This window comes from Trifolium pratense, linkage group LG6 (assembly GCF_020283565.1).
Source record: "Trifolium pratense cultivar HEN17-A07 linkage group LG6, ARS_RC_1.1, whole genome shotgun sequence".
Lineage (NCBI taxonomy): Eukaryota > Viridiplantae > Streptophyta > Magnoliopsida > Fabales > Fabaceae > Trifolium > Trifolium pratense.
This window is the reverse complement of record NC_060064.1, coordinates 45,664,564-45,736,652: the sequence shown is the minus strand read 5'-3', so window position 1 is coordinate 45,736,652 and position 72,089 is coordinate 45,664,564. Positions and strand designations below refer to the sequence as shown.

The 72,089-nt window shown below is 32.2% G+C and overlaps 5 protein-coding genes across 6 annotated transcripts; 1 reads left to right on the top strand and 4 right to left on the bottom strand.

The window, feature by feature from the left end:
• The first annotated feature begins 20,934 nt into the window (after positions 1-20,934).
• LOC123889485 (transcription factor bHLH155-like) lies at positions 20,935-26,868 on the top strand. Its single transcript, XM_045938832.1, has 11 exons — positions 20,935-21,442; positions 21,639-22,141; positions 23,071-23,259; positions 23,445-23,538; positions 23,634-23,675; positions 23,819-23,878; positions 24,019-25,164; positions 25,257-25,358; positions 25,846-25,977; positions 26,204-26,329; positions 26,428-26,868. The coding sequence occupies exons 2-11, from the start codon at positions 22,044-22,046 to the stop codon at positions 26,506-26,508; spliced, it is 2,070 nt and encodes a 689-aa protein (XP_045794788.1). The 5' UTR covers positions 20,935-21,442; positions 21,639-22,043; the 3' UTR covers positions 26,509-26,868.
• A 528-nt stretch (positions 26,869-27,396) lies between these two features.
• On the bottom strand, positions 27,397-38,655 carry LOC123889486 (ultraviolet-B receptor UVR8-like). Of its 2 annotated transcripts, XM_045938834.1 has the most exons (12): positions 38,318-38,655; positions 37,283-37,365; positions 37,092-37,176; positions 33,291-33,422; positions 32,958-33,188; positions 32,555-32,785; positions 32,277-32,320; positions 30,948-31,130; positions 28,742-28,826; positions 28,138-28,181; positions 27,912-28,058; positions 27,397-27,759 (listed from the first exon to the last, which is right to left on the bottom strand). In XM_045938834.1, exons 1-11 carry the CDS (start codon positions 38,532-38,534, stop codon positions 27,936-27,938), a joined length of 1,458 nt encoding a protein of 485 aa, XP_045794790.1. In that variant the 5' UTR covers positions 38,535-38,655; the 3' UTR covers positions 27,397-27,759; positions 27,912-27,935. The 2 variants fall into 2 exon arrangements, with proteins under 2 accessions (XP_045794790.1, XP_045794789.1); XM_045938833.1 differs by having other exon boundaries at positions 27,397-28,058.
• A 6,556-nt stretch (positions 38,656-45,211) lies between these two features.
• On the bottom strand, positions 45,212-57,103 carry LOC123892393 (uncharacterized short-chain type dehydrogenase/reductase y4vI-like). Its single transcript, XM_045942178.1, has 10 exons — positions 56,930-57,103; positions 55,708-55,915; positions 55,401-55,617; positions 54,381-54,493; positions 49,858-50,022; positions 49,275-49,372; positions 48,712-48,919; positions 46,946-47,162; positions 46,758-46,870; positions 45,212-45,588 (listed from the first exon to the last, which is right to left on the bottom strand). The coding sequence occupies exons 1-10, from the start codon at positions 57,022-57,024 to the stop codon at positions 45,418-45,420; spliced, it is 1,605 nt and encodes a 534-aa protein (XP_045798134.1). The 5' UTR covers positions 57,025-57,103; the 3' UTR covers positions 45,212-45,417.
• A 1,792-nt stretch (positions 57,104-58,895) lies between these two features.
• LOC123889484 (tropinone reductase 1-like) lies at positions 58,896-63,517 on the bottom strand. The gene is made up of 5 exons (XM_045938831.1): positions 63,304-63,517; positions 61,665-61,872; positions 60,786-61,002; positions 60,288-60,400; positions 58,896-59,239 (listed from the first exon to the last, which is right to left on the bottom strand). The coding sequence occupies exons 1-5, from the start codon at positions 63,396-63,398 to the stop codon at positions 59,069-59,071; spliced, it is 804 nt and encodes a 267-aa protein (XP_045794787.1). The 5' UTR covers positions 63,399-63,517; the 3' UTR covers positions 58,896-59,068.
• Positions 63,518-66,190: 2,673 nt separating this feature from the next.
• On the bottom strand, positions 66,191-69,646 carry LOC123889483 (tropinone reductase 1-like). The gene is made up of 5 exons (XM_045938830.1): positions 69,442-69,646; positions 69,095-69,302; positions 68,776-68,992; positions 68,339-68,451; positions 66,191-66,566 (listed from the first exon to the last, which is right to left on the bottom strand). Exons 1-5 carry the CDS (start codon positions 69,531-69,533, stop codon positions 66,396-66,398), a joined length of 801 nt encoding a protein of 266 aa, XP_045794786.1. The 5' UTR covers positions 69,534-69,646; the 3' UTR covers positions 66,191-66,395.
• Positions 69,647-72,089: the final 2,443 nt, after the last annotated feature.

Genomic DNA, 72,089 nt, shown 5'->3' with positions numbered 1-72,089 from the left:
ATCAAAGAACAAGTGGTTTATTTCATACTTGAAGATGAAATTAATTTAACTAAATGTCGGTGTGGAATATAGCTAGCTTTTTTTTTTTTTGACTAATGGAATATAGGTAGCTAATTTAACTCAAATATTGTTATTTCACTTCCAAGTGGCCCTTTATTTGTGTACAACTTAATTAATTACATGTAGTTATCATGTTAGTAGCATTCATGCATAATGTACACTTTTTAACAAATTAATAAGGTAGATATGATACAATATACAAAGAACTTTTCACGATTGAAAGGTTATCAATAATTTATTACATGGTGATGACTTATACTATCATCTTTTTTTTGGTTACATGACTTATACTATCATCTAATTAGTGGTACATATTAGAAATATGATAATTATTTATTTTATTACAACTTGTGAACTTTTTTGCCATCAATTATACTTCAGCACATACAATATATACTCTTGCAGAAAAGGACCTTAGAGAAAGACATTTGACACTAGATTTAAGTCATCCTTAGAAGTTTTTTAAACTCCAAACTCTCATCAACTCGATCGAGCACACTACTTAGTGCTCGTTTGTAGCTAAACATAGCAAAAATCGTGGCTAAAGGTTTTTTGACATTGGTTTATCGAGCTGTTACAAAATTTAGCCACGGTTTCGTCAGGGGCGTCTCCGAGTTTTAGGAGGCTCTGTGCAAAATATAAAAGTGGCCCCTTAATAAAAAAAAATAAAAAAAATTATCAATTTAAAATGCATATAATATAAAAAAAAATCTTGTAAACATATAAATTATCAATATTAAATCTTACATTAAATTAAATGGAACAAGAAATACAAAATAATTATCTTTGAATATAACTTCAAAAATGAACATCATAATCTAAGATTAAATTTTATGCAAAGATTAAAATGGACTAGAACTATATTTACGAGTATAGATAACTAATATATTGATATTCATGATATATATGAACATTAACAATATATAACTATTATTTTAGGGCCTAAAAATTAATCTATTAATATACATCTGATATTTTATAGGTATAAATAATATATAAGTAATATTATAGGACCTCAAAATTTTGAGTTGAGGCCTTCAAAATTTTGAGGCCCTATGCCGTCGCACACCTCGCACATGCATGCGAGCCTCCTCTGGGTTTCGTGTTTGCCAGATGCCAGTATGCCACAACAATTTAAAGTGCGGTAACATTTTTTATAACAACATTTTTGATTTATTAACTAACGGTTATTTATTTTACATTCTAAAGTGGATCACTTATTTTATAAAGTTCGATAGAGTTAAAATCATGGCTATTTATCCAAGTGATTAAACGCAAGTGGTTAATGAGTTCTCTTAAAGTAAAAATCATTATGGAGAACTCTAATTCAATTTTTAAGTAGCACAATTTTTTGTCAAACTTTACTTAACACACAAAAAAATACTTGGTCTTTGAGAGTAGGTAGCATAATTATGTGTTCTTTGATGATTTAATTGGTTGTGAGAAGAATGTAAGATAACAAAATATGAGAACGAATGTCAAGTGAAAATATAGTAGATTTAACACTTTGTGTGATGATATAATCGTAAAATAAGAGAAATGAACAACAAAGAAGTATGTGCAATTTAGTCCAACTTTCAAACAAATGATAGTGTGATATCTTTGCAACCGTTCATAGAAGGTGGGTAGAATCTCTGCAATCATGTAATAATGAATTTGGACATTTTTAATAAAGAAGAACAAATGTGTAATTTTTGAAAGGACGAGTATATCCTTGAATTAAAAAACCAAAATTACATTTTTACTATTTGAATTAAATTATATTATATTATTTAAATTTATTTAAGTTGTTTAATTAATTAATTAATTTTGTAAATGAAAGTTGGGTTAGTTAATTTACTTAGATTAGATTTTTGTTGGTGTAAATTAGGTATATTCCTGTGCGTAGATGTAGAGATTAATCATTCGAGTTTGTGGAATTCATATGGACTAAATTATTTATTTAGATTAGTTTTTTTTAAAGGACAAATAATATATATTTAAAGACTATTCTAGCGCAAGATGTGCAAAGAATAGAGAAAAAATTACTTGAGAGTTTAAATAAAAACGAACAACCAATTGACCGAAGAATATCAAGAAGCTTAACCACTAAAGATTAAAATCATAAGAAAATAGCTTGTGCTTGACCTTGATCCATACCAAATTAAACATCAATTTTCACACGATCAATGATTTGTGATGAAGACATTTCCTTGTCACGAAATAACTTGTGATTACGGTCAGACCAAATGATCCAAGTACAAGCTAGCCAAAGAGCTCGAAAACAATCACGATATTCCTTTTTTAAGCGGAAAAAGGCCAATAAATTAATGAAATAACATTATTTGACAAAAAACATATGTACGTACCTAACCAAGAATCATGTTAAAACAACGTCGACTCACCACTACCTACTATACCCTAATTAAAGAGAGTGTCATCAAACTATTTGTTGTATTTACTCAAATCCCTCCACCATAGAGAAAGGCTTTCCAACCATTTGATTGCATAAAGCCGTTATCTATCCTATATTTGTGAGACAACACCATTTTCGTACGTAACAAAGAAAAAATAAATTTCTTCACCCTAAACCCCTTAACTTTTATTCAATTTTGTAGATTTTAAAAAGATATACTTCTTCGATTACCACCAATGAGCAGCCCAAGGAAATTAAATAGTAACTGGTTCCACACTTTAAATTTTAAAATAACATCAAATATTGAGAGATTTTTAATTAGCTATATAGAGAACTATTTTAATATATGTATTAAAAAAAATTCAATATTTTCTATAAATTAATAGACATATATAGAATCAGCAATTGAAGGGTCGTTTTCACATGAGGTAGGTTATTGATTGTTGTAAAAAGAGTCTTTTTTGTTTATAAAAAATACGTGTTTTTAATAGGGAAAAGTCAATGAATATGTCATATATGATGTTTTGAGGCAAACACTTTTTTAAGAATGGGCAGACCATTACTGATCGAGTGTAGGAAAACACATTAACATTGTATGATATACGGATATTCCCTCTATCCTATTTTATACTTTTGGATTTAATTTCTATATATTACTAGCAGGGCAGCCCTGAGATGTAATGAAAGAAATAATATAGTCAATGGCTTAGTGATTGTGTTAGTGATGTGATATAATTCTCGAGAAGTTCTACATCGGTTGCAAAATGACCTGAATATGTATTTATGTAGAAACAATTTCCACTTTAATTACAAGCCAATTTTGTAGGATGGAGTTAAGCCCAATACTCAATTCTAAGATAGTATCAGAGTCTTTCCACGATATGTTGAGCCGCCGCGCTATCAGATTTCTGATCGGCCCATCCACTATTTATGTCCACGCACCAAGCCCAATAATGCAGGGTGCGATGGGTGTGTTATCAAGTCTCATATCTGTTGGGAGATGGCCTGAATATGTGTTTATAAAATAGAGACAATCGTCACTTTACAAGATGGTTTTGTAGGGTTCAGTTATGCTCAATACTCAATTCTAAGATAGTATCAGAACAACATGTAAAAACCTAACGATAGACAATTGTGAGACTTATTAAAATATCGTGTGCGGTTATGTGATATAATGAAAGGTGTGAAGAGTGAGGTGGTTGTTGTCAGAACTGACCCCGAACTAGACTAAATCGGTGGTAAAAACAAAAATAAAATAAAAATTAAATGAGTTGTTTTAGAATGATGTGTTCCAACTATTGTTCTCTAAATTGTTTGGTCCAATATTTGGAGACTTTAAATTGTTGTTTGTGTATTAGCATAGGTGACTTTTAACATTGCAAATTCTAAGCTTAGAATACATGGGTTTTTTTTTTTTTAACTAAAGAATACATGTGTTTTTAACATTGCAATTCTTTTTTTTTTTTGGTCAAGTAGCCTGATGGCTAGAAAATCCACCTTAAAGGTGAATAAGTGGAGTGTCCCGGGTTCGAACCCGAGCTCCTGCACATATAGTGCGATGTCCCTACCAACTGAGCTAAGCTCACGGGGACTAACATTGCAATTCTTATTCAATCCCTTGCACACGTTGTGCTTGGTTCAGAAGCTTTTAATTCAATTTGCCTTTTCAAAATAAAACAAAAAAAAGTTGGTTGAAGAGGTAAAGTTACATGTTTACAATATCCATTTTTCATAAACATGAATCAACTATCATTCTCCTATGAAAAATGGAGCACCTATTTTGATTCATTAAACACATTGGATTTCTTTTAGCTTTGTATACTTACCGTGATTATGAAATGCTTATGTATTAGCTTGCCAAAAAAAAAGTAGTTGTAGTATTACATTTATAGATCTAAAATACTCCTATGAAACATGCAGAGAGACCAATATCAAACCCATTGGCAATGGAATGAAGTTGTCTACAAATTCCAAGATAAATGGTTCAATAAAATAAATAAAATGAGGAGTATAGTAAAAAGGCAGTATGCACTAAAATTGGTCATTCACAATCTTAAGTGTGTGGGCATTATATAGTACCAGTGTGAGTAATAAAGCAAGGGTGGTGCAATGATATCTTAAAGAGCCTAATTTGCAGTGCATAATTTTAATCAACTATCAGAAAAATGTTTTAGCTACAAATTTTTTAGCACCAATCTCCATAAACAAAAAGCAAAATTACTAACAAATACAAAAAGGATAAACTTGATAAGCCAAAATTGAGCAGTTAAAATTTTGAGATTAAAGTCGAACAATTATAAAATTTAAAAGTTAAAATTGAGCAGGAGGACAAAATCAGACAAGTAGTCGTGAGACTAAAATTCTCTAATTTCTGAAAGAGTCATTGACAAATGCAAATTGACAATTTATTTCGGGTACATGAAATTGATATATTTTTTTGGTCAAATCAAATTCACATTTTTAATCAAGGTAAACCTATATATATATATGTAAAATAGAAGATTGTTTTCTGGGGTTGACTTTTTTTTTTTGGTTACACTGGGGTTGACATTTTTAATTAAGCTAAGTTAGTAATCTTTAATTTGCTCAAAATAAAAATGTAAACGTAGAAAGCTTCTTTTCTGGGATTTGACATTTGAATATGGCATTTTTTATTTTATTTTGAATTCTTACTAAATAATATTGCAATGATATTTATATTGAATTCTTACTAAATAAAATTTGCATTTGAATATGGGATCTTAGAATTGAGTTTTGGGCCTAACTCATCCTTACAAAACCGGCTTGTAAGGTGAGAATTGTCTCTAGTATATAAACACTTGGTCAGACTATTTCTCAATCGATGTGGGACTCTTAACACATTACGTAGGAAATACTAGTATTTTTACAATTAAGTAGGAAATAACGGAGGGAATCAAATGATTTTTGAATGTCAGTACATGAGATCTTAACGTGGTGCAAATTTCATACTAACATGAAAATAATCGTTACTATATAAATGGATGTATAACTTACGTTCGCAAAAGAGGCAAAGTTTATGTGATATGCATGTTTTCCCAACATAAAACTAAAAGAGAATCTAAAATTTTCATAGTCAAAATACAAGAGGTATATGTCACTACCAATCCAAAGTCAACTATTTTTAAATTAAGTTTAAAGAAAGTAAACTCATTAACTTTATTATGTTAAAATGAGAAAGCTAAAGTCAAATAGTTAACTTCTACAAAAAAAAAAGTCAAATAGTTAACTAAATTTGTATCATTTTCAGAAAAACTAAGTAAAAGGAAATATGTATAATTAACTAATAATCATAGCTCTCATCACGGCAAAATAAAATAAAATCAAATTAATTATAAAAAAAAAAAGTTTTCAAATGCTTATAATCTAATTTGTGGTCCTTATGTTTCGAATTGGTCTAGTAACAGTAGTCAATTAGGACACACAAACTAATGTATTGATTGATAAAGAAAATCATTATTAGTTTGTGTAATTTTATATGTATGATGTAATTGAAAAGATAAGCGTGGATTGATTGTTCAAAAAAAAAAAAAACTGTAGATTTAAATTGTAATATTAAGTCATTGATTTTCCTAAAGAAAATAATTAAATCATTGATTTTTGTGATTTTAAAGAATATGAAAAGGGGTGCTCGCGGTTCGGTTTGGATCGATTTTGAGGCAAAAATCCGATCCAAAAATAAATTTATTCGCAGTTCGGTTAGATTTTGGATGGAAAAAAAATCCAATTCAATCTTATCCAATTTTATGCGATTCAATTTGGATCGATTTTTGGATATCCAAATTATAAATCGTAATTTTTTTTATTAAATATTAGAATTATATATATATATATATATATATAAGATAATTACACTTAAATGAAACATAATATTAAATATTAATAGTATAAAAACACTATAAAATAATAGTTTGACTTTTTTATGAAATAAATATTAAGTTTGATGTAAAATACAACATATAACATATTACAAATTAATATTTTGGAATGACAATTATCAATTATATTCGAAAAATATCAAAAAGTTAAAAATAGATTAAATTAAACTAACAAATAGTTAACAAAATTTAAAAAGAACAAAAAATAGGTTAATGCAATATATATATTCATACCGATAAAAAGATAAATAAGTATTAAAATATATGTATACGATTTGGTTCGGTTTGGATCGGTTTTAAAAAGTCAATCCGAAATCTGATCCAGCTGTTTTCACAAAAGAACATCCAAACTGTTGGGTTTTTGTATATTGGCTACATTTTGCAAAAACATATTTTAGCCAAGTGTTGAGACAAGTGTGCTGACCCCAAGTGTTGTGACAAATGTTGTTACACTTTGGAACAACACCTGACTCTGTTCTGCGCGCGCCAGCTGGAGGTTTTTATTTTCTACTCAATCTTTTGAAGATCTGTTTGAAGAATTATTTCAAGGTTTCTTACAGAGGAAGGCGCACGTGTTTAATGTGTTTCATGAGGCAGCCAAACCCTAGTTTTATTTTCCAAAAGAATTATATTTTTGGAAAATATATTTTTGCGGTTTCAAAAATATAACTATTGTTTTCAAAAATATATCACTGCTGCCGCAATTCTAGAAGCCCTAATTTTGTCTTGAAGCCCAAGTCATTCTACTACTATAAATACGAAGGCAAGCATATGGTTTCAAGCATCTAAAATCGTGTATTACAAAGCGTGTGTTTTTAGGGATTTTAGAGTGTTAATTGTGAGCCTTTTTCTTGTGTCTCATTGATGCAAGCTTAGGACCTGAGTGTTATTGAGTTGTAAGTGTGAACTTCTCCTAAGCTTTGAAGTACGGAGATTGTTCCATTGTGTTGTGTGGTTTACTCGCAAGCTTTTAAGCAAGAGTGAATCCTAGTTTCTTAGGAGTGTGTCTCCACCTGTTGTGATTGTGGAATTGAATAGCAGCGCTGTCTGTGTTGCTAAGGTGGGAATTGGGACGGGGTCTCATATCTAGGAGTTCCTAGGTAGAAGGGTCATTGGGTAGTGATTAAGTGAGAAGTTGTAAACGGGTGAGTTTAGCTTCGAAGTAATACTGCTGATAGTGGACTTCATTCCTGGATTGGTATCCCCCAGAGTAGGCTTTAGGCTGAACTGGGTTAACAACTCTCGTGTGTTATTTACTTTACTGCTTGTGTTGTTTTATGTTATTTACTCTGTTTATAGACAAGTGTTGGCGCACCAGTGACAACATCTGTCTACAACAGACAAGTGTTGCTACACCTTGAGCAACACCTGTCCACTGTGTGCCAGGAATTTCAATTGGCATCAGAGCAGGCACCCTGTTCTGAATTTTAGGGTGAGCTCCAGGGAAATCGTTTCTGGCAAGGATGGACAAAGAAGGAGGTTTTGTTACCAGACCACCTCGCTTGGTTGGCGCTTCAAACTATGACTATTGGAAGTCCCGCATGATGGCCTTCCTAAAACAAATTGATAGCAAGACATGGAAGGCAATTCTGAGAGGATGGACTCCACCTGTGTAGATGGACAAATATGGTAAACCAACTCTTGAGTTGAAATCTGCTGAAGAATGGTCCAAAGAAGAAGATGAGCTTGCTCTTGCAAACTCAAAAGCTTTATATGCGCTATATAATGGTGTTGACAAGCACATATTCAGACTCATCAAAAAGTGTGTTTGTGCTAAGGAAGCTTGGACAATTCTTGAGACTGTTCATGAAGGTACCTCTAAAGTGAAGCTATCTAAGCTACAACTCCTAACAACTAAGTTTGAGAATCTAAGAATGAATGATGATGAAACCATTCAAGATTTTCACATGACCATACTTGATTTTGACAATCAATTTGATGCCTTGGGTGAAAAGATACCTGAAGAAAAGCTGGTAAGAAAAATGCTCAGGTCTCTACCTAAGAAGTTTGACATGAAAGTCACAGCTATAGAAGAAGCAAAGGATATCACAGATATGAAGCTAGATGAACTGGTTGGTTCACTACAAACCTATGAGGTAGCCACAAATGAAAAGATGGATAAGAAAAACAAAAGTATTTCTTTTGTTTCAAATGCTGAAGAAGAAGATCAATTGAGTGACACAGAATCTGAACAAAGCATCTCTGATGCAATGGTTCTTTTGGGAAAACAATTCAATAAGGTGCTAAAGAGAATGGACAAACGCTCTAAGACAGGTGCAGCTGACATTGGTCGCAACACTTACAGGAATTTCAGAAAACCTGTGACAGATGAGAAATCAGCTCCAAATAAAGGTGTTCAATGCCATGAATGTGAGGGGTTTGGTCACATTAGAAGTGAATGTGGAACCTTTCTGAAGAAACAAAAGAAGGGGTTAACTGTAACTTGGTCAGATGAAGATTCTGAAGGAGAAGCCGATACTGCAAAAGCTATACATGTATTGACAAGTGTTTGCACATCTGACACTGAATCGTGTGAAGAAGAACTAACTTTTGATGAACTTGCTGAATCATATAAAAAGCTGTGTCTGAAGAGTGCAGAAGTCTGCAAAGTCTCTGAAGAGCAAAAAGAAACAATCACTAAGTTGCAAACTGAGAGAGCTGCTAACTTGTCTAGAATCTCGGAATTTAGTACTAAATGGGAAGATAGTTTAAAGATCATTGAGGAACAGAAGGCAACTATCATCAACTTGGAAGCTGACAAGATCAAACAACTAACTGAGATAGCTCATCTGAATGAAGAGGTAACTGAATTAAACTCTCATCTTGAGAATTTAAAGAAGCATGTTCTTAGGCTATTCAAAGGAAGTGATCTAGATGAAATCCTGGAAACTTTGCCTGCTCCTAGTAGATCCAAAACAGGCATTGGGTATGAATACAAAAATGTTAATAGGATTATGGATTACAACAAAGAAGGGAAATACATACCTGAGATAAGTAAACAACCTTCTCCAAAAATGCATGACAGGATGTCGCCACACCTGGCTCCTAGACAGCAGAGACAAGTGTCACCACATGTGGCACCACATCAGCAAAGATGGCAGAGACCTAGATTTATACCTAGACCTAGAAGCAGGTATCACTCATGGAGATGTCACCACTGTGGAAGAAAGGGACACATAAGGCCTTACTGCTACAAATTGTATGGTTATCCAAGTGAAGTTCCTCAAGAGTCTGATCCATCCATTACTAAAACAAGGATGGAATGGAAGCAAAAAGATGATGCAATCAATACCAAGGAGTATACAGCTGAAAGCAGTGGGAAAGGTTTGATTGCCCATACGTCTCTCAGAGCCTCATCAAAAGAAGATTGGTACTTTGATAGTGGTTGTTCTAGACACATGACTGGTGTTGAAAAATATTTAAAGGAAGTAAAATCCTATGCCACAAGTTTTGTGACATTTGGAGATGGAGCAAAGGGGGAAATCAAAGGTATTGGAAGACTGATTGACCATGGTCTACCAAAACTTGAAAATGTTCTCCTTGTAAAAGGACTAACTGCCAATCTAATCAGTATAAGCCAACTATGTGATCAAGGCATGAAAGTCAACTTTACAAAAAATGAATGTCTGGTCAGCAATAATGAAGGAGACATCCTTATGAGGGGTGTTAGATCAAAAGACAACTGCTACTTGTGGATCCCTCTTGAAGAAGGTAATGTATCTACATGTCTCTTAACTAAAAATGAAGAGGTTAAGCTGTGGCATCAAAAATTAGGACACCTTAACCTAAAAAGCATGAAGAGAGTCATATCAGAAGAAGCTGTCAGAGGACTACCAATCTTACAGATACAGGAAGGCAATATCTGTGGTGAATGTCAGATTGGGAAGCAAACCAAAGTGTCGCACCAAAAGTTGCAACACTTGTCCACCTCTAGAGTTCTTGAGTTACTACATATGGATCTGATGGGGCCCATACAAGTTGAGAGTCTTGGAGGTAAGAAATATGTTCTTGTTATTGTTGATGACTTCTCTAGGTATACTTGGGTGAATTTCATTAGGGAAAAATCTGAGACTTTTGAAGAATTCAAAAACCTTTGTGTACAACTTCAAAAAGAGAAAGACTGTGGTATTGTAAGAATCAGAAGTGACCATGGTAAGGAATTTGAAAACTCTAAATTTGCTGATTTTTGTGCTGCTGAAGGAATAATTCTTGAATTCTCTTCACCAATTACACCTCAACAAAATGGTGTGGTTGAAAGAAAGAATAGAACCTTACAGGAATCTGCTAGAGTAATGTTGCATGCCAAAAATGTTCCTTACAAGTTCTGGGCTGAAGCCATGAATACAGCATGTTACATTCACAATAGAGTAACATTAAGGAAAGGTACTGCTACAACATTGTATGAACTATGGAAGAATAGGAAGCCTACTGTGAAGTACTTCCATGTGTTTGGGTCAAAATGTTATATTTTAGCATATAGAGAACCTAGGAGAAAATTGGATCCCAAAAGTGATGAGGGGATATTTTTAGGTTACTCAACCAACAGCAGAGCGTACAGGGTTTTTAACTCCAGAACAAGAACTATGATGGAATCAATTAATGTTGTTGTTGATGACAGTGATACAACAAGTGCAGATCCAGCTGAAGAGACAGATGTCATAACACCTGTCCCAACACCTGATGATGATCAAACTGAACCTGAACCTGATCAACATTCTGAGTCTACTACAGAGGTTCCTAGACCAAACAAGGGACCATCTACTAGAACACAGAAGAATCATCCTCTGGAACTTGTCATTGGAAATCCAAATCAAGGAATTGCAACAAGAAGATCAAAAGAAGCAATTTCCAATTCATGTTTCATATCAAAGATTGAACCAAAGAATGTTAAAGAAGCTTTGAGTGATGAATACTGGATCAATGTTATGCAGGAGGAACTAACTCAGTTCAAAAGAAGTGAGGTATGGGATCTAGTACCTAGACCAGATGGTATAAATGTTATTGGTACAAAGTGGGTGTACAAGAACAAAACTGATGAAAATGGTGATATTACTAGAAATAAAGCCAGACTTGTAGCACAAGGATACACCCAGATAGAAGGAGTAGATTTTGATGAGACTTTTGCTCCAGTTGCTCGCTTGGAGTCCATAAGATTACTTTTGGCTGTGGCATGCATTTTAAAATTCAAGCTATATCAAATGGATGTAAAAAGTGCATTCCTAAATGGCTACCTAAATGAAGAGGTATATGTTGAGCAACCAAAAGGGTTTGTAGATCCAAGCTTTCCTAACCATGTTTACAAACTAAAGAAAGCACTTTATGGATTGAAACAAGCCCCTAGAGCATGGTATGAAAGATTGACTGAATTTCTTGTCAGCCATGGATACAAGAAGGGTGGAAATGATAAAACCTTGTTTGTAAGAGAAGAGAAAGGGAAGCTAATGATAGCTCAGATATATGTGGATGATATTGTATTTGGTGGAATGTCGCGACAAATGGTGGAACACTTTGTGCATCAAATGCAATCTGAATTTGAAATGAGTCTTGTAGGTGAGCTAACTTATTTTCTAGGTCTTCAGGTCAAACAAATGGAAGACACCATATTTATCTCTCAAGAAAAATATGCAAGAAACATTGTGAAGAAATTTGGAATGGAAGGTGGTAGTCACAAAAGGACACCTGCACCTACACACTTGAAGCTTACCAAAGATGAGAAAGGGGTTGATGTGGATCAAAGTCTCTATAGAAGTATGATTGGGAGCTTACTATATCTCACAGCTAGCAGGCCTGATATCATGTTTGCGGTTGGAGTTTGTGCTAGATACCAATCTGAACCCAAGATGAGTCATCTGACTCAAGTAAAGAGGATCTTCAAATATGTCAATGGCACATGTGGCTATGGAATTCTTTACACTCATGGTAATGATTCTACTTTAATTGGATATTGTGATGCAGATTGGGCTGGAAGTGCTGATGATAGAAAGAGCACCTCTGGTGCATGTTTCTTCTTGGGAAACAATCTAGTATCTTGGTTTAGTAAGAAGCAAAATAGCGTGTCTCTATCAACAGCTGAGGCAGAATATATAGCAGCTGGGAGTAGTTGCTCTCAGTTGTTATGGATGAGACAAATGTTGAAAGAGTATAGTGTGGAGCAAGATGTCATGACACTTTACTGTGACAATCTTAGTGCTATAAACATTTCTAAAAATCCTATTCAACATAGTAGGACTAAGCACATTGACATACGTCATCATTTTATAAGAGAGCTTGTAGAAGAAAAAATTGTTACACTTGAGCACATTGCATCGGAAGAACAATTAGCAGACATTTTTACCAAAGCGTTGGATGCAAGTCAATTTGAAAATTTAAGAGGCAAACTTGGAATTTGCCTTTTTGAAGACAAATAGCAGTTACAGCATGCAATGCGTGTAACCACCTCTCACCACTTTAAGTTACACGCTAATCAAGGAAGTTCTCATTCAACTTCCCACAACCTCCATCAACCACAATCATTACGTTTCATCTATTCTCTCTCTCACGATCAAAGAAAACTCTCTATCTTCCTCATCAACATTTCTCTGACTTCTCCTCTTCTCAGAAAACTTCAATTCCAAATCATGTCTAACTCCGCCAAATCTTCACCAACAAAGTCAGATGCTACTCCATCACTACAAAAGGTGGTAATCGATGCTGTTCCTCTCACCACCATACCTTCCATAAGTCCAACTATGAGGAGAAAATCAGTTGCGAAGAAGGAAAAATGATCACGAACGAGCATAAATCCTTCATCTCCCTCCTCTTCAATTAAGAAAACGAAGAAGAAGAGCAAGAAATCGCGAACTGAATCGAGAAGGTCTTTTACAATGTCTGAACTGCATGTTGATCCTCTGCCATCAAAAGATGTTCCTACTCCTGTCGTTGATACTACAGAGGACGATGTTGACACATCTGGTAAGAACTCACTTAATCAAAACTCTGATGTTCCAAATTCTGTTGAAAACCTAGGTTTAGAGAAACCTACTGTGTCTGAAAATTTGGGGAAAAGTGTTCCTAACTCCCCTGTTGCTGTTGATGATAATATTGGTGCTTCTACTGAGACCAATAATGATGTTGCTGATGAGTCCATTAAGAAAACTGCTCCTGAGACTCATGTTGCGCCAAGTGTTGCAACACATGGCGCTACGCCAAATGTGGTGCCAGATGTTACCACATCTTTGGCACAAGAAAACCTTGTGGACTATTCTGAGTCTGATGAGAGTCCCCCACCTAAGGATACTGATAAAGAAGCTGTTTCTGATAAAGTTGTTAAAACTCCTGAGGTTATCATTGTTAATGAAAATGAAACTACTGTTAGTGATAAGGCCATTCCTGCACATTCTGAAGCTAGTGTGGCTAGGAGGACTAGAAGTATGGTTAATAAAGGTGTAGAGACTGCTAGTACACCTGTCCAAACACCCAAACCCTCTAAGGCTGGAAAGGCTACTGGTAAAAAGCCTGTGTATGGACCTCCAAAACCTGTCAGTAAAGTGGTCCCTAGGTCAGAGACCAAGAAAAGAAAAGCTCCTCCAACTAGTGATTCTGATTTTGAACCAGAGACAGATGTTGCTGCATCTGGCAGCACATCTAGGAAGAGTATAGGAAGGAAGAAGGTTCCTCAAACTGTTCCCTATGCTCCTTTAGATAATGTCTCATTCCATCTGGAGAATGGGTCTGCAAGGTGGAAGTTTGTGTATCATAGAAGGTTAGCTCTGGAAAGAAATTTGAAAGCTGATATTCTTGAATGTCCTAGTATTATAGAAGCTCTCGAGTATGCAGGTTTGATGAAAACTGTGGTTGGTTTGGACAAGTGCTATGACAGGCTTGTCAAGGAATTTTTGATCAATGTGGCTGCAGACTGTAATGACCCAGCAAGTCCTGAATACAGGCAAGTGTTTGTTCGTGGAAAGTGTGTGAAATTCTCACCTATTGTGATAAACCAATATCTCCAAAGAAGTTCTGATGAAGTGGCTCCTCTAAAAGCCACAGATAATGAAATCTGCAAGGTCCTCACTGGTGGAAAAATTAAAGTGTGGCCAAGCAAGGCAAAGCTGTCTGCAACTTCCCTCTCACCATTCTATGCTGTTTTAAATAGGATTGCTGCCCATAATTGGGTACCAACTACTCACTCAGGTGATATTGCAAGAGGATTGGGCAAGTTCATTTATGCTGTGGGTACCAAGGCCAATTTTGACTATGGAGCTTATGTCTTTCAAGAAACCTTGAGTCATGCTTTAACATATGCTGTTGAGAAACCAGTTGCTTTTCCCACTCTGCTATGCAATATTATACTTGAACAACACCCAGATATTTTGAGAAGTTCTGATGTTCCTTGTAAAAGGAAAGGGGTGTTGGTGATTGAGCAGAGGCTGCTGGATGGGACAAATGCTGCAGCAGGTGTTGGCACATCTGTCTAGGCTGGTGTATTCTCTAGGAAGCAGATGATTGCAGAATTGACTGAGACCAGCAGAGCTCTTGAGGCCAGGAAGCTGAAAATAGATCGTGTGATTGATGCACTCAAGGCTGAGGAAGCTGCTGATATGGCTGAGGGTGAGCTAGATGGACAAGAAGGAAAAGAGGCTAGTGAGTCTGAGGATGGTTCTGAGGATGTGATGGAGGACTCTGATGAAAGTTCTTCAATATAATTTCTGATGTATTTGTTTCTGATGTACTTTTGGTGTTTCTTTTGTTGTTCCTTTTTGGGCAAGGCCCTGAATTTCTAGCACCTGTGTGTGCTTTATGGTATGTAATAACTGCACACTGATGTTCTCTATGCTCTGGTACACTATGATTCCCTATTCCTGATGTTTGTCTAAATTGTGGCTAAAAAGGGGGAGTAGTGTGTGTGTGTGACAAGTGTGTGGTCAGATGTTCTCACATCTGGTGACTGTTTTTGTACTTTTGTTCGTATGCTCGTATTGAGGGGGAGTGTGAGTAATATGCATGTACTGAGGGGGAGTAGTGAATATTCTTTCTCTATCTGGTGTGTGTATGCATGAATTCAGGGGGAGTGTGAGTGAAATTATCTCTTGATCGCCTGAATGTATTTGATGACAAATGTTGTGCCAAGTGTTACGGCACCTGACTATTGAGTCCACTATCCACTATGACTGAGAATTTATTTTTCTCAGATGTTTATGGGAATTTATTTTTCCCTGTTGTTCTTATGTTGAAGAAATGCGCTTTTACACTATTAGGAGTTTATTTCTCCTACTTCTAAGCATCTACTATTGGGAGTTTATTTCTCCCTTGTGTTGTTCCATGAGGCTAGTTGTGTTTTATTCCGCTGTTGCATTGCCTCTGATGCTACTTGACTATCTTGGAAGTAGTTTTTATTTTGTGTTACTTTCTTTCCTAGTTGTGTGATCATGTTGACTCGAAGGAAAGGTAATACTGTATCTCTCTATATACTGGTCTAATATTGTTTTAGCCAAAATTTGCCAAAGGGGGAGATTGTTGGGTTTTTGTATATTGGCTACATTTTGCAAAAACATATTTTAGCCAAGTGTTGAGACAAGTGTGCTGACCCCAAGTGTTGTGACAAATGTTGTTACACTTTGGAACAACACCTGACTCTGTTCTGCGCGCGCCAGCTGGAGGTTTTTATTTTCTACTCAATCTTTTGAAGATCTGTTTGAAGAATTATTTCAAGGTTTCTTACAGAGGAAGGCGCACGTGTTTAATGTGTTTCATGAGGCAGCCAAACCCTAGTTTTATTTTCCAAAAGAATTATATTTTTGGAAAATATATTTTTGCGGTTTCAAAAATATAACTATTGTTTTCAAAAATATATCACTGCTGCCGCAATTCTAGAAGCCCTAATTTTGTCTTGAAGCCCAAGTCATTCTACTACTATAAATACGAAGGCAAGCATATGGTTTCAAGCATCTAAAATCGTGTATTACAAAGCGTGTGTTTTTAGGGATTTTAGAGTGTTAATTGTGAGCCTTTCTTGTGTCTCATTGATGCAAGCTTAGGACCTGAGTGTTATTGAGTTGTAAGTGTGAACTTCTCCTAAGCTTTGAAGTACGGAGATTGTTCCATTGTGTTGTGTGGTTTACTCGCAAGCTTTTAAGCAAGAGTGAATCCTAGTTTCTTAGGAGTGTGTCTCCACCTGTTGTGATTGTGGAATTGAATAGCAGCGCTGTCTGTGTTGCTAAGGTGGGAATTGGGACGGGGTCTCATATCTAGGAGTTCCTAGGTAGAAGGGTCATTGGGTAGTGATTAAGTGAGAAGTTGTAAACGGGTGAGTTTAGCTTCGAAGTAATACTGCTGATAGTGGACTTCATTCCTGGATTGGTATCCCCCAGAGTAGGCTTTAGGCTGAACTGGGTTAACAACTCTCGTGTGTTATTTACTTTACTGCTTGTGTTGTTTTATGTTATTTACTCTGTTTATAGACAAGTGTTGGCGCACCAGTGACAACATCTGTCTACAACAGACAAGTGTTGCTACACCTTGAGCAACACCTGTCCACTGTGTGCCAGGAATTTCACAAACACATCTAAAAATATTCGGTTTTTTGCGGTTTTTAGTTTTTTTAGATCGGTTTTCAATTTTTATTTGGATTGGTTTGAATTTGAACCCCTAAATATCATATTTAAAGACAATGAGAAATTAGTCCTCGTATTAGCTTAGTAGATAAAAATATTATATATAATATGTAGTTTGTATGTTACATCATGACTGATCATTATTTTAGTGGTGAGATTTGTCAGTGCATACCTATGGATGTCAAGAATCACCATAATTTACCATGGTCGTGTTCCGCTAGTCCCCCTTGTTATCCCGAAATTCGTACTATAGATTCGAAAGCTACCGATGACTTCGAATTGTTATATCCTTTGAATAAAAACAAGCTTCGAGCGACATAGCACGAGTTTCAAGTCATGCATCCAGTCAGAATTCGAGAAGATGGAATAAAGCGCGCCAAGAAGAGGTGTTTCCATCTAAATTCAAATTCAAGTTCAAAGGTCTCATCGTGGGGAGTGGAGATCGTGGAAAATCAAAGAACCCGGCAACTACGAAACAATTGCCAAAGATATTTCTCAAGCTCTATAAATAGAGAAATCTTAGACTGTTTTAGGGAGTTCATTTTCAAGAGAGAAATACACTGCCTAAAACAGAAATACATCTGCACGCTTACACACACAAATCAGCAATAAGATACACTTCTTAGCACATGTTGTAGAATCTCGACTGATGTATGAACTCAATTTATAATTCGAGCACATTTTCCTTTTTATTTGTATCATAGCTTGTTTATTCAAGTTTGTGAGCGCACATTTTCTATATACAATCCAAACCATTCGTAAACCTTGTTAGTTAAGAACTCATTCAAGATCCAATCCAAGCCTATATTGCTCGTTGAATTCATTGTGTTGGAGTGTAAAGATGCAACTTCATTGTATTAATATACCACTGTCAACACTCCTAACAATAACTCTGGTCGCGTTCAATCTTTAGATTGTGATAACAGTTTGGTGGTATTTCCATATTATATTTTATATTTTTATTATGTTATTTTATTGGGAGCTTCTACGATATACATTCCAATAATTTCAATGTACCGGTACATTAAGTTATTAAATTGATAAATTAGTAAAAAAATATATTAATTAAAAAATTATTAGCTGATTATTGTATTTCAGAGATAATTATATCACGAGAAAAAATACAATTTCATTGTTTATAAGCATTACACTAATTTTTTTAACATTTTTTCATCAAAAAAATTCAATATTCACTATTATTAGGAATAAAAATTTTAAAAATATCAAATTTTATATTTTTTACAGTTTTTATAAATAATATTTGGTTATTATAATGTTTTTGATGATAAAAAAAATGATTTTTTTAAAAAAATATTCATTTATCTACTAATTTAATGATCCAATATACCGGTACATTAAAAATTATCAAATGTAACATAGAATTTTTCTATTTTATTTTCTATGTGTTTCAACAATTGCATAGTAAATAAAATTTTAAAAGTAGACGTGATAGTCTAATAAGCCCATCAAATGAGAGGAAGAGTACGTGTTAAAGATTAATTAGTTTATTTGGAAAGCTACCCTTCTTTTACATATTAAATTAAATATTATTATAATTGGAGGATTGCTATCGTGTTTGTGAAGTATAATCGTATTTTTTTTTTCTTACAATATTTCAAATTCTTAGAAGAAATTATATGATAAGAATTTGATCAAAATGTGAATGAACTCTGATCAAAATTGTTCCAATTAGGATTTTAACTCAAATTTTGTGAATAATTCATCATTAATTAACTAGAGTTTATTAGCCACTTAATTTAATATTTTTTGAATTAGTACTATAAAACACGACCTTACTTGAACATGATCTGTTCTATAGGATTGTATAATTAATGTGTCCTTGATTTCTAATGATGCTCGTGATTGAGACCTCTTCCTCCGCTCTAAAGGTTCTCTCGAGCAGTCATACATGATCTGGACGGTCGCATGGTGTTCTGACAGAGTAAAAAAAAAACAACTATAAAATAATTATATATAATTTGGTCAACAGAAAAGTATAAGTATGTCATACATAAACAAATGTATGTCAATATCAATGTTTTTTAAAATCTTTAACTCGAGAGGTACTGATTACATGTTCGATAGCTGGACTGTTAATTTGTAATTGACCTAATAATAATTATATAATTTTTATATTTTTTTGATATGTACATATACATTATGTAAAATAAAAAACTATGACAATAATTAAGACTTGTATTAGGTAATATAATCAAATAAAATAAATACTAGGCATATGATCATGGGTTACACAAGTGAACTATATACTTCATATCATATTTTTTTTCTTCATAATCATATAATATACTTTCTTTATAAAATAGTACATGACTCGTGTGTTACACACGATGCAATTTGGTGAAAAAAACTTATTTTGAATCGGAAACATTAGGCGTATCATATTGTCAAGCTCAACCCCAAAACAATTTTCCGCATGATAATTAACCTTGTTAGAGGTTTCTTTTGTAATTTTTTTTTACATAAAACATACTGCTATATTCTCTCCGATCCTTATTATAAGAAAAAAAAATTATTTTCTCGATTCATGGAATGTTTGATGTATTTAGACCATTTTATGAACTAGATACATCAAACATTCTATGAATCTAAAAAAACAAATTTTTTCTTATAATAAGGACGAGATGAAGTATTAATCAAGAAAGGTCGAAAACACAGCATTACAAGAAGAGTTTGACTGATTTGGGACATGCCCCAACCAAGTTCTAGATCCAACAGTTTTTGACAATCCTACAAGACTATGAGCTGCAGAATTTAAAGAACGATTAACAAATACTCTATTCGGTCTTTTTTATAAGAAATAAAAGTGAAATTTTATTTGGTCCTTTTTATAAGAAACTTTGACTAATTTTCAAATGTTTTAAATGTTTAATTTCACTTATTCCCTTATTTATTATGAAAAAGAATATTAAAAATAAGTAAGTTAGTTGAATTAAGAATAATTAAATAAGGGTATACATGAAATACATTTAAATTTATTAGAGTATTAAATGAATAAGGACCGAATGGAGTAAAACATTACCTTTTGACATCTCTGCCATGATAGTTTTGCAATCTTGGATGATGTGATCTATAGTTGCCACAAAGCTAGTAGAGTTAACACAATTTACAACCACCTTAGCATCACAACAAATAGTGGCTTCATGTATGCTCGTTGCTTTAGCCATTTGTGCCCAAAATCCCACAATTTCCTATTTAAAATAAGTGAACCTAATCACTCGACATTAAAAAAAACACTTAGCCAAGAAAAAAAAAAAAGAACAAAACTTGTCTCAGTCAGTCTAATGTTATTTTTTGTTGGGTCATGCTAATCGGTGCCTCTGAGGCACTGATTAAGAAAACCAAAAAAGAAAATTTTTAAATTGAAAATAACATTTTTTAGATTTTCAAGATGTTGACTACACAAACTTTAATGACTCGTTTGGTGCGCAGGATATGATAGTGACATGATATGATATACAACAAGATAGAATATCAGCAGGATAACAGTTATCCACAGTTATCCTATCCTGTGTTTGGTACACACGGGATAACAAACATGATAACTATTATATCATATTTTTAATACATACTTGTTCATACCAATATGATAAGATACATAACATATTTAAATGACAAAATTACTCTTGTAAAATAATTGTTATTTTTTAAAAATTATATTGTAATACTTTGAATTTTATAAATAAAAATATAAAAAAATAATCAAATAACTTTAAATTTTAAATACAAATCATGAGAATATAAATAAATTAAGTTTTTTATATGAATCATGATCGAATAAATAACTCAATTATACATGTTAGATAAGCTAAATAAATATATGATATATCTCATATGTAAATAATAAAACTATCATTGCAAAAAAATTATATTTAAGTTGTTATTAAATTTATCTCTTATCATGTACACTAAACAAACCCTAATATCATACTACTTATATATGTTTTCTTAAAAAGTCCCCGAACCACTGTTTAACATTTTTTTTCTTCTAGCACTCTGTGTAATGTTGCTGCTGGTGCAAATTTGTTTTTCCACGCGCTCCATAGATAGACAGAACAGTATAATCATAAATAGCGTCTATCACTGTCTGAGGGTCCCACTTTCCACTCATTTTTATCAAATCCACCTTTATTTCATTTTCAAATCCGTGGGGTGACCACAACACCACTAAACTTATTTTTTTATTTATTTTTTTTATATTTCCATTTTCTTTATATAAACTAAAGTAATGTGCTCACTACCAAAGTTATAGCTTTTCATATTCAATAGTGCAAAATCAAATTTTGAGGATTTTTTCTTTGTTCAAAAGACAAAGTGATACCCTTTTCTTGGATTTGGATTTGGATTTGGATTTGGATTTGAATCATACATAAAAAAATCTATTTTTGAGTGTGAGAAGATTCACAAAGACTAATTTCTCATGGAGTATGATGAATATGTGTATGGTGAAATTTTTGAAAACTTGATAGTCAACAGTTATAGTGGTAAGAAACCAACAATAGGGTTGTTTTGTTTTGTCAATTGTTGTTCATATTGCTTTGTTTTGTTGCTAAGAAATTGAAAATTAAGCTGATAAATAGAAGGATCATTTCAGTTATATATTTTTAACTTCAGAGTTGACTTATATTTTTTTTTTCTTTACTGAAGTTTTAACAAAAGTTCTTTGATTTGTTTCTGCAGGAAGTGTTCTTCTATATTGAGCTAGTTTGTTGCAGAATTCATAGTTTTTGTGTCAATTTTATAGAATTATTTTCTTGGAATTTGGCTTTAAGTTGTTAAAATGGCACAAAAAATGGAAATTGTGAGCATTTCTGGTTATAATTGATTTCGACAGTACGGCTAAACAAATTTACTTTGTTATAGTTTTTTGTTGGAAGAACCAAGTTATGATTATTATGTTGCTTATTAGTACAATAGGACCAATGATAAAAAAGAGAGTTGGTTTGAGAATTAAACAAGCTGGTAGAGGTTCATACAGAGGAAGCTAGGTGTATTGTGTGTTTTGTTTGAAAATTGTTGTTGTTGGTTGTTGTTGTCTTTTGTGTTTCTTATTTATTTTACAAAATAGTCCTGCAAAAGTAGAAAATGGAAGTTACTTCAATTACACAATTGTTGAAGAGCTTTTGTGATGCTATGCAATGGCAGTATGCTGTGTTTTGGAAGCTTAATCATCTTTCTCCGTTGTAAGTTCTTTCTCCATTACGTTGATCTTTTTTCTATGTTCATGCTTCATATGCTGTGTTTTGTAGAGTAGAATTGTTGTCTTTCTATTGAATAATTATCAATATGTTAAGACAATCATTTTCTTGTTTTATGTGTGAGATTTAATGATGTTCCAAGTTATTGAAGTGACTTCAGTTAAGGTCAAATGGATCGGTTCGGACCCTAGCCGGAACAATAATTTGTCACACTTTACTTACCTACCCTACCAACCGAATTCCAGATTAATAGGGATCCTTTCCCCTGAGAACTGGAGGGTTAAGACCAAATGAAAACTAGTGATGATCTGAATAGAATGACCATTTTAACTATGGCTTGTATAGTTGTTTCTGTTTATCTTCATTGAAGTTCTTTTCAAAAGGTGATGATAATTTTCGATTGGATTATCAGCTAAATGTTTTGTAGAAGCTTCTTTATTTTTTTTTGGTAAACCAAGGGTATTCTCCGCGCACAACTGCAAAGACTAATCCCCTCGATGTAATTGAGATCCATTTAAGGGGTTGACCTCTCCCAAAAAATGTTTTCCTTACGCATCGGCCGGGGATCAAACGCATGACCAGATGGTTAAGGGGCCAAATATCTACCACTTGTGCCACACTATGTGTAGAAGCTTCTGTATGTCCATAAAGCTTCTTTTAGCATTTTTCTGTTTTTGTTGGAGAACATAATTTAGAACCTCAACTCAAGATCAATATCCCTGTGGTCAAATTGTTATAGATTTAAGCTTGTGTGTAAAATTAATGTCCATTGTCACTTTTAGTATTTTACTTATCAATGACTTGATTGCGAAGCTATTTCTTCCATAAATGTAATTTGCTTATAAATTGAATGAAATTTTGTTAGCAGTTTTGGATATGATGTTAAATGTATAACACAAGTCTCTTTGTTTTAGGACTTTGTACTGGGAAAATGGTTACCAGAAAAGTAATCAGTCTTTGGGGAGTATGTGGGGGGACATCAGTTTCGAATCCCCGGATGATGTATATTCTTCAAGGAGTGAAGGAACTGATGATTCAGGAGATTATTCAGTTCGACTTCTCATGATCGAAATGTCTCATCGAAAATACAGTTTGGAAGAAGGGTAACAACTTATGCTTTATACAATTATAGTTTATATCATAATTTGTCGTCTCAAATCACTGCAGCGGTTTCTGTTTATATAAAATTATTTATAACATAAGAAAATTAAGAAACAATTTGATCAGATAGTCTTCTTTTTTTTTTTTTAGCAATCTCAACCAATTTTTCCGGTTACCGTTCTTTCAGGGTTGTTGGCAAATTAGCTCTTGCCAAGGAACATTTTTGGGTTTCATCTGAGGATATTTTCACTGGTAAATTTGACACTAATTTAATTCCTGAGGTGAGATTCTATATATTCAATATCCAAATAGATGTGAGTTTTATTTACCATCCTGCTGAAAAATAAATGCTAAATAACTTCATCTCTTCTTCCAGTGTCCTGATGAATGGATTCTTCAATTTGCATCAGGCATCAAGGTAAAGATTCCTTGTATGACAAATAAAATATCTGATTTCCATTTCTATTTTTTAAATAAGCTATTCCTTGTTTACGAAGTAAAGATCTGCAATTGAGAATGCCTGTTGAAGCAAATATTAAGTTGATATTTTGAATATTTCAGACTATTGTGCTGGTACCAGTTCTTCCACAAGGAGTGTTGCAATTTGGTTCATTTAAAACGGTGCGTATATTTTTTATATTTAGATTCTGAGTTAGACAAGCTGTGTGTGTGTTACAACATGATAACATGCACCAATGGAAATATTTTTAAATTCTGAAAATATCATGTTTTCCTTATATTCATATTACATGACATTTTAGGTTGCCGAAGACCTCAAATTTGTTACCAATATCAAGGAGCAATTCAATTTCCTTCACTGTCTGGAAGCTAATACTTCATCTTTAAACTTTGGAACTGATTCTCAAGATTGGTCATTCTCAGCTCTATCGCATTACTTGATGGATAGCTTCGACGAATCTTCGTCAGCTAGTACTTCTCTCAATATGAATAAATCAACGAGATTTCCTCAGGATGATGACTATTGGTTGTCGAGGGAAATTCAGCCAAAATCTCTTAAAAGATCACATGAAAATGAGATGGTTTCCTCATCATTTGAAACGTCAATTGATCCAAAATATATTGGTTATGTGGAGAAAAAATCAAATCATTTGGTAGAAGAGATATGGCCCTGGTCTCACTTTGTCGACAATGAAGGAAAGTTCGGTGAGATGTCAAATGGATTTAGTTCTTACTCTGAAAATAATATGACTGAGCAAGAATTTGGAGGCACTGAAACTGGTCATGTTGATGTTAAGAATTTCAATTTCAACGACTTCTCAACTGTTCCTTCAATGATTGAATTGGACAGAGCAATTGGATCTGTTGCATATAGACAGAAAGGAAAATCTATACCAAAATATATCTCAGATGAGGATACTTTCAGCAGTTCAACTTTAATATCCAATAAAAAGCAACATGATCATATTAAAAGTTTTGAGTTTCCTGAAGGAACAGATCCTGAATATCTATTAGATGCGGTTGTTGGCAATTTATACAGCGCCTCTGATGATACTTCATGTAGATCGAACAGTGTTAGGTCTCTTGTAACAATGCCGTCAGAGTTTACTGTCCCCATTCAACCAAAAATCTATTCTGAAGAAAGCAACATGTTTCTGAAAAGTTCCGATGTTGGAAGTGATCTTATGCCTCCGGTTACAGCTAAGGGTAAAGATGTATTCACGAATCATTATACATCAACTTTTGATGGAAACTCAAGCTTATTGGTTGATGAGGAACCACAGGAAAAGGTCAATAGTCATATGGAACCTATTAGTCGACCAAAGGTCTCTAGTGCGAGCAAGAAAAGAGCAAAAGTAGGTAACAACAAAAATTCAAGGCCCAGAGATAGACAGTTGATCATGGACAGGATGAAGGAGTTGAGGGAACTTATCCCAGATGGTGGGAGGGTAAGTATTTACAATTCATTACCAAAACTTAAGTGTTTACATTCTCTTTTTTTAATTTCTAAATTGTTTATTTTTGGTCTTATGATATACAGTGTAGCATCGACAACCTCTTGGAACGAACCGTCAAGCACATGATGTACTTAAGAATGGTAACAAGCCAGGCTGAGAAACTGAAACGATTTGCTGATTGTGAGGTAAGGCTTTTCCGAGAACAGACATGCAAATGTTATCTTCTAGCTTAGGGAAAATTACACACCACACAAAAGCTACAAAAAATTATATTTTAGAACTAGTTTAGATAATCCTTTAAACGAAGCATTTATAGGTAAAGGAAATTAAATAGTCTTTACCTGGGTTTGAACTCGGGACCTCGCAGTGTGTGTGAGTTTCAGTGGTACTTATCACTTTGTCTACAGACAAAAAAAAAAAAAAAACTTATTCATGACCATGAACACTTGGTGAATTTTTAAGGGCATTTTTGCAAGTTAGAATCCAATGCATCTCTCAATTGAGATGCTTCGATAAGTTAGAATCTAATCTAAACTGGGACCCAAGACTAATACGTCGACGATGGGTGAAATGTGATTTGATTTTTCTCACCATGCCCTAAAAAAAGGAATTAGAGAAAATGAATAAATCTTTGGTAGAACTTCTTCATTTACGCTTGACTTTGGATTTCAGGTACCTGAAAGGAAAAGGCAGAAAACAAATGGCAGCCATCCTGGAAGAAGCTGTGCATTTGACTTTGAAAGTGAACAATCATGGCCCATAGTCATAGAAGATTTGGAATCCTCAGGTCACATGCTCATAGAGGTATGCAGGTTTTCGACTTTAGATCCTCTCTTGTACCAGAGGATCTACTTAGGTTTGCAAGGATTAAAGAGTAAACTAGACTAAAAACTAAAGCCAAATATTTATAGCGACTATAAACATATTTATGTAAAAATATTTTCCTTGACTACTTGGCTCTCAAATATTTTTAAAACTAATAGCATACAAGATTCGCCTTTATTGAACTGCTCATCGTTTTGTTTTACAGATGGTATGCAATGAGCATGGACTTTTCTTGGAGATTGCTCAGGCGATCCGAAGACTGGGCATTACCATCTTGAAAGGGACGTTAGAAAACCGTTCAAGTACCGGCTGGGCTTGTTTCATTGTTGAGGTAGAGAAAAATGTGCTTAGTTTTTTTACTCTAAATTGATTACAGCATAGTTACTTAGTCTAAATTTACTTACTATAATTTTTCTTTGACATGCACAGGTTCCAAGAGGTTTTCACAGGATGGATATTTTATGTCCTTTACTGCATCTTTTGCAGCTTAGGAGAAGTCCTGTCTCATAAAATGGTGATCCTTCATTCTTATATGAGGGAAATGTAGCTTGTCCTCTGTTTTAAATGACAAGCTCGGTTTTATAAACTAGCAGTTAAAATAATTGTGTGAATTATGACTAATAGTGCAAATAATTGGGTTGATAATGATACTTTCAGATTCTCAGCAGTGTTTCTGTAGCATTTGTTTTGATGATTGGCTGAATATGTAAACAATAATGCTACAGGGGTGTTACTGTCTGTGAAACCAAGACTAACTAGTTTTGTAGACATTTCTAGTGTGATAGTATATTACTTAATTTGTAGTGTGATATATTATAAAATAATGTTTTATCATTTACATATTTTCAATTCTCTAGATAAATTTTTGGATGATGGTGTGTTTAGCAGAAGTTTCAACAAAATTATGCTGTCTCTCCAAACACTTCACTCATTCGTCAAGAGACAACGCTCAGCAATCTGTTAAGAGTAAACAGCTCGATCTTTTAGATACAAAAAGGTCAATTTTTTTTTTATATGGCGCTAAAAACCAGCATGACAACTTATTCAATATTTTTGAACAAGGTGCTGTGCTGCAAATGAACCGATTTTTCTCATGGTTACTAGATAGAGTTTATATTTTTATGGTGTTTAGTGAGGTGCTTTTTATTTCATTTTTGACCTGGATCTACAGTAGAGACACATGAATGCAATTGTCAAAATTTTAAGACCTGGATCTATAGTAGTTGGTTATGCAGGCGATGGTTGTGGTTTTCTAGAGGAAGGAAGGGGAAGAAAAATGCCAAATTATCAGGATTCATGAATCATGAACCATCTATAATGGTGGTCCAGATTAGCCTTGGCATGTAAGAAATACCTCAATCAATAAATGATGTACATGCTTATGTTTGAATTGATCCATTGATAATAAACTAATCAATATTCATACTAATTTAAAATGTCATATAATACAAGATAATAAAATTATTCCACGGATCAAAGATTCTCAATGCTATTACAAATGAAACAACAGAAAGCTTCTTCCAAGAAAATATATTACATAAACATTCATATCTAGAAATCACAAACATGATGAAACAACACCCACCAACATCAACATATACCCTCCGAAGAATAAAAATTGGTCTCATCGATTTAATGGAGTTATGATTTACAGCTAAATTAAAAACAATGTTAGATCCTAACCCTTAATGTTTTTGTTTGTATCCAAACTTAAAACCCTTCTCAAGTTCTCAGATCTCCAAGTTAGTCCCAAGCTACAATCTAGACATGGAAGCAAGAGAAAATGCAGGCATGGCCAAGCAGAGGAAAGAAAGAGAAGAATGAACAAAACAAATCAACAGAAGTTATTTTAGACATCTACATTTCATGAATGAAATGTCAACTAGTCCGTAACTTGTATAACTGACAATCACCTTGATGCTAGTGGGCGAATTGCGTCAAACAGGTTTATCAACCATCAGCAGTGTATGCCACCAACCACATGCAACATTTCTTGGTCGGCAACCGGGAATTGAAACTCGACAGGGGATGTTTCTGTCAACAGAATCTCCCAAACCAAGCTGGCCAGGTACACAATCATTAGAAATTGACCATAATAACAATACTACTCGTAATGATTACTTCAGGTAATGAGAATACCTGGCCATATTTGTTCCATCCCCAGGTGAAAAGGTGACCATCATCTTCAATATGAAAATGCAAGCCATTATAGTAAGTTAATAGTGTGAAATTATACAATAGTAATGAGCGAATTATATAAATGTAATGTAACTACTTTTTCTTGTCCACAAATAATAACAGCTTTTCTTTTCATCAAACAAACTCAGGCTATATAAAAACATCAAGTAAAGATGAAATATTGTCCTTCCATCATTGACGCAGTGTCATATAGACGGAAAAAAAAGAATCAAAATTCTTGGTAATTAGCACATTACCTTTGAATAAAATTTTAAATTTCATCTGATATATGACGACAAATTTGACATTCTTAATTAATTTTTAAAAAAACAATTTGATTTTTAGTACTGAACTTCAGAAACTAATTTCATATCTCAAATAAAATGACTGACGGATTAATTTTACTGAATTTTTCTTATTTTAATTTGATTTAAGTACTTAACTTCAGAAACTAATTTAGCATTCATAATTTTTTGGAAAACCAATTTAATTTTAAGTACTAAACTTTAGAAAAACCAATTTGATTCTTAGCTTTGAGCTTAAGCATATCGTCAAGGAGACATACCTGTTAGCAAAGCACTATGACGCGCACCACAAGAAACTATTCTTGAAAGATTGTTCTCAAAAGTATCCAACAGTCTAGGTGAAGTCTGAAAAAGAAAAAACCATCGTTACTTGGTTAACACATGAAAATAAGTTTAGTAAAAAAAAACTTGAGAAAAAGAAATACTTTTTAGGCAGTTTTGATCACAACTATATACCAAATCACCACATACTGTTAGCATAAAGAGTAAGAGCTAAAACACATCACAAGTATCAGTTAGGAGTCAATTTTGGACTGCTCTGATATTTAAAGGGATAGAATAAAGCATAAAAACAATGAACTGGTGGTGGCTGTATGGCTGCCTATAGCAGCATTTTTTATGCAGAAATTGGTGTTGGCAAAAGTAAGTTGCAACTTGCATTATATCTTAAAAAATTAAAGTAAGTTGCATTGTGATGATGGTTGATCAAGAAGTTAGAAGGAAAGCAGTCAACTAGAATCAAGGTCAAGGACGTACAATGTTTTTTCTGCAGAAAAAACGGTTCTTTGGAAAAAAAGTGATCAATTAGATGTTTTTGCTTTTCAACAGTGCTAGTTTTTTCTGGTTAAGATTTGGTTGGTTGGGAATTTTTTGTTTTGTTATTCTAGTCATTATACTGGTTGTTGGTAGAGGGGATATTGCTATGAGGTGATATTGTAAGGAGTGCGGAGGTGATTTCATGTCTGATAGACTGTTATTTTTCTCTTTAATAAGGTGAGTTTCTACTCTATTATTCTTGTTTCGTCAATGCCAGGCCTCAGAATTTCTCAAGCTTTGCTACCTCTAATATGGTAGGTTAGTGTGAACTGGGGCTTCGATCAAACACTGTATGTTAGGAGCCAGGTTCTATAGTAATCCGAAATAGTGATGCTATAACTTGGGTTGGCCTGGTGGTGAAGGTTTGGGACCTTGGAGTGTGCTGCTCTCAAGTTCGAATACTCAGAGTCACTTCCTATGTTTGGCCAATCCATACATAGAAAAAGCTATGGCTTCAAGGGACCCCATGTTCGAATACTCACAGAGTCACTTCCTATGTTTGGCCATTCCATACATAGGGTACTCCTAAATTGGTGAAGTACCCGTACTGGGTACGCACCAGTACCGGGTACGCGTATGGTACTCGTTGGGTACTATACAAATCCATTTTTATTTGGTTGATTCGGGGTGGTGGATAGGCAAAAATGTGCAGGTGGTAGAAAAATAGCATAAAATATTTTAATTTTTTATTACATATTAATTATTTATCTTGCCTAACATAATTGTTTCGATACTCTGTATTAAGGTACACGTACCTTAAATTTTTTTAAAAAATGCCATATCAGGTACACTACCCGCACCCGTATCAGGTGACAGGTACCATACCCGTACCTAGGCAACATAGGTAGAACATTGTATTGTTTTTTTTAAGCAAGAACATTGTATTGTTAGCTTTAAGAAATTATGACCTGTATGTATACAGTACATACTAAATTTATTGAAGCTATTGGGGTAAACAATATTTAGCATTTAAGTGATTGTAGCATAACTCTGCCACAAGATTGAGCCGAGTGAGTTAAGACTAAGTTGGGGAGCCTTGCCCAACCCAATAATATCTCAGGTATAAGTTAACTATGTTTTGTATCATAAATGTTATACTTTCCAAGAGATAGGTTAGGCAACCTGAATAGGGTTGGCCTTTAACCTAAGCACCAGTTACATGTATTAAGGTGGGTTATTTTTAAAAAAAAAAAAAAAACAGTGGGTTATGACATTAAAAGATCTGTTTCCTACAACATATTCCCGAAGTAATTTAAAAAAGGGTCATGCTAACATGTGCCCGGGCACATGTTAAGGATACTTCAAATAGTAAGTATATCTTGAACAAAACAACTCTTGACTTCTAAAGAGATAACATGCACAATTTTCAATACAATATTACTAGCTATAGTACACTAACAAGTGCCTTAAAGGCACGTTAGCTTTTCCCTTTAAAATATAGTGCATCTTCCATAAAACTCATCCGATGAACCTTAAAAAAGTAGATGCTATTACTCAATACTTAGTTTTTGGATAAAATCGTGAATTAATATAACAAATAACATGAGTTATAGAATGCAGTATGCACAATCATGTTTAATAAGTGTTTGTCTACTAACATTGTTCTAGAAGAAACAAAATGATTCAGATAAATGAGCAAATTAAACTTACCTCAGGCTGATCACTACCAGTACCTAATTGTCCAAATTGATTGCCACCAAATGCATAAACTTGACCATTTACTGTAACACATAATGTATGCCAAAGTCCAGCAGCAATTTGTTTCACTCTAGTTCCCAATAAAGAAGGAACTAGAGTTGGTCTTAGATGATCAGCATTATCTCCTTGTCCACACTGGATGAAAATTTTGTGAAAAAAAGTTAGAAAAATGTCATATATAAGCCAGTTGTATAATTTATGTAATCTTTGCCATTTCACCAAGTTTTATAAAGTATAAGTAATCTGTTACGCTAAACTGAAACCAAAAGGTCAGGATGAGGCAAGCTATTCACTCAAGATGGTATTAATAAATAAATTAGGAGTGTTAGATATGAAGCATCAACAATTCCAAGGAGAGGTTATGCCTACTTCTGCCACATTGGGCATTGCCACACATATTGGAATTGGATGTCATAAATGTGCCACCAATCTGAAAACACAGTAGACCAGTACTTTTAGGATTAAAGAACAGTTAAAAAATTTCACGTATAATTATCTACAAAGAACTGTATTTGAGTTTTTGCAATAGTCTTTCAGTATATATCAGACTTTGCTGTCTCGATGTATTATCATATCGTATGAATGTTGTATTTGTGGTAAGCTAATCCTACCTTGTCATTTTTGGCTCTTTGATGCGGGTAGCACCACAAACATAGCCGGAAACTAAAATTAAGTAGAGATGTCAATTATTACTGGTACAAGGACTGTCATACTTGGGGCTCCACGGGAGCAGAGACGTGAACTTGGACATTTATACCCTGAGGACCCGGGTGATGATTAGGTAAAGTCATTCCACAAGTAGAATTCTAATATTTCAACAGCTAATATGGGATCATAGTCCACTTATATCCTCTGTATTCTGTAAAGTTTGAGCATTTGTCTGCAATATGGTTAACTTCTTGAGCCTTTTCTTTCTGATATATTTGTTTCATCTTATCTTTTAATCTTCTGATCATCTAATCTAAGATATATACAACAAATTGCATGCTAAATTTCTTACAAATCACTCAAGCCTGTCGGTGTAGCATTGTGTGGCATTGTTTTTAATGTTGTAATAACTGTCATAACAACAAACTTTAGTCTTTGTTATTTACACTTTTGATGATACTTTTTCCATTACTATTTTCTCCTTTACAAGGCCTAAGGAACATGTGATAAAAATGTCAAGAGTTTTCAGCATGTTCAAGTTCCATCACATCATTTGCATTGAAAACTAATTTTTTTTATCTAAGCAAAAAACCAAAGGAATATACTAAAATATTTTAAGAGAAGCAGACTAACCTGCCCATGCAGACCCCAGCCAAAAGTAAGAAGAACCCCAGCATCTACAAAACCAATTGAAAAACCATGTTAGAGTTTTTTATTTGAATGCTTACTTGAACTCGCATATCTTTGAACTACATGAACAATAGAGACAATTTGTAACGGATATATAGGATTCTCAAATTGCGTTTAGTTTTTGAAACATGGACAAGAATGGCAAGTAGATCATGTGAGTCTGTGCAACGTTCAGAGATGCTTTTGCAGACTACATATTATGACAGCAGTGAAGCACTGACCTGTTATTACAGCGCTATGCCGACCTCCACAAGCTATTTCCGTCACATAACTTCCAGGCCCATTAGAACATTGAACAAGAGCACTGCTTCCTTGGTTAAAAGAGGACTTATCCTTCCCAGAAGCAGACTCAATACACGGAATAAGATGAGGGGATGATACCATCTTAACTCGAGAACCCAAACCTAGCTGTCCTTCGCCTCCATAGCCCCAACCCCAGACCTGTCCCACATCTGAAAACTTCGGTTAAAATATGATGCATCAGGTGTCTTGCTTTACATCAAAAACCTTCCATATCTTCGTACTTCATAGAACCTACAAAACTATATAATGTAACCACAAGGAAGAGCTAACTAGACCTAGAATATCATTATAATTAATGCAGACATACAGAAAACGATATACCTGACAGTGCCAATGTATGCCTCCCACCAACTGCTACAGAGGTAATTTTCACACCTTGGCCAAAGGTAACAAGAGAAGGGGACATAATAAAGAAATCGTCTCCACATGTTTGACTGTCAGACTCCTGTTTGGCAAATGAGATCTTCCTTCGCTTTCCAGCTTCCTCTCCAACTTTCTTGTTGTCATGATGAGAATCAGACCCACTACTAGTGTTTGGGCTTTGCGGGCTTCCTGTTTAACGTCTTAAATTCTGTTAGTTCCACGAAACGAAATCAGAGAACTCCCTTTTTTCATTAAATTATTTATGTTGCACGCGTAAGCGATAATCAGCACCTTGCTCAGCTACCGATGAACTTTGTTTTCCAGCCACATCCTTTTGGAGGCTTCCCACAGTGATGAGATCAGTAAACACTTTTCCAGAAGGCACACATTCTTTCCAGCCCCATGAATACACATCACCATCATCTGCACACATAGAAGTTAATTCCACAGCAATGCTTTTACTTAACAGGTAACCTATAAGGTCAAGTTGTTATTTGACATGCTATTGTTTCCAAATTGGCCAAGTGACAAAATTTATGATTTTAGATATCCTATGCCTTGTAATTGCAACTAGAGTTGGGTATGGAGTTTAATTTGAGTACACAATGATTTATAGCCACATTCAAGTACATGATGGGATATACCAATGTTATAAAACTATCCTGAACCTTTTTTATATATAATATACCCTATCCTATCCTTTTTTCACCATGTAGGAATATAAGTTACTAAGTGTTGCAGCTTCAATGTGACATGGCTATACAAAAACTACAGCTTGATCATGTATTGTCAATCATGGGCCAGCCTGCAACATATTGCAAGTATCCCCCCAAAGCCGCCATAGTCCATGACATTGCCAAACAAGGAGAAAACAGCTTGCTCATTAACTGTAACATGACCACTAATATGCTAAATACCAAACCAGACCCAACTCAGCCTTCAATGTGTGAGGGTCATCCCACTAAACACATTTCAATAAGTTAATGAGCAAATAATTTACACAGATTCTACTACATAGCCTTGTGTTTTTTGAGATGAGTATCAATGAAATCAAAGAGATGAAAACAAAAGGACTATTTTGGGTCATTAAGTGCAACAGATGGAGCATAATATATGGGGGCTAATTAGGATTTTTTTGAGTCAGATATTAACTTTGACTTCTTTGACCAGTTTGGACAAATTCAAAGTATTGAAGAATACAAGGATTGATTTGGCCCAAAATGACATATTAATACTATATTTAAAACAGTGGCAAATATTAATACTAATACATATCTTCAAATTAACATTCACCTTAAAAGAAACTAAACAAAGATATTAATGTGTCTCTTGTTTGTAATTGTCAATGACTATTTTGGAAACCTTTTCCAAAAAACTTAGGATCGTCTCCATTTCTTAAAACAAGTGGACCTTTCCATTACTATAGTTTTGGTGTATTTATGTGTGCATTTATATCCTTTATTTATTTCAAAGCCATCACAATATTTTTGTAAGAGATAGTTGAGTATTGACTCAAATTTAACTTGACAAGCCTTCTATGAGTTTTGTCAAAAAAGCCTTTTGTATGGAGCAACAACAATTTGTCAGACTTTATGCTACATCAAGCTTAATTTTTCCAATTGAAAATCTCAATCACAAAGGTGTCACAGCAGTAAAGAGTCTTAATTCAATTATTTATTAATATAAATCCAAACAATTTAAAACAACAAATAAGTGACCTTCATTTTTTCAAATGTTTTTTTAAAGCATTTTTCAAATGTTATTCTACAAAATTCTATCAAAATGGTTCATCAATAATTACTCTTCACTCTTCAACAAGGTTAAATTGGATTGAAATTTTAAAAGACAAATTATTATTAAAAGGCTATTAATTGTACTTATGCTTTTAAAAGACTGTTATAATCAAGAATTTGTAAATTGAATTCAAAGCCAACATCAAAGTAAATAATTAATTGAAGTCCTAAGTTTGGGATATTAATTAGGGTATATAATTGGTAGACATATGAGGAACTTCAGGATATGATAGTAATTTTAGCGCCCAAAGCCACTTATAAATAGAAAGAGCCAACATTTTGAGCTGAATTTTTCAACTCCTCTCCTATTCTTCCTTACTCTTTCTCGAGGGCCATCATCAGGGGAGGAGAAGGCACAAGTGCTTCACAATTTCACTCCAAACACATGCGTCCAAGTTGTTCTACTCAAATTCTCCATCAATCAACCCAATAATTAGGCGAGTACCATAAAATAAGCTCGAATTCTAGAGATTTGGGGATAGATTGAATAGATAGATTGATGAGCTAAGCCATGAAATAGGGTTTGTATAGGAGAAAAGAGAATAGAGGATTGCGTCCATGAATGAATTATAAACTTTAGATAGAAAATAACATTTAAGAAACTTAAGTATATTAGTAGTTAAACTTATTAGTCAAGTAGAGAACTTATGAGGTTATAACTTATAACTCTAATTTATTTGATTTTGAGCTACAATCCCTTCCCATTAATCTATTGTTTAGAATCTTTTTGATGAGGCTTGTGCATTCGATCATTGTTTGGGGTGTCGTGGATTGATCTTGGTTGCCTCGGACAAGTTTCCCTCTCATTTATGCCGTAAAAATCAGAGCAGGGGGCAGTGCAGGTACTTCCCTGGGAACAAGGTGCCAAGCCCGATCCGTGAGGCGCCCGTGGATGTGTGCCAGGCTTCCCTGTTTTATGTTTCTTCTCCATTTTAGGCGTTCTAGCGGTCCGGCAAGATTCTGTCTCCTAGTATCATTATTTTAACTCCTCCCAAACCTTAAGATTAGTATTTAATTAGGATCGGATGGAGTAACGTCAAGAGATAAAGTTCCTAATTACTCAGTTGAGTAATTATCCAGTACTGGTATTAAATGCTTGTATTATATTCTCGATTTTAAATTATAACCTGGAGTGCAATTACACCATAGCTTTTAAGCAAACATTCAAGAGAAATGCTAATAACACACTCTCTGATACTCCCTTCCATTCCAAAATAAGTTTCGTTTTAATTTCTCAATGCAATATTAATTAATAGGGTCTTGCTAACGAGTCCCCCTAGGGCACTCTTTAAGCACCTTATATAGTAAGTTTTTATAAAAAAATTCTGAAAATATGTGAAGTCATGCATTGGAAATTGAAATGTTTAACTTTTTGAATAAATAATTTCTTTAAATGGAATGCTTAAAGAGTGCCCCGGGGCACCCGTTAGAATTTTCCTTAATTTATCCCAATTTTAACCCCAAACTAATATATTGTGTACACAACTTTCAAGTCATTATATCCCACTATGCATTTATGACAAGTGTTAAAAAATTCACAGTCCACCAAAACATATTTAATTAATTACATATACAATATAAAAAATGAATAAATTATAAAATTAAAATATGAATTTAATATTCATAGTAATAAATATAAAATAAAAAGAAATATATAACAAAAAATTAAATAGACATTTTATTATTTAAATTTTTTTGAAATGCTAATAGAGGGAGGAGAGAGAACTGAAATAATAGCAAAAAATAAATAAGGTGAAGGCAGGGGAGAAATACGAGAGAGATATAAAGGCATAAGAAATTAAGAAAGGAAACGGCAAGGAGAGTAAAAAGAGAGATATAAAATTATAAAAGAAATCAGATTCGACAATTCTTATAACTGACAAATTCTTATAAATCATAAGTGGTAGGGTAAGACTTTGTCACTACAATGTTGAACAAAATCCTATAAATCCTTATCTATGCTAAAATTGTCTTTTAAAATATTTGAAATCCAATAAATCTGTATCTATCCTAAAAAGTTAAACAAAATCTTATAAATCCTTAGACCTTATCTATCAAAGGACTTATTTACAATACAAAAAGAAGTCGAAATTGAATACAAAAATCTTTATCTATCCTAAAATTGTCTTCTAAAATATTTGAAATCTTAGCCACTAAACTGATTAGAAAAAGAAAAAAAGAAATCCAAAACCCATGAATTATTCAAAGATTATAATAACAAGTTCTTCAAAACCACAATGCTTGAGCCATAATACACAAAGACTAAAGAAGGGCAGGTTAAATTAGTCAGAAGCATTACCAGTGACTGTTGCGCAATGAGCCCAACCAGCAGCAGCTTTCACCACTGAAGCCTCAGTGGGAAGCTTATAATGCCCTGGAATCTCCTTCATGAAAAACATACATGCATCCAGAATAAGATGCAAAATCAATTCCAACACCAAATTCATACCAAAACCAATCCTTATATTATTATAAGACCAACTGCATTACCCCATGCTTCCCTGACATCAAGTAGCTCTGGTTTTCATCATCCACTGATCCCCACGTTACCAGCTTCCCTTTCTCTGCAAAAACTGCACAAGAAAAACAAATCGTTACAATAGAGCTAAGAAGTCCAGATACATAGTACGATACATATACAATACGACACAAATACGGCATATGGATGCATAGTACTTCTTTTTGTCTTCTACGATGTTTGGCGTGTCATGTGTTGTAAAAGTGTGTCATGTACTATTATGTCTAGTACTTACTGTTACTAAATCAAACGGACGCATACGCATATTAATAGATATTTACCCCACCTATATCCGTATATATTATTTCTACTATGAATGTGTCACAAAAAGCATACAATTTGTGTCTTTGATTAGTAAGACATATTGAAAGCAAAAATCTTTTCATACACCCACGACACCTAATCAACCATTTTTAAAAATGTGGTTAATTGTTCAATTCACGACAAAAATTGTAAGTAAATGATTCTGTTAATCCGATTCATGGCCAAAATTACGGTTAATAACTACAATTATGTCTGTTAATTGAATTAATCATTTACTCAACCGAATTAACTACATTTTTGAACAATTAATCAGACGTCACCCAACTGTCCATATATCATTATTGTATCAAAAATGTATTATATCTGGAACTGGAACACAATGTATCTTTAATTTGTATCAATATCAAAATTGTATCTGAGAAGTAGAACTAAAAATAGTCCAAAAAGAATTAAAAAAATATTGGATACTTTAAATATACGTATTGGGAAGTATCCTAACCGTATCAGTATCATCAGGATAGTGTCAATACCGATAGTTTACCGTTTATGGGGTTCATAGCAATAGAATCAACACATTTGTTTCTAAAAAACACACAAAAAATAGCTCTTCAGATTTTAATTAGCGAATGAGAGAAGTTAAGGATTTGTTTTTCACTAACTTAGATCTAGAAAATTCTTTGAAATTTATTTTACTTTTCGATTTGAATTTAGTCAAAGTATAGTCAACGGATCGAGAAATCAACCTGAGATAGCCACGGCGAATCCACAACCACCACCGCATACGTCTTTCCACGAATCTCCGGCAATGGAAGATTCCGTTAAACGAACCGGCGCCGGTGACAGTATGGGAGCTTTCTCCGACGATGCTCCAGGAAGGTAACCCCACATATACACTGTTTTCTCCGTCGAATCCTCCTCATCAATCACCTTCACATCTTCCACTGCTTCGTTTCCGTTCATGGCGATGAAACTCTCCGATCTGAAAACGACAACTCGAAGTTCAAAACGCAGAAAGAATATGAATAAAACGACGACGTGCTGTGTTTGGTGGCAATGAAAGGTTCGTTCGTAAATATGAAGGATGAAACTGATATGCGTATCAATTACAAGGCTAATGTGGGTGCCACGTCGGATAATGAAGTGGAGTTGGGACACGTGGCGACATCTGGACCGCAGGTATGGATTGCATGTTTGAAAGATGCGATTTGATGTGGAACTTTCTGGAAACGTGGGGGGGAGTGGGGGACCATGGTTGTGTTTTTCAAGCTGGTGCCTTGTTCGAGAGACGCGTGTTTGGCTATGCTTGAATTATTTTATTTTTTTAACTAAAACAAATATTCACGGTAAAAAAAAAAAAAAAAAAACTAAAACAAATATTCATTCATTCAAATTTATAGAAGAACACCAGCAATGGATTAGAACGAACCTGAACAAGTGTAGGAAGCAACAGAATGGTAGCGCGTGGTATGATTTTTGGGCCACGGCGTGCCATAATTTGTGGATATGGAGAAATAAAGAATTGCATGATGATGACTTTGTGAGGCATATGTATGCGGTTCAATATGTGTCAAACAAAGTAGAGGACTACATGCAAGCAAAGAAAGCAACTGAGGTGTTGAGATGTCGAGAAGTTGTGAGTATACAAATTGGTTGGATTCCACCGACAAGGGACCGTGTGAAACTTAACACGGACGGGGCAAGGAAGCATAATAACATAGCTTGGTGTGGAGGCATAATTCGGGGTAGTCAAGGTGAATGGCTTGGTGGTTTTGCAAAAGGAGTTGGAAATTGCAGTGCTTTCGTGGCAGAGTTGTGGGGTGTCTATGAAGGCTTGTCATATGCAAGGAGGTTGGGGTTCATGAAAGTCGAGCTCAATATAAACTCTGTCACGGTGGTTAATGTGTTAACTAAAGGAACCTTGCAGAGCCCGGCCAGAGCTATGTTGGTACGTAACATAAGAAGTTTGATAGCCTTGGACTGGGAAGTGAGTATTGTGCATGCGTACAGAGAATCAAACCAATGTGCTGATGCTTTGGTCAATATTGGCTGCACGTTGGATAAGGAAATCATTGTTTATGATGATTGCCCATCTGAGATTAAGGATTTGCTGTTAGCTGATGTTTTGGGGATAACTACCCCTAGATTGCTTCATGTGTAAATTTTTTTTCTCGGGCTTCGGCCCTCATTATCAACAAAAAAAATTAAAAAATTGATAGATATATTCAGGGACGGACCTGGAAGGGGCAAGCAGTGGTCAAGGCCCCCCCCTCTCCCCTCATTTACATACATACATATACATAATATATCATATACGATTAGAATATTATATCTATTATTTATCATTTACATTATATAAATAAGAATTTAATTGATATGTATTTATGGTGTAAAAATATTTATATTGTCTGACAATTATAAATGTTGAATTAGTAAAAATATAGCCTTTTAATTAACAAAAAATTAGTTGTTTTAAGTGGTAAAAGTTTTGGGTCTGTTAAGTAAGTGGTCAAAAGTTTGATATTTGACTCTTGTGTATGAACAAAATTCGTTTGAGTGGAATAACTCATTTTTTGTGCTACACATATTTCCTGGAAGCAATTAGTCACCAGTCACTATTAAACAAGAACTTCGTAAATATAACACAATAACATAAAAAAATATTACATGGACAGTGTAACAGAAAAATCTACATTTATTTTTATTAGTTTACTATTTTACGGCCCCCGGTGTGATAAGTTTCTGGATCCGTCCTTGGATATATTGACTACTTTTTCAATCCTCATTCTCTCTTAAAAAAAATTGATAGATATATCAGATACTATCACAAGTTTAATATTGCTAAAAACAAAATTATTGAATCTGTCAACAAACTCACAACATCCAAGTTAATACTCTCTCTATTCCATTTTGCTTAATTAGTAAAATAGTCCCTTGAAGACATTTTTGGTTTCACATTGGTCCCTTGAAGAAAAAAAAATTCCGATTATGACCAAACTGATTAACAGATCGAGATATCTTTAAGGGACCTATTCGGATTTTTTTTCTTTAAGGGGCCTATTCAGACATTTTTTTCTTTAAGGGACCAATCTGAAACCAAAAATGTTTGTAAGGGATCATTTTACTAATTAAGCTTTCCTTTTTATATATCGTTTTAGAATAGTAACACCAAATTAACAAAGAGATTCATATTCTCTAACTTTCTAGCGGGAAAGCTTGGTGATTTTGAGCAAATGTTATTCGTGTGATCTATCTAGTGTACAAGATCATGCAACGTGTGTTGCTGTATTTCTTAAGAAAATAATGAACATGAGTTAGGTGTTTTAACTTCAATAAAAAAAAAGAAAAAGAATTTCATAAATTTAAATCCAAAAAAGAAGAAAAACATAGTATAACAGTAGATTTGTTGGCATTCTTTCCATCATCCTTACTAGTATGATATCCTGAAAGAACAATTATTTCATTGATATCGATTAGTTCTTATTCGTTTAACCCTTTCAATCATCTAGAATGAAACACAAGACAACATTAGTAGGAAAAAAAATATGCAGTGCAAAAAGATATGCAGGAAGTGGTGTAAGTGTTTGTTTTCTTTTTTCTTCTTTCTGTTTTACATATTTATGTGTAAGAGTGGCTTCGTTATGTGTTTTTCTACCTTTTTAGTTCCTCACTATTTCTGCATCTTTATAGTTACTCATGTTCAGTATTTTCTCTTTCTTTGAGCTTTTCTTATACTATGAGATTGTTTTCTAATAAAATGATATGAAAGATTGAAAAATGAAGAAGATACATGAACAAATAAAAAGTGAGTTTGATAATCATCATGTTCATACCTTTGTCAAGAAGATAGAAATTTCATTTGACTTTTGCTCTTCTTTCTGCAAAATGAGAAGAAAATATAATAGATATCAGAAAGATTGACAAAGATGAAAAAATACTGATAAAAAAAAAAGTGAGAAAAGAGATTTAGACAAATTTTAAAATGAATGACGGTAAAGTAAAAAATGGTATATAGAAAGAGAAAAAGAGTGGAAATGAAATTTTAGTTTATAAAATTTGAAATTCAAATATGTGTGGGAATTGAAAAGAGAAAGATTTTAAAAAGATGCAAGTATGTCATTGTGCCAATTGTCAGCACCAGAACTTTGCAAAAGTGCCACTTGTCAGCAGCAGGTTCACATGGGCATTTTAGTCTTTTAATGATACTTTTGCTTTCATATTATATATATATATTTAGTCTTTTAATGATACGTTTTCTTTCATATTATATATACTAATACGGGTCAGGATCAAATGACATCAACTACTTTGACACCAAATGTTACACCTCTCAATAATGTTTTAACCGATATAAATTTTATAAAATTCACCGTTGGATTGAAAGTTTATATCATATAGATCATTTGTGTAAAATTTCAGACAAATCCAAAATTATTTGATATGTTATTGCGACACATAAAGCTTAACAGCATATAAAAAAAGACACAAACCGTAATGAACATGAGTTAGGGAAGCAAATATCTACCACTTGTGTCACACTATGTGTGTTAGAGAAAATACTGAACATGAGTTACTATAAAGATGCAAAAACAATAAGGAACTAAAAAGGTAGAAAAACGCATAACGAAGCCACTCTTATCCATAAATATGCAAAAAAGAAAGAAGAAGAAAAAAACAAACGGTTCCACCACTTACTGCATATCTTTTTGCAATGCATATTTTTTTCCTACTAATGTTGTCTTGTGTTTCATTCCGGATGATTGAAAGGTTTAAATGAATAAGAACTAATCGATATCTATATATATAAATCTTATATAGTTGTCCAATTGACTATCTAAACTCTAATCCACATCACCCACTTAAACTAATAAAAATCTTTCATTTAGCCACATCACCCACTTACATTCATTTAATGTGTGGTACTAATTGTTGTTGTTATTATTATTATTATTATTATTATTATTATTATTGTTGTTGTTGTTTTGGGTTACTATTCATTTTAATTTGGGTAAATAGTGTCATACCCCCCTGCAAAATAGGCGAGTTTTGCGTTACCCCCTGCAAAATATTTTTTTGAGATTACCCCCTGCAATGTCAAGATTCCTTGCGTTACCCCCTGGCTCAACAAGTGGGCATATGACATGGACGAATCTTGACGTGGCATGACACGTGGAAATTAATTTATTTTTTATTTATTTTTAATTGCCAACTCAGTAATTATTTTTTTTTTATTAAAAAAAATGAAAAAAACTTTTTTTTTTAAAGAAACTTTTTTTTTTACGGTAACTTTTTTTTTAAAGAAATCTTTTTTTTTTAAAGAAATTTTTTTTTTTTAAAAAAAACTTTTTTTTAAAGAAACTTTCTTTTAAAGAAACTTTTTTTTTAAAGAAATTTTTTTATTTAAAGAAACTTTTTTTTTTCGTTCCGTTCATATGCAGCGATTGTTCTTCGTTTTCAATTTCAATTTGGGGGTTAGGGCAAAGCGATTGTTCTTGCATTACTATGTGATTGCAGTGTTTTTTTTTTTGGTTACTCTATTATTATTAGTTATTATTGTTATTATTATTATTATTATTATTATTATTATTATTAGTTTTTTGGTTACTATTATTATTATTAGTTTTTTTTTCATCTTGTTTTTTTTTTTTGCTTACTCTATTATTAGTTATTATATATATATAAGAATTTTTTTATATATATATAATAACAACTTTTAGTAAAAAAAAAAACTTTCTTTTAAGTAAGTTCATAAAAATATAACAACTTTTAAGTTTTTTTTTTCATTTTTTTAATTAAAAACCCACATTAATTAATGAGTTGGCAATTAAAAATAAATAAAAAATAAATTAATTTCCATGTGTCATGCCACGTCAAGATTCTTCCATGTCATATGCCCACTTGTTGAGCCAGGGGGTAACGCAAAGAATCTTGACATTGCAGGGGGGTAATCTCAAAAAAATATTTTGCAGGGGGGTAACGCAAAACTCGCCTATTTTGCAGGGGGTATAACACTATTTACCCTTTTAATTTTTTTTGTTCAATTTATTATTTTTGGTACAAAATAGTTAATACTTTTGCTGATAATCTTTTGTCCAATCTTTGTGCATATAGGGAGTTGGTCGATTGTCAGGACTATTTACTGATAATTTTGTTATGCAAATTCATCGTCACGTTCTTTTGGTTGGTCCAAATAAATGGTTAGGCACGGAACCTATATGTGTTTTATTTTCGTCTTTGTACGCAAAATCTGCACAACAATAAGAAAACATTTCAGACACACGGACGTGGAATAATAACAATTGGTTATGGAAGCTTGCGTGGACAGGCCCGCTTACTGATTCGGAAACACACTAGTACAAAAATAGCTTTATAGAAAACGTCTTAAGTCAGTTGGAGTAACCACCCGACCTAAAAAGTCATGCGGTGGCAATTTTTTAAATATTCTTAACATTCTCGGAGACGGAAAAGACATTGGTTTTTGGAAAGAAAAATGGTTAGGCACGAAACCTATACGTGTTTTATTTTCGTCTTTGTACGCAAAATCTGCACAACAATAAGCGAACATTTCAGACACATGGACGTGGAATAATAACAATTGGTTATGGAAGCTTGCGTGGACATGGCCCGCTCACTGATTCATAAACACACTAGTACAAAAATAGCTTTATATAAAACGTCTTAAGTCAGTTGGAGTAACCACCCGACCTAACAAATCATGCGGTGGTAATTTTGTAAGTATTCTTAACATTCTCGGAGACGGAAAAGACATTGGTTTTTGGAAAGAAAAATGATTAGGCACGAAACCTATACGTGTTTTATTTTTGTCTTTGTACACAAAATCTGCACAACAACAAGCAAACATTTCAGACACATGTACGTGGAATAATAACAATTGGTTATTGAAGCTTGCCTGGACAGGCCCACTTACTAATTTGGAAACACAGTAGCAGGAGCAGATTTATGTTTACTGAACACAGCTGGTTTTTTCTCAGTTCAATCCACCTATGCTACTTTGCATAACATCAATAACATGGTTGAGATAGATTCAAAAACGACGAAAGCTTTGAAGAAACTTTGGAGGAATAATGTTCCATCGAAAGTAAGCATTTTTGGTTGGAGGTTGTTATTAGATAAATTACCAACTATACAAAGGTATAATCAATAATAACAATGAGAGGAGCTGTGTTTTTTGTTTTAGGGAGAAGGAAGACACACAACATATTTTCTTTAATTACCAAGTTCCTAATCAGGTTTGGCTTCACATATTTCGATGGATGGACACAAGCTGCATTCCTATGGAAGATATTCAACAACATTTCATTTTGTTAGGAGACATTGCAAAGGAAAAATTTAGCAAGCACTTCCGTCACGTAATATAGTTGGCGACGACGTGGAGTATTTGGCGTATGCGAAATAATATTCTATTTAAAGGAGCTTTTGTTAGTGTTACTACTTTAGTGGACCAAATTATTTATATGTCGTGATTTTGGTTTATAGGCCGAGAAAATAATGTCAATTTAACTTTTTCCGAATGGTATATCAATCCTTTATCTTGTTTACAATATATTTAAAGTGATTGATTTTGAATTGTAAGGGATAGATACCCCTTGTACTCCTTATAATTCAAATAAATAAAAAAATTATGGCAACAAATAACATAAATATATATAAATAAAATTCAAACTATTGCAATAAAAATATTAACCTCTAGTTTGAAGGCTAGAATGCTAACTCTTTTGAAACAACCGCTACTAATTATTTTAAAGTTTTCAAGCTTAGGAAAAATTGCCTTAGCTAGATAACTCTTTTGTCTAATATAGTGTAGTTTGAAATCATGCTAGAAAACTTAAATAGTGAAACCTCCATCTACAGCTATAATTTGTCCAGTTATGTGCGAAGAAGCTGGAAGACAAAGAAAAGCAACCAATCCTGACATATCTTTGGGTTCACCAAAACGGCCATCAGGTGTTTGTGACACTATACCTTCTACAGCATTATCCACTCCGACAGTTGATTTCTATAACAAGAGCAATTATAGTTGAGATTAATTATAAGCATATTCTTGCAAAAATATAACACAATACTTGCAATATAATAAAAGATTAAGACAGTCAGTTTGATTTACAAATAATAAGTATTAAAAAGAATACTACAGGGTAGAACAAGATATTACATAACATGATAAAGTTGTACATGCGAGAGATAAGACGATAATATTTTTTTATTTAAAAATAAAAGTTGTCTTGTGGTTAAGTGAAGCATATTTTTTTTTTGTCATATTTCTTGCTACTTATTTTGTTCAGTCTCATAACCATTTTTATATCAAACAGAGTATAATAAATATTATACAGTTCAATACCCTATTTTTATGAAATCAAACGTACCCAAAAAGAACAAGATATAATAAAAATATTACAGATAGTTTTTTTTTTTGGTGATAATATTACAAATAGTTTAATTCACATAAAATGAATTTATTTGTAGTCCCGTGAGCAGGGCCGGTCCTGACTATTTTAAATAATATATATTTTAGATCTATTTTAATTTCTACATCTCATCCTCTTGGGAATGGATTCTCTCAAGTGTGATTTACACTTGAGAGAATAAAGTGTAATCTAACACCATCTAAATTCATTTTTTTAAATTTTTTATATGTTTCTCTCTCTTAATCAATGGTAACAAACCGTAACCAAAAAATCAATGGTAACAAACCACATTTTATTCTCTCAAGTGTAAATTACACTTGAGAGAATCCATTCCCCATCCTCTTTGTTTTTTCATTTAGTTCTTTTATCATTTGTTGTATTATGTACTAGGTATTGAACTATTTGAAAATTATGAATTTAAGGATAATAAAGTTGTAATGTAAACAAAGTTTTCAATCTAACTGTAATAACCGACCAGTTTTACCCGCCAACTGTACAATCCGGCATCCGAACAATCCGAAAATGTAGCTAGTCGGAATTGGGTCCAAATTAAATAATTGCAATTTTTATCGATTTGATGACTTTCAACCCGAACCCGACCGAAACTGACCGATGCTCGGACTTAAATACAACAATGAGATATATTACTAATATAGTCCTAGCCATCTTGAAAATTATGATAAACCCAATTTATAAATATAAAAAAGAAAAATTTAGAAGCAATCAATTTATAAGATGCACTGGACTAAACTTATCATACCAAAGCATTCTCCAAAAGTATGGTCATCACAGGTCCTGGTGCCACAACATTAGCACGAATGTTATCCTTTGCCCATTCCAATGCTAAGTTCTTAGTGAACTGATTTATAGCTCCTACATAAAATTTTATTATATACATCTAAAATACTAATTGCAATTCAATATTATATATGAAGATAAGTCAAATACCTTTAGAGGCTGCATAGACAGAACATAAAGGCAAGGCTTTGAGACTTGAATTTGAGGATATGAATACTACACTTCCATATCCAGATTGTTTTAGAAGTGGATGTGCAAGTTGACACAAATGATAACTAGACACAAAATTGGTACCAAGTGTAGTTGTTATATCTTCATCGGTGTAATCTAAGATGAATTTAGGAGTAAATATCCCAGCATTGTTTACCTAACAATTAGTAAAAATAACTTTGTTAAAAAAGAAAACAATTAGTAAAAATAACATAATTAAGAATGATAGTTCATTAAATTTATAATTTGCTGCTCTTTTTGAGTTGCAATTTTTCAGATTTGAATCCTCTCCTCCTGCTCTTTGTGTATGTGTCCAACCTTCTTTCATTTTCTTAATCCAACGATTGTTGATTCACAAAGAAGAAAAATAGTGTAGAAGAGAGAAAAAATGGAATGAATGACCGAGATAAAAGCATGATGAAGAACATGATGAACAACATAAAATTTTGTTACAAAAGCTGCAACATTGAAATAGTTCGACATAATCGACCTAAGTGCATGGCTACTGATTAAGACAATTGACTTGGGTCTATCTCTAAAAGTATAAAAATCTAAAAAATTTCTTGGTAGAAATTATTCATATTTTATATATGCATTTAGTATGAACCTATAAAAAATAGTCTAAATCTAGTTTTTTACTTGTAAACTTTAATAAATTATTACACCCTTCCAATTTTCTTATAAAATTAACTAATTTACCAAAAATTACAAGTGTTCACATTTGAACTATTTTTAATGGGTCGATCTATAAAAAAAGTTACTTTAGACCTTGAAATATATTATATTAATGGGTCGATCTACATTTGATTATGAAAAAACAGACATAAGTTATGGTGCATGCTTATGCACACCATGCATAAATATCCCAGATTGCTTAGCGCGTCCCCCGGTTTGCTTAATGCGCCCCCATATTGCTTAGCGCACCCCCCAAATTGCTTATCGCCCCCCATTTTACTTAGCGCGCCCCCCAAATTGTTTAGTGTGCCCTAAATTGCTAAGCGCACCCCCACCCCCAACATAAATAACACACAAAACCATTCCACAAGCAGAATAGTTTTGGATTACAACCCTCTAAAACCATTCGACGGTAAAAATGGTTTTGGCATTATAAGTACATCTAATGTGAAACTATTCCACAACAAAAATGGTTTTGGGGGGCGCGCGAGAAAATTTGGGGGGTGCATGAGAAAAAATTGGGGGCGCGCGGGAAGATTTGGGGTGCGCTAAGTATATGGGGGGGCGCTAAGTAATGTGGGGGGTGTGTTAAGCAATTTTCATTATTTATGCATGGTGCATAAGGAAAAAGCTTATGCACCATAACCACTCCCGAAAAAACAGACAAAAAAATCCATGTTATATTTTAATTCAATAAATTCTTTTTTTAATAAACCAACAAATATATTAAAAAATATAAGATGTAAAGAGTTACAATACAAAAAGAGAGCAATAAGAAAATTCTAAAAAAACAAAAAAGCATAAACTAAAAAACAGAATACCCCAAGCAAAGTATTAATCCACCAAAATCAAAACCTAAGTCTTTTTCACATAATTTCAACCACCACATAAACTTTAATTTCATTTAATAGCATAAATTATTGTACCAAAAAAAAGCATAAATTCTTGATTACAAAAACAATTTTTCTTAGCGTAAAAATAAAAAACACTTTTTGCTTTATTTAATGTCAATTTGAATTATGCAATCTTACTAGAATATTGAGTTTTCCTTTGAAGATGGAAGCAATAGTTTTCATTAATTTTTCACGTTGGTCACGATACAGTAAATCACAAGTTGACCCTGTCACACAAAATCCTTTACTTTTCCACTCTTCTAAACATTTGTTAATATCTTCTTGATTTCTTGCACATATATGCACACTTGCTCCAAATTCTGCTAACTCTTCCACAATTGCATGCCTGATATATTCACAATGAAAAAGAAAAAAAATTAACATAATAAATTAAATGGATTTTTTTTAGGTAAAAGGTTAGTAAACGGTGAACCATCTGTAACACCCTAAATATATATAAATAAAAAAAGTGATACAAATAGAGAAAGAAAAGGAGGACATAGCCAAAATTTTCTCAAGTTCAAAAGCAAGAAAATAAAAGCAAGATAAAATCAGAAAAAGTAAAAAAAAGGAAATCAAGTAACCACTCAAACTACGAATTCCTACCCCTAGCGTGAGTGATGACCGGTTTGCCTTCTTTTTGTTGCTAAAATGGAAAATTAACTTTACATTAAAAATAAAATAAAAATTAGATAACTAACCCTATGCCTCGGGTTCCACCAGTCACTAGGGCTGTCATGCCTTGGAGTGACCATCTTTTATCTTTGACGCTGCTCAACTTTGTTTCTGCCATTTCTTTTTATTGCTAATGAGTATATAATTTGTGAGTTTAAAATTTGCGGCAATATAAATATGGACAAGAGAAATGTCGACAAATAATGGGACAAAAATTATGATATAATACAAATTTTACGTACAAATGTGTGGTCGAAAATATGTTGATATATATATATATATGGCCAACTTTTTATCACAAAAAAAAAAAAATACAAGCTTAATTATCCAAAGTCGTACGTGGCTTTGTCACCACAATTCACAAATAAGGGTGGCAAGAGCTCCTCATAGGAACCACCAAATTTAGAAATAAAGCCATTTGAAGATAAAATATTAACTTAAAGTTAATATATTTTTATTTTAAAATAAAAAAATTACGATGGTTGTTTAACGACAATAAAAGAAAATATTATGTGAAAATTATTACAACACAATAGTACTCTCATAAACAGTACACGTTTATTGCATTCTTTTTTATTTGTCTTCCAAATCAACAATAGCATAAATCTAAGAAGTATAACCTCCATCAATAGCTATAACTTGTCCTGTGATGTGTGATGCAGCCGGAAGACAAAGAAAAGCAACTAGTGCTGATATTTCTTTAGGCTCTCCCATTCGACCTGTAGGTGTTTCAGATACTATACCAGCTATAGCTTCACCCCCTTCAGAATCATCCTGTAAGAAGCAGTTGTAAATAATAAAGATTCTAGCAAATGTGTACATTAATTGCGTGTTATTATACATGGAGAATGTTAACTTGTGCCCTTAAGGGCACATGTTAAGAAGCTAAATGTGGAAAACATTTATTGAAATTGTGCTGTATTCAATTATCTAATCATTAAATTCTTTGTATCATTAAATGCTATATTTCTATTTTTAGGTAGCTTAACATGTGCCCTAAGGGCACAAGTTAACATAACCCATTATACATTAATACCCTTAAAGGTTATTTTCATAAAGTGTAAAACTCTACTACTAGGGTGGCAAAAATGGGTCCCACCCGTCGGACCAACCCGTCTAACCCGAGTTGGGGCGAGGATTTAGACTTGATGTCTTGTGTTGGTTCGCCCCACCTAAACCTCTTAAAAATGTGTCGGGGTGCGAGGTTGACCCGTGGGTATTTTAAAAAACTTTGTAAGGATAAAAACGTAAATCAAATTTAAAATCTCTTCCCTCCCCTCTTAACCAAACAGATATTTAATTAAAATTTCTCACCTCCTCTCCCCTCTTCCGAGCCAAATATATATATATTAAATTTAAAATATCTCCTCCGCTCCTTTCCCGTCCCCTCCAAATCTCCAATAAAATCTCTCTCCTTCTCTCCCCTCCGCTGAACCAAGCAGACACTAAATTATCTTATTAATAGTAGTTACTTGTGTCTCCGTGAGCTTAACTCTGTTGGTAAAGACATCACATTCACTACAAGAATATCATGTATTACCAGCCAAAGTTACTGGCAGTTTTGATTCAACAAAAAGATTTTTGGCGGTTTTTGGTCATTTGCAGCGGAAAACGTCGCAGGAAAAGCACTCGAAAATTTTAATTTTAAATAAAATATCTCTCACAGTTTTGGTACATTTAGCGGCGGTTGTGGTTTAAAACCTCCGGAAACAAAGTGCAATTTCCAAGGATTTTAGTGGCAGTTTACAAACCTTTGGTAACATTTAGGCGCCATTATTTTTTTTTTAAATTAAAGAGAAAAAATTGCCGGAAAATCAAATGAAACCGCCACAACGGCTATATACATTTAGCGGCGGTCCAAAACCGCCAGAAACGCAAGGTGACAATTTCAGTGAGAATTTTGCGGCAGTTTAGAACTCGGTAATTTTTTATTTATTTTTTGAAAAAATTCAAACTAAACCGCCTAAAATTCAAACGAAAATTCTTTTCCCCTACTCTATGTATCTCCTTCTTTCTCCACCGGATTTCATCTCATTTCTTTCCCCTATACTCATTCTCTCTACAATTTCTCATTTGCTAAGATATAAACTTTCAAATTTAAGATTTATTTGTTAATTAGATTAAAAAAAGACTTATTTTCTAATATTTGTAATATTTAAACTTATTTGAATCATTGTTTAATTTAGTATTAAACTGTTCTGAAAAGATATAATTTTTTTATTTGATTATAATATTTTTTTTTTGGTAAGTGATTATAATATTATTTGTGAAAATAAAATATTTTAAATAAACATTTAAATTTAAAAGGAAACGAATTTTTAAAAAAATCTGGAAACCAATAAATATATATATGAAATACATATATATTCGTAAAAAAAATTAAAAATATATGTTGCTTTTCCAGCAATTTTAAACCGCCGCTAATGTCCAACAGAGCACAGGAAAAAAAAAGTTGTATTTCCAGCAGTTTTAGATCGTCGCTAAAATTTCGACGTGCATTTCTGATGGTTTTAAAACCGCTGCTACAGTTTCTAGCAATGAATTAACCGGCGGACTAAAAACCGTCGGTAATTCTATTGGTTGAATTTTTTGTTTTATTTTTGAAAAAACCTATTGGTTGAACTTTAATAACATGCTAGAATTACCACTACTCCTTAGTCCTCACTACAAAAAAAATCGTCTCTTGCAACGAAACAGTAGCAACAGTTTATTGAACTGTCACCGCTAACAAAGTTTTAAGATATTTGTGGCCTTTCCGCCGAAATCGTCGTGACTTCTTTCTACTTTTCCCGCGATTTCACTCACTCACATTCGCTCTTTTTTTCTCAATTCGTTCTTCAATTCGCCGAAACCCATCTTTCTTCAAACATCGTTCAATCCCTCACCGATTCCTTCAACTAACCCACAAAATCCTTCAAACTCTCACAGATTCGGCGTTCCATCTTCAAGCTCAAACTCAAACTTTCAATCGTCTTCAACCTCAAGCTCGTTCAACCTCACAGATTCCTTCAACTTTCAGCTTCAATCTTCATAATCCAAGTTCATTTGGTAATTAGGTTCACTTAATTTAGTATGATTTTGAAATTTGGTAATTAGGTTTTTGAAATTTCAATGTTCGTTCAAATATTCAGCTTCTTTCCTCCTTCAATCAAGCTTCAGATTCATTTTTCGCCGAGATTCGTTCAAATATTCGGCTACACAAAGAGAATCAACAAAGTTCATTCAATCAAACTTTTGCTTCAGATTCGTGACTTCTACTTCAGATTAGTCCTACAGCTTTGTTCATTCAATCAAACTTCAAAATCCAGGTTCATTTGATTAAATTTTATTTCCAATTTTACTTTGAAATTTTTATGCAAATTAAACCCTGTTATTCAGTTCTGATTCAGTTAGTAAGACTTCAGGGATTGTCACTGGGTAACACTAGAAACTGTTGTGAAATTAGTGACTAGGGACTTTAGATGATGGTGTCTTGATATCTCTTTTGACTGAAACAATGTGAATGCAATGTCTATTTTTAGGAAGCACCATTTTTAATAGAAATATCAAATGTCTAGAGCCTATGCATTTATGTGTTAATCTTTTTTGCATTAACTTGCATTAGTGGTGATTTAATTGTTTTAGAATGTGATTCTTGAATTTTATTGATCAAAACTTAGAACTCACTGTGTTCTTTGAGCATATAAATCAGGGATTGTTTTCTTTGAACTTGAAGGTTAATTATTTTTGATTATATTGCTGCCATGCTATTTTAAAAAGTTTACATTGTTTAATATGTTCAACTTTGGATTTCTTATGAGTTCTCTTATGAATTATAACTGTTTGTGTTCTTATGGATATAAATATGTTCTTGTGGATATAAATATGTTCTGGTTTTTATGTTCATGTTCTAATTACTATATGTTTAAGCACTATTTTAATTAAAATTATGTTTTCTTTGTTGATTATAGTTTTGGATTTTTTTGAATTAATTTAGTAGTTTTAAGTATAAAAAAAGAAGAATTAAAAAATCAGGAAAAGTTATAAGCTAAAAAAAAGACTATAATTTTTTTTTATAAAAAACTAAGTTGCAATGGTTCAAAACTGTCGATAAATCAATATTAAACACACTGGTGATGGTTCTAAACAACCGCAAAAGGGTGAAATAAATTCGCCACCTACGATTTCGCGACGGTTTAAACAAATGTTGCGACGATTTAAACCGAACGCCAAACTAATTGTGACGGTTTGTGCGGCAGTTCAGAAACTCGTCGCTATATAGTACTGGCAATGCCAGGATTCACGACCTTTCACCAACCGTCGTAATATACTCTTGCGACGGTTCATAACCGCCACGACACCCTTGCAGAACCGTCGCTAAATGGCAAATTTCTTGAAGTGTCTATATATATATATATATATATATATATATATATATATATATATATATATATATATATATATATATATATATATATATATATATATATAATCTATATAAGAAAGTTGATTGTTTTGAAAAAAACTCACAGATAACCTTGCTTCAAATGCTACCATGTGTCTAAAGTAAGGGTATTTGATGTCCAAAATTTGTGTAAATAAACTAATATTGCTGCAAACCAAGCCATATTGTGAGCCAACCAAGCCATTTTGTAAACTTGTGAGAGAAAAAGTTGCTTTTTGGCAAGTCATGGTTACATGAAAACTAATCTGGTTGCTTTTGAAACCAAGTCAACCGAGCCATTTTTTATGCCAAATATTAAATACAATTGTCACATGTCATTGCATCTTTTCAACTTTGTCATACACTTACCCAATATGTCATACTCATATTCAACTCTTTATTTCCCACCAAAGAATAATTTGAAATTTGAATACCAAATTTCATGAATTATATGTATATAAGTCATAACTTACACAAATTTTAACTATCATATAAGGTTTAAACTATCACTGATAAATATATATTTTTTTATTTTAATTAGCAAAATAAAACTTAAAAAAATATCGGCGTAACGTTACGGGTCAATTACTAGTATATATATATATATATATATATATATATATATATATATATATATATATATATATATATATATATATATATATATATATATATATATATATATTACAAGAACAAATTAAAAGCATACCATGATAGATTCCAAAAGTGATGTCTTGACAGGTCCAGGTGCCACAGCATTTGCACGAATATTATCCTTTGCCCATTCTAACGCCAAGTTCTTTGTGAATTGATTCACCGCTCCTAATTATTAAATTATTTTTTCAGATATACAGTATGTTATTTATTGAATTATAGCCTTTAAAAAAAGTTCAAAGATAAATCTTATCATTTTAAATATATTTAGAATATATCCTTTCTATTATACTAATTTTATCACCAGCAATAACGAAAAATACATACAATATATATATCACACTACAAAGATATAAATAAATAATTAAAATACAAACAACAATAACAAAAAGTGGTTCTAAGCCTACCGGATGATAGAATTCAATAGTGTTAAAATTCATGTTTACCAGTATATATAATTCGATAGGTGTTAAAATTATAAATTAAGAGGTGAGTATTTTAACCTACCGAATTTTATCGTCTGGTAAAGTGCCACCGAATTTTAACTCCCGATAAACATTTTTAAGGGCAATTATAGTAATTTTGGGATGGCTTTAAGCAATTAGGTAGGGGGAGGGGGCAAAGAGCAATTCCCTATAAAAAATGGTAAAAAAAATCTACCTTTAAACTAATTTACAGAAGTCCAAATTAGAATTTCTTTTTTCTGACATTTTTTCTCACTCAAATTCAATTTTTTTTCAACTTAGTATCAAATTCAATTATTATTGTTCTAAAAAAATTCAATTATTTGAAGTGTTAGTTCATCGATAAGAGTTATTCTTCTAACTTTAAGATGATAATGATCACTTTGAGAACGATCTTAAAATAAACCATTAATACAGCTTTTATTAATAAAACACTCCCTTCCGTCCACGTGAGCTTACTTAGTTGCGAGACATTACATTATATATGTAGGACGTCCGTCTTAACAGTAAAATTTCTAGCCATCACGCTATTTAACAAAAAAAAAAACCACCCTTCCTCAAATTAAAAAATTAAAAAGAAAACAATGATTATTAAAGAAAATCAAACATACCTTTTGTGGCAGCATAAACTGATAAAGTCGGAATAGCTTTTAAACCTGCAACGGACGAAGTAAATACTACACTTCCATATCCAGATTGTTTCAGAAGTGGATATGCAAGTTGACACAAATGATAGCCAGACACAAAATTGGTACCAATTGTACTTGTTATATCTTCATCACTATAATCTATTATTTTCTTCGTCATCGGTTTCGCAGCATTGTTTATCTGAAACGAAACAAACTAATTAACATTATGTACATGTTAAGACCACTTAACAAAATAAATAATTAGGCAATAAATATAAATTGATTTTACCAAAATATTGAGCTTTCCGTGAAAGATAGAAGAAACAGTTTCCATTAATTTTTCACGTTGATCATGATATATTATATCACATACCGATCCTGTTACATTAAACCCCTTACTTTTCCATTCTTCCAAACATTTATTAATATCATCTTCATTGCGGGCGCATATATGCACAGCTGCTCCAAATTCGGCCAACTCTTCCACAATTGCATACCTAATACAAAGTAGAAAAATAAAAAAAATTATAAGGGATTATTATGCAAACAAATTCAATTCAACTTATCCACCTTAAGGGTGGAATTTTTAGCCATTAGACTACTTGACAAAAAAGAAATGCTATAAAAAATAACAGATTTCACGTGGTTAAAACCGTTAATGAATGATCATTATGCAAACAAATTCAATTTATCCAAGTTAATAATATGAAGAAAAAAATCATTTAAAAAGGCATAAAACAACAAAATATTTACAAAGGTGACAAAAATTAAAGTGAACAAAATATTCATATGTCTCCAAATATGAAACATAGATGAACAATTTGAAATATAGATAAAACTGATTCATCAATTTTATTTTATTTTTAAACAAAATGATTCATCAATTTAAGCCAAACAAATATGGCTAAATTAGTCAATTGGTACTTAACTTATTTATTGATTTTTTTTATATCCCTTAACTTGTATTTCGTTCGCAGAATTCGTCCTTTTTATTAACTTCCATAAAAAAATGTTAAGTAGGAATACGTGGTGCTTCTGATGTGGCTCTCTTGGGTTATGGTATACGAATTTTGAGTTATATGTACGAGGTATTTGTGAATTGGGAAAACTAAAATACTGTATCAAGACAACGAACAAAATAATATCGCATTTAAAAGATAAAATTATGGAAAAATATGAGATAAAAATAAGATCTATATGGTTACAACTTAAATACGAGAAGATTAAAAAAATAATGCATAGTTTGATTCCAAACCAAAAAAATAGTCCAAAACCACCTCTATTGTGGATGAAGAACTAATTTAGAATAAACACATAAAAGTTATTAAAAATGAAATATTTTAGTCATGCTTCAAACTTCATTTACTATATTGAAATTCAAAAACATTTAATTTTAGTAACAAAAATTTAAAAAGAGAAAATATAAAATAAATCTCTAATGTACGTTACTAAATTTATAAAAAGAGAATAATTATGACATTAAGAGAATAATTATGATAACGAAATTATACCCAATTCCTCTAGTTCCTCCTGTCACTAAGGCAGTCATACCATGTAGTGACCATCTTTTATCCTTCAAGCTGCTCAACTTTGTTTCACTACCCATTTTGAAATGCAAAAGCAGGATACGAAAGAATACTGAAATGGGTTTCTTGATTATGTTTGTGATGTAGAAATAATGAGAGAAAAATAGTGAGTAACTCTAGTTCTGGTAGTACAGTAGTAATGTCAGTCTTTATCGCCAAATACAGTGTGCCACACAGCTGGAAATTTCAAGGGCTGTTTTTTTATTTTATTTTTTTTTGTTGACTGTAATGGACAAGAGCTAGAAATTTCAAGGGCTGTTTTTTGACCTTTTGGTTTCCGACGGAGTCGATGAGGATCGAATCTATGATCTCATGATTACTCTCTAAATCCCTTATCACATTAAATTTGGTGGTTTTTTTACTTTTGTTATGTAGTAGATATGTTTTCACATTAATGAGTGTACAAAATAGATTATGGTGATTGTTAATTTGAGCAATCTCGAACACTTGAAATGATGTCATTTTTGCGAGAGGAACGGTTTTTATCGAATCTTTGGTGGATAAGGTTAAACTTTCATCGTGAAAGTGGTTAATCTCTGCTCCTTCTATTAGTGAGTGCAATCAATCCTGTCCTGGAGCCGATAGCGGCAGGTGTGTTGTTGGTTGTGGGTTCCGTTGCTTCTTGGTGGTGGGTGCTCAGTTTTATATTTGTCTTATCTTCTTTTTTTTTTTTTCTTTCCTTTGTGAGGTGTCTTGGTTCAGATTTTTGTAGCCAGATATGTGGCGCCTATTCTTTCGTGCTATTTTATATTTTCAGTAGTTGTGTTTTTTGGTAGTTTTTGGGGAGTATATCTCTAGTATGCATCCTTATTTTTCTTCTTTTGGTGTTTTTTTTGGTTTGTACTGATATTTTTTTCGTTATATATAGATCTTTGTCATTCAAAAAAAAAAAGTATACAAAATAAATTCTCATATTCTCTGCTGAATGGCAAGTGAATTTTCTTCTTTAAAATGATTTTTTTTCATATGTAAGAGTCAAAATCGAACTTGTGAGTTGTGACCACTTGTTTAAAGAATTTAAATCTTTTATCACTTGAGTCTATATATTGTCAACAACACATACTACATCAAATGGAAAATGCTTGATGCAGCGAAAGATTGGATCACGAAGTCAAAGTGTTATACGTACACACCATGGTGAACTCTACTCTACGGAGGGGTAGAAGAATGCTTGGCCAAATTAGACTTTATAAAGTTTGTGTCTAGCCTAGAGGTGGGAACAGGCCAGGCCGACCTACATGGCCTTAAGGTCTAGCCTACATAGGCTCAGGCCAGGCCAGCCTATTTCTTTAAATAGAGCAGGCCAATGCTTTTTTATAAGCCTATTTAGCTAAAAAGGCCAGGCCGCAGGCCATTAAAAAAGCCTTTGAGGCCTACTAGGCCGGCCTATTTAAGTTAACATGAATAATATTTTTATTACGATTATTATTTATATATTAAAATTTATACTTTGATTAAATTATAAATCTATTAACTTTTTAAGTAATTTAAGTTTATTAATCTACATTAGTTTTTAACATATATAAATGTATTATTATAAACTAGAATTGAAATATGATGACATATATAGTCAAATTCTCTAAAATATCAAATGGAACATTATTTTATTAGCTCATAAGTATATTTCAAAATAAATATAATTATTTATTTAAATATGTTCATATGAAATAAGCTTTTAAACAGGCTAACAGGCCACATCAGACTTTCAAAAGGCCAGACTCAGGCCTAGAATTTAAGCCTATGATAGGCCACAGGTCAGGCTCAGACCTTCGATTTTTTGACAGGCCAGGCTCAGGCTTGGCAAAGCCTAGCTCGGCCTAGCCTATTCCCACCTCCAGCCTGATAATCTATTTCACGAATTTTAAAATTTCATGAGGTATTTGACAATTTACTCAAAACTAAATAGCAAATTATATTCAAATAACAATGGCGATGAAGGTCCAACCAACGATGTTAAGCAAGATTCATAAATAACATGAAATGTAAATGGATAAACTATTACATTTATTCAGCTAGGAAATGAGGAGCTAGTGTTTGCCAAATCAATTAATAGCAATCATTAATCTAACAAGTGTAACCTCCATCAACAGCTATAACTTGTCCAGTGATATGTGATGCAGCAGGAAGACAAAGAAAAGCAACAAGTGCTGATATCTCATTAGTCTCTCCCTTACGACCCGTAGGTGTTTGAGACACTAAACCAGCGATGGTTTCATTTGCTTCTTTAGAATCATTCTGTAGGAGCAGTAGCAAATATATAGTAAATATCATAGCAAATGTTTACATTAATTAATTACATGGTTATTATATATTAATCATATGTTTGATCCGTAAAATATAAGTACCGAATAAAACAATATGGTGCTTAACAGCACATGGTATTTTATACAACTTGCGCAAATGACAAAAAATTGTCTCGTGATTTAGTAGGGGACAAAATTTTTAGTTATCGTCCAGTTTTTTGGCCTCCAATTTGTGTAGTCCCAAAAAATTTGTAAAATTAAACACCGTACTAAAATTGTTCTGTCAAGTCTCTTATTATTTAGTAAATTAATCACATCATAAGATTATTTTATTAGAATCGTCTCCATAAGCTTAGCTCAGTTGATAAAGATATCACAATATATATATATATATATGCAGGTGCTGAGGTTCAAACCTTGAACACTTCACTTGAAATTTCTCACTAGTAGATTATTTAACGAAAATAAAAAAAGATCATTTTCATTAAAACTGCAGCACATGGAAATTTAAAGAGAATTTTAAATTGAGCTTTTTTTTTAGGGTTAAATATGTTTTTGGTTCCTATAGTTTTTCAGAATTTTTCTTTTAGTCCCTAAAGATTTTTTCACACTTTTTGGTCCCTAAAAAATTTTATATCACAATTTTTGTCACTATTTTTTTTGTATTCATGTTTATAAGATTATAAGAACGTCTCCAATAAAAATTTAGAATTTTTTAACATAAGATAAATTATTTGTGAATTTTTATGTGCAAAAAACTAGAAAATTCAAATTTAATTCATTTCTTATAAAAAAAAATTAAACTTTTGCAAAGAGATTCATATAATGTATTAAACATGACTGAAGAATTTTTTTTTAAATTTTGAATGATATGCACTAGAAAGTACCATTAATACTTCAAGGAACAAAAATCATGATAAGAAATACTTCAATGACTAAAAAGAGTGAAAAAATCTTTAAGGACCAAAAGAAAAATTCTAAAAAATCATAGGAACAAAAAAAACATATTTAATTCTTTTTTACAATGAACAAATGCATACCGTGATGGATTCCAAAAATGTTGTCCTGACCGAACCAGGTGCCACAGCATTTGCACGAATATTATCGTTTGCCCATTCTAATGCCAAATTCTTTGTGAATTGATTCACAGCTCCTGAATTAAATTATTTGCTTAGATTAGATAGGTTTTCCCTTTTGTGGGGTATACGAACCTTAAAAAAAATTCAAAGCAGATCTTTGTCATTTTAAATTTGAATATGTAATATAATATTATTTCTTTTTTATTATACAATTTACTATTCTTCAAAAAAAATGACAAAGATCTATTTTTAAACTGTTTTTTAGAGGTCTATATAAAAATGTTTTTTTGTTTTACATATTTTCTCACACTCAGATATAGAATTTTTTTTTTTTTAAAGAAGGAATTCTAGTTAGAACATGCAATAATTAGACTTTACTTTCTTTTTTAGGGTCTCATTTTCCAAAGAATTTGAGGATTAAAATCATAAATTTTAATTATTAAAGAAATAGAAACGTACCTTTTGTGGATGCATAAATAGATACCATCGGAATTGCTTTTAAACCTGCAATGGATGAAGTAAATACTACGCTTCCATATCCAGATTGTTTCAGAAGTGGGTATCCAAGTTGACACAAATGGTAACCAGACACAAAATTTGTACCAATTGTAGTTGTTATATCTTCATCAGTATTATCTATTATTTTCTTCATCGTAGGTTTCGCAGCATTGTTTACCTAAAATATGTAACATTAATCATATACATAATTGTAAAAATATGTTTTGAGCATTTACAACATCTTCAACGGTAATATCACTTTGGATATCATACATTATTAATAAGTAGTCCATACAATGTCATGTAATATTTATGCAACTCATACATATTTTGCTCCCATATGGTGATACCATTAAAGGAGCAATATCTTCCTCATAATATGAGATATGATCACTAGCAACATCCTTTGCTATTCATACTCATGATGAGTTGGCATTTCCATCACTATCATTTGATTACAATATCTCATATCATTATTTGTAATTATTTATAATTATTACTTTCTATTTCTTGAATGTATATTGCATTGTATATAGACACATGTATTCCATATCAATGATATCATCAAAAGCCTATTTCTCTATAACCATTTTGGGTATCATACATTATTAACGACTGGTTCCTTCTATATTAATTTTTTTAACTTAAACTGATAATACTGTACTTTAAATAAAGTATCGTATCATCAATTTTGATACCCTCTATGTCACGTCATGGAACTCCAATGATAAAAAAAAATAAGGTACGGATCATTAATTAACCTATGAAACTCTCGTTGATACTCTTATTGGAGATGTTCTTAAAACAATATAAATACAAATAAATATCAATTGATCTTACTAGAATATTGAGCTTTCCGTGAAAGATAGAAGAAACAGTTTCCATTAATTTTTGACGTTGGTCACGGGAGAGTATGTCACATATTGATCCTGTTACATTAAACCCCTTGCTTTTCCACTCTTCCAAACACTTATTAATATCATCTTCATTACGTGCACATATATGCACAGCTGCTCCAAATTCGGCTAACTCTTCCACAATTGCGTACCTAATGCATAGTAGAAAAAATAATAATAAGGAGTTAACATATAAAGTAACTATATATTTTACTAAATAAAACATATTCATTATCACAAAGAAGAATGGATTCAGGATGGATGTTCAAGTGATTAAGTTTTGAACCATGATGGAGAAAGGAAGGAAGTCTTTCACCCCTTTTATTTTTAAAAGTCAAAAGAAGAAGAAAAAACAATTGACTAGAAGTATTGGACAACTATATATATATATATATATATATAACATTCGTTCTACAGGTGGCACATCTCACATGTCGCTATGAAATTAGAGTAGGTTTTGGCAAACCAAAAGTTAGAGCTCTTTGTGAATTCCCCTTGAGGGATGGTAGTTTTGTACTACTTTATTATGACTATTTTTGGGGGTCAAGCCCCCTTATATACAATTTTTTTTTTCTTTCTATTTTTATTTATATTAATATTAGATGTAAGTATAGAATGAAAATGATTAGGTGTATCAAATTAGTTAGAATTTCTATCTAATCTTTAATGTATGTCTGGATGTTCTTAATTTAATATATATATATATATATATATATATATATATATATATATATATATATATATATATATATATATATATATATATATTAATTAAAATTGGTAAAATCTATTATAAAAAAATGCATCCAATGTGGATAAATTGTTAAGAATGATCGGTATGCAAACAACTTCAATTCATCGAATTTAATAATATAAAAAAAATCATTTAAAAAAGAGCATAAAACAGTAAAATATCTACAAAGGTGACTAAAATATTCATGTGTCCAAATGACAAGTCATTGATTAAATAATGGTAAATTTTAATATGACCACTTCATCAAGTGGTTCATGATGGACCAATTATGAATAACATTATAACGAATACGAATTTTACAAAATTCGCCGTTGAATTGAAAGTTTATATCATATAGATCATCTATAGAAAAATTTAGAAAAATTGAAAATCATTTGATATGTTATTGAGATGCATCAAGATTAACGATTTATTAAAAAACATAAATTTTGATGGATCTCAATAACATTTCAAATGATTTTAAAAAAAAATTAAAAAATTTATGGATGATCTATACAATATAAACTTTCAATCCAACAATAAATTTCGTAAAATTCATATTTGATAGATCACTTGTCCACGGTAGACCACTTGTGAAGGTGATCCACCGTAGCATTAGCCTTGAATAATAATAGATAAAAAATACTTCTACTGTGGAACAAAATAAAAACAAATATTCCTAACAAGACAAGAAATGTAAAACACCATACATACCAAGACAAGGAACAAAATAATCCAAAACCACCTCAACTGTGGATGACGAACTAATTTAGATAAACACATAAAGTTAATAAAAATGAATATTTTAGTCATGCTTCAAACTCCATGGTAATTATGATAAGGAAATTACCCAATGCCTCTAGTTCCTCCTGTCACTAACGCAGTCATACCCTGCAGTGACCATCTTTTATCCTTCAAGCCACTCAACTTTGATTCACTACCCATTTTGAAATCTAAAAGAAGAATACAGAAATAGCTTTCTTGATTATGTTTGTTTTTTTTTTTTTAGGGCTTCTTGATTATATTTGTGAAATATAGAAATAATAAGGAGAGTAAATTCAGTCTGCTCTGGAAAGTACTGCTCTGTAGTCTGTAGTAAAGTCAGTCTTATCGCCAAATACAACGTGCTACACAGCTGGAAATTTCAAGAGCTCTTTTTGAGTTTTTCTTTTTCTTATTGAATTTTTGAAAATAATAGGTATACATAATGTTCAAGCGCTGGAAATTTCAAGCTCCGTGTTTTGACTTGTTGGTTTAAGGTAAAACTAATGAGTATCGAACTTAAGATTTTATTGGTCAAATTTTACGCCGCTAACATGTTATGTAATACTCTTTTTGGTTTTTAATATAAAGGATATTTTATTTTTTAGATTCATTGAAAATTTAATGTATTTAGTGCGTATTAAGAGCTAGATACATTCTATTTTCAATGAATCTAAAAAATAAAGTCTCTCTTGTATTAAGGATTGGAGAGAGTAGGTAATTAATGAGTATACAAAAAAAATATTTTATTTATTAAAAATTTCACTTTTAAAGTGAACAAGTGAAATGACAAAGGTATCTCCTAAGTTCTAACCCTAGCCGTCACTTTTTTTCTTCTTCTTAGTTTATCAAAGAGGGGTGATTTCAGGTCAAATCTTGACCTAAAATCACCCCTCCAAATTGTTTTTTCTTTCTCGTTATTAAATAAGTGTGATTTTTCACATATTTGTTTGGTTTTGTGTTATTTGTTATCCCGTCCTTGTGCGGTGTATTCTGTTGTGCCGTCTCTGTGCGGTGTATTTTGTTTTCCCGTCTTTGTGCGGTGTTCATTTGTTTCAGGTTGAAGGATTAGATCCGATCAAGTACAAATCTATCCAATGTCGACTTTTGTGTCATCAACGCTGCAGATCTGGGGGCATGGACATTCCAGACACTTCAATATAGTCATATATGTAGGCTTATGTAATTTGTCGTTTTATGCTATTAACATGGATGCTGTGAGTTTGTTTGCAGATTCATCCTTTTTGTTTTTAGCAAATTTGAATTTGTATTACATCGATGTACTCTATCAGTTTGAATGAATGAATATCCTTTATTTTTAGTCAAAAAAAAAGTGAAATGACAAAGGTTCTAACCACGGCCCATATATATATATATATATATATATATATATATATATATATATATATATATATATATATATATATATATATATATATATATAGGACTTTAGAATGAATTTTCTTATTCAAAAAATAAATTTCTAATCACTTGAGTCGAACTATGGTCAATAACACATACTACATCAAATATGTAGTTAATGTTCATTATAAAAAAAAAATATGTAGTTAATGTTTGTTTCTCAGGTAGCCCCTTGGTTGAGGAGTCACTTTGCAATCTAGAGGTACTTGATTTGAAACTTGGTATTAGCAAAAAAAAAAAATGTAGTTAATTGTGTTTAATAGATAGTAGTAGATAATTAATGTTATTGTGTATTTTTATTTTTATGAACATTGATTCTTTGACACACATTGTTCATGTATTGGTTATATGATTGGTTAATTAATTAGTGCAACTTTTTTTTACTATGTTATTAATTTGAATTTTCAATGTTTTGGTCCAATTTATTTTATCATAAAAGTTACTTTAAACTTAAAGTTTAAAAATAAGAACTTAAAAAATAAAGCTGAAGTTGTTTGGTTATTTCAATTTCTTTTTTATTTTAGAAGCTATTTTTAGACAAATATTTTTTGACAAAATTTTATTACAAAAGGTTTGATTTTGTTAAACATTATGATAAATAAATAAATAAATAGTGTGTTAAAAAAAAATAAAAGAACATGGATTTTTTTTATAATTGATAATAAAATAGTTCATAAATAATTACATTAAATAAATTAAAAGTATTTTATGAGAGTGAGGTAAAATATATTATCTTAAACAATATTTCAATATATCAACATAATTTAAAATTTTCTATCAATAAAATAGAATAATTTATAATTTTAGAAAATTACTTTTTTTTCTGCATAAAAAAATTACATAAATTACCACAATATTACCATAACTTATCATGAATATGATTTATGCTTGTCAATATATGTCTGTCAAAGGAAATGCTTCTACTACTGTTTATAAAAAAAAGTAAAACAAATAAGCATTCTGCTCCTATATATTGTTTCCGTAAAAAATAATAATAGAAGTACTTTATGTATGCAAAACATATAAAATATTAGATTTTGGTGTCGCTGGGTATCGAAATAGAGGCATACATCAAAATAAGGCACAAGTCACCGAGAAAAGTTAATATTTCTGACTTTTTCGGAAGTATAATTTTCCAACATTTTTCTTTATAAAATTAAGTTACTTATTTATTGCAGGACTTTTTTTAATTTACTTTTGGCCCTTCTCATATTTTTAAGAAGTAGAAAAGTCATAAAAAAGTCAGGCCAAACATAGATGTGATTGATTTACGCTGGAGAATCTATAAGATGTATAAAGTGGATTTTTTGCTACCAATTAATTAGTGCATTTGAATTTTATTTTGTAAAAAATCTTGATTAAATTAAAAGAGACCAATGATATTTCATCTTAGCGCTCTTGAATATGTTAGATTTCATTTAAAATTAAATTATTTAATTAGGACTTTAAAAAATCACCATATGGTCAAAAGTGTTATACATACACCATGGTGAACTCTACCGAGGGATAGAAGAAGGTTAGGCCGAATTAGACTTTATAAAGTTTGCATCTATTGTAAATTTGAAGAGTAGATATCATAAAACTAAACAAGCAAATTATATTCAAATAACAATGACGACGGAGGTCCAAATCAACAATGTAAAGCAAGATTCATAAAAAACATAAAATGTAAATGGATAAATTATTCCATTTATTCAGCTAGCTAGGAAATGAGGAGCTAGTACTTCATTGTTTGCCAAATACATTAATATCATTAATCTAACAAGTGTAACCTCCATCAACAGCTATAACTTGTCCAGTGATATGTGATGCAGCAGGAAGACAAAGAAAAGCAACTAGTGCTGATATCTCATTAGTCTCTCCCATACGACCCGTAGGTGTTTGAGACACTATACCAGCTATAGCTTCATCCCCTTCATTAGAATCATTCTGTAGAAGCAGTTACAAATATAAGTAAATTTTATAGCAAATGTTTACCTTAATTGATTACATTTTATTTTGGTCAAATACGTAGCCTAATATTTAGAAATTCCATCAGGTAGATAAGTGGGTGTCCGTGATTCCAATTCTAATCCCTTCATATATTATACAAAAAAGTTTTTACCAACTGAGTTAAACTCACTGAGACAATTGATTACATGTTTATACATTAAGGGGGGTGTATTCAATTGGGATTTCAAAGGAATTTACAAGACTTTTTTATAATAAAAGAATCTTGTGGTATTCAATCAAGATTTTTATGGAATGTAAATAAATCTTGTGGTATTCAATTAAGACAATTAAGATTTTTTTTTAAGATAACGAAATCTGTTGGTATTCAATTGAGATTTCGCACTACTTATAAAATGTCTATTGGTATTAAAAAACATACAGATTTCAATGGATTTTTTCATGGAGTGGATTTTAATAGATTTTGTGAGACTTTTTAGTTAAAAATACACATGAATGACTCTTTCAACAATCTCACCACAAACCTTGAGATTTCATAGGATTGTTTTTTCTATTGCCACCAATTTCTTCTCGTTTAGTCCAGATATTTTTCTCTCTTTGATTTCTCTCCAAGCTTTTCCTCTTACAACTTTTTAATTACCTATTTTCTTTTGCATACCTCTGTTCAATTAATTTTTATATATTAACACAAATCAAAAGAAAAAGGTCATGTTCTAGCCGACGACATATATATAGTAGTACACTAGTATGTATGGTATGTATTAACATCAAGAATATTTCCAGGTTATTAATGTTGTTGTTGGCATAAAAGAAAAAGGTCATATATGCATATTGTTGCATCAATTGATAAGTTAGTTTGAAATTATAATGGATCAACATCGATCAAAAGATTATTTGCCGTAACACTTTTTCTTTCATTCACGTGAAAATTATAATGGATCATTGATAAATTAGGTTATTCACTTTTTCTTTCATTCACTTGATTTTTTTTAAGGAATTATTGATTGATTCATTATATTTATAGAAGAAATTTGTATCGAATTTATTGAGTCATTTAAATATTAAAAATCCATAAAGTATTTTGAAATCTCAAAAGTCTATGTTATAAAATCTCACGGATTCTTGTGTTAAGAATCTTGATTGTAAAAAGTCTTTCAAAAATGTCTTTTAAAATCTCACAAAATCGATATGATCTCACAAAGTCTTTCAAAATCTTCAAGATTTTTTTTGCCAAAATAGTCTTTCGAAATCCCAATCCAATACACCCCGCTAAAATTATTTTCATTATAAGTGATACTCCCTCCGTCCCGATTTATAAGAGAAAGAAAAAAAAACACACTTATTAAGAAATGCATTTAATATTCTAAAATCTATCAAAAACATAATTTTATTTCCAAAAGTACCCCTATTAATTTATTCCATAAAAAAACAAAATCATTTAATATCCTACTCCTAATTTCTAAGTACCCCTAATAATTAATTGTTTTGGAAAATATAACAAGGGGTATTTTTGGAACTATAAAATTAAATTGGTCAAATTTGAGTATTTTCCCTTATAATTTGGGACAAAAAAAATGGTCTTTTTTCCCTTATAAATCGGGACGGAGGGAGTACTTGTTGAATTTATCATGAGATTTTCAAATACTTTTCGGGGCCAACCCACATAAAGATTTAAAGAGAATTTTAAGTTGAGTCTTTTCTTTTTACAATGAATTAAAGCTTTTACAAAATTTGGTTGAACAAATGCATACCATGACAGATTCCAAAAGTGCTGTCCTGACCGGACCAGGTGCCACAGCATTTGCACGAATATTATCCTTTGCCCATTCTAATGCCAAATTCTTTGTGAATTGATTCACCGCTCCTGAATTAAATTATTTGCTTAGATTAGATGGATTTTTTTTTCGGGGTATACAAACCTTAAAAAAATATTCAAAGCAGACCTTTGTAAAATTAATTAAGCTTTACAAGATAGGTTATGAGAAAATAGTTTATAAAGTTACTATTTTTGTTGGTGAAAAGTTATGAATTAACACAAAAATTTATTTATTTGCTTAAGCTATTTTCATAAGCTCAAAAATAAGTCAAATCCAAACGGACTCTATACTTTCTTTTTTAGGGTCTCATTTTTCTACGAATTTGAAGATTAAAATCATAAATTTTAATTATTAAAGAAATAGAAACGTACCTTTTGTGGCTGCATAAACAGATAAAATAGGAATTGCTTTTAAACCTGCAATGGATGAAGTAAATACTACACTCCCATATCCGGATTGCTTCAGAAGTGGGTATGCAAGTTGACACAAATGGTAACCGGACACAAAATTGGTACCAATTGTAGTTGTTATATCTTCATCAGTATTCTCTATTATTTTCTTCATCGTAGGTTTTGCAGCATTGTTTACCTAAATGGTAACATTAATTATGTACATTTTTTTTTAAAAAAAAATCATATAAATGTTTTGAGCACCTGGAACAAAATAATTAAAAGTATAAATTGATCATACTAGAATATTGAGCTTTCCGTTAAAGATAGAAGAAACAGTTTCCATTAATTTTTCACGTTGGTCACTAGAGAGTATATCACATACTGATCCTGTTACATTAAGCCCCTTGTTTTTCCACCCTTCCAAACACTTATTAATATCATCTTCATTACGTGCACATATATGCACACCTGCTCCAAATTCTGCCAACTCTTCCACAATTGCGTATCTAGTTCAAAATACATAAATAAAAATCTGTAAGTAATTAATTAGCAAAAAAAAATTCTTTTGCTAAAAAAATAATTCCATACATTCAAATTTGTAGAATATACAACTCAACGTCAGTCTAATACATAAAAGGAAACTACCCAATGCCTCTAGTTCCTCCTGTCACTAATGCAGTCATACCCTGTAGTGACCATCTTTTATCCTTCAAGCCACTCAACTTTGTTTCACCCATTTTTAGTTACTTTGGAGATAGTACTTCCATATACATTTCCTATATATATATATAGGAAAATCTAATATGGTGAAACAGTTTTTAAAAAATATATTAAATTTCAATGATGATATATAATGTTGTCTGAAAGTACTTCCTCCATCCTAAAATAAACGATATAGTTGACCACTGTCACGTTTGTCAATGTACAACTTTAATCGTTAATATCTAAAATTATATTTTATTAAAAATTATAAATATTATATATTTTGAAAATACACATCGAGACAAATCAAAAATCCTATATGCTAATATTTACATTTGTATATTAGTAGAAAAATATGATCAAAGTAGATCATATAAATAGTACACAAAGTAAAAAATAAGTCATTTATTTTGGGACGGATGAAGTATAAGTTAATGATCATTCTTGTTTTTACAACTAAAATAATGACTTAATTGATACTGATTTAACTAAAACAACGAAAAATAAAAATGTTACCTTTATTGAATTGACTTCAACCATGTCATTATTTTAGCCCTAACGAGAATGAATTCTTTCAAGTGTAATTTACACTTGAGAGAATAAAGTGTGGTTTGTTATCATTGATCAAGAGAAATAAACATATAAAAATTTAGAGAAAATAAATTTAAATAGTATTAGATTACATTTTATTCTCTCAAGTATAAACTCATTCCCGTCTAGTATGGATAACTTATAAAAATAGTCCTCTGACATTAGCCAATAATAATTCGTTATCAAGGAAATTTGTGGTGCTAAAGATTTGTCTTATCGCCAACAATTGTGTGCCAATAGAATGGATTCTCTTCCCATCATTTCTCAAACGTTTCTTTTAATTTCAACCAACAAAAAGATTTATTCATCTTAGCGCAATCTACAAATGTGCCTTAATTTAACGGAAAATGCTAACTAATATTCACGTAACCCTGTTAAAGAAATTTAATATAATAAAATTATATTAAAATTTGTGCAGTATATTTATAAAATGGTCCATGCTAGCATGAGATAAATGGTCCATGCTACACTTATTCTTTGTTTACTTTAAGGACAAAACTTACATGCATTTCCATACATGCATTTCTTACTTTTCCACTCACAAGGAGGTGGTTATTTGTGTTTTTTCATTTTGAAAAAATAAAAGAAAATTATTTTTTAATAAAAAAACTACCTCTTTGTGAGAGGAAAAGTAAGAAATGCATGTATGAAAATGCATGTAAGTTTTGTCCTTACTTTAATTAATTCAATTATTTAATTAAGACTTTACAACATCACCATGGTTAAAAAGTAGGCTTAAATGCAGTTTTGACCCCATATTCACCAATTGCTCTATTTTGGCCCTTCTACTTTCAAATGCTCGGATTTAGCCCCCGAGTTTTACCCCATTTTGCATTTTGTGGCCCCTCTTAATAATTTTGACTCATTTTGACCAAAATTTTGCTTACATGGATAGAAATATACACCATGCTAAACTCCGGCAACAGTTAGAAATATGCTAGGTCGAATTAGACTTGATAAAGTTTGCGTCCTGCTTGATTAAAAATTCTAGACTCAAACATGATCTACTACCAATATGAAGGAGTAGATATTATAAAACTAATTAAGCAAATTAAATTAAAATAACAATGGCGATGAGGTCCAACATACAATGTCAAGTGTAATTATACATTTATTCAGCTAACAAGTATAACCTCCATCAATAGCTATAACTTGTCCAATGATATGTGATGCAGCAGGAAGACAAAGAAAAGCAACCAGTGATATGGTTTCATCTGCTTCTTTAGAATCATTCCGTAGGAGCAGTAGCAAATATATAGTAAATATTTTTTTTGGTACAGAGGGCTAAAGAAAAAAGAAAAGGAAACAAAAGAAAAGCTACAGGAGAAAGGAAATAAAAACTAGTCTCTATGGAAGAGAGTCCCAGCAGCGTCAATGTTCAGGAGGTTGCGGAGACCATCCGGAGGAGAATCATGAGTCAATAGAGCATCATTAGATGAAGCTCCCAATTTTGCCAAGTAGTCCGCGCATTGGTTGCCCTCTCGGAGGGTATGGCAAATGGTAATGTTGCCTTGTTGAATAATCTCCTTAATGTTCTGAATAAGCACAGCATAAACATGGTAACGAGGGAAGTGGCCTTGAATGAGGTTAATGCTCAAAAGAGAGTCTGTATAGCAAAATAACTCATTGATTCCCAAGCTAGTAGCTAAGTTCAAACCATGGAAGATGGCGCTGAGTTCTGCAAGGAGGATATCCGTGGAACCTGTAATGTGACCCGATGCTCCAGCAATATACAGACCAGCGTTGTTTCTAATGACACACCCGAAACCGGCTCTAGTGGGTGACCCTATACAGCTGCCGTCCGTGTTAAGGATGTAGCCTGGGAAATTGCTGGAGTTCCATTTAACAGTGCGGCTGCTTGTATCATCATTGGAAGAGGAGGGGAAGCAAGCTTTGAGATTTTCAACCATACTGCGTATGTTGAAAGAGAGGCGGACTGTGGACCAAGTTTCGTCATTTAGGCACATTAGATTTCTATGTCGCCACACCCACCAAACTCC

Bases quoted from the DNA above. Each gene is read 5' to 3' on its own strand.
- LOC123889483 (XM_045938830.1), bottom strand. From the start codon at position 69,533: ATGGGTGAAACAAAGTTGAGTGGCTTGAAGGATAAAAGATGGTCACTA. The intron at 69,303-69,441 runs GTAGTTTCCTTT...ATTTTGAACTAG, and splicing joins GGAGGAACTAGAGGCATTGG to ATACGCAATTGTGGAAGAGT. The intron at 68,452-68,775 runs GTACGTTTCTAT...AATTTAATTCAG, and splicing joins TGTTTATGCAGCCACAAAAG to GAGCGGTGAATCAATTCACA.
- LOC123889486 (XM_045938833.1), bottom strand. From the start codon at position 38,534: ATGAACGGAAACGAAGCAGTGGAAGATGTGAAGGTGATTGATGAGGAG. The intron at 33,189-33,290 runs GTGCTGATTATC...GACGTTAAACAG, and splicing joins TTCATCGGTAGCTGAGCAAG to GAAGCCCGCAAAGCCCAAAC. The intron at 28,182-28,741 runs GTATGTCTCCTT...TTCATATTGAAG, and splicing joins TCATAGTGCTTTGCTAACAG to ATGATGGTCACCTTTTCACC.
- LOC123889485 (XM_045938832.1), top strand. From the start codon at position 22,044: ATGGAAGTTACTTCAATTACACAATTGTTGAAGAGCTTTTGTGATGCT. The intron at 23,260-23,444 runs GTAACAACTTAT...CCGTTCTTTCAG, and splicing joins AAATACAGTTTGGAAGAAGG to GGTTGTTGGCAAATTAGCTC. The intron at 26,330-26,427 runs GTAGAGAAAAAT...TGACATGCACAG, and splicing joins GGGCTTGTTTCATTGTTGAG to GTTCCAAGAGGTTTTCACAG.
- LOC123889484 (XM_045938831.1), bottom strand. From the start codon at position 63,398: ATGGGTAGTGAATCAAAGTTGAGTGGCTTGAAGGATAAAAGATGGTCA. The intron at 61,873-63,303 runs GTAATTTCCTTA...ACTATGCATTAG, and splicing joins GGAGGAACTAGAGGCATTGG to GTACGCAATTGTGGAAGAGT. The intron at 61,003-61,664 runs GTAAGATCAATT...TACATATTTTAG, and splicing joins ACGGAAAGCTCAATATTCTA to GTAAACAATGCTGCGAAACC.
- LOC123892393 (XM_045942178.1), bottom strand. From the start codon at position 57,024: ATGGGTAGTGAAACAAAGTTGAGCAGCTTGAAGGATAAAAGATGGTCA. The intron at 46,871-46,945 runs GTATTTGACTTA...AATTTTATGTAG, and splicing joins TGTCTATGCAGCCTCTAAAG to GAGCTATAAATCAGTTCACT. The intron at 45,589-46,757 runs GTATGATAAGTT...CTCTTGTTATAG, and splicing joins TACTTTTGGAGAATGCTTTG to AAATCAACTGTCGGAGTGGA.